Raw genomic sequence first — 72089 nt, 5'->3', positions numbered from 1 at the left:
TTATAGAGCAAACAACGCAATTATCACAATACAGAGGTTGTAATATGGCTTTTTTTAGATGAAAAGGAAGGCAGTAAACTCTATTTGAGACATCATTTCACAGTTCACTAACAAACATAAATGTAACTTATTTTCCTTTCACGTTTGTTGTTTCTAATTTGGAACTAATTTGGAATCACACCTGTCAGAATAACCTACGGCAGTTATTCATTTATTTCAAGTAGGAAATGTATATATTTTTTGCAGGATTATTATTGAAATAAAAACATAATTTTCTGCTACTTGCTGTGGTTCTGAACTGATATAGCTCAAGCGGAAAACACAATATTAATTTGTGCAATAAAGGTACCATAGGTCCCTCACATACTGGTTGTACACTCCTAAAAATGTTCATTTTGTTATCAAGGAATTTTCCGTGCAATCCCGAGCATGTCCTTGGATGCATTGGGGTTTACAGTCATCGTCATTGCCTGAGGCACATTATGTTATTGAGTTTAGGATGCCCTCTAATGGATTCTAGTGGTAAGCCTTGTCCAATGTGAATGGGGAAAAAATACACTTGTTTCACATACACTGATTATACCAAACATTAGGAACACTTTCCTAATACTGAGTTGCACTCTCCTCTACAAGGTGTTGAAAGCTGACCCATATTGCAGTTCTTGACACAAACCGGTGCGCCTGGTACCTACTAGCATACCCCAGTCAAAGGCACTTAAATCTTTTGTCTTGCCCATCCACCCTCTGAATGGCACACATACAAAATCCATGTCTCAATTGTCTCAAGGGATGGTGGGACGGCTGGGACAAAAATGTTAGAGAATCAAGTTTTGTACATTTGCACATTATTCATGTATCGCATGTAGCCCACTGTAGGTGTATGCACCTGTACATAGCTAATCTGTAAATAGCCCATCCAATCTTCCTCATCCCCATACTGTATTTATCTTGCTCCTTTGCACCCCAGTATCTCAACTTGCACATTCATCTTCTGCACATCTTACCATTACAGTGTTTAATTGCTATATTGCAATTACTTTGCCACCATGGACTATTTATTGCCTTACCTCTCTTATCCTACCTCATTTGCACATGCTGTATATAGATTTTTCTACTGTATTATTGATTGTATGTGTTACGGCTGTCGTAGAGAGGGGCCAAAGCGCAGCATGGTAAGTGTTCATTATATTTATTTAAACAATGAAAACACTAGAACAAAGAAACAAACCGAAAAGCCAAACAGTTCCGTCAGGTAACGAATACAAAACAGAAAATAACTACCCACAAAACACAGGTGGGAAAAGGCTGCCTAAGTATGGTTCCCAATCAGAGACAATGATAGACAGCTGCCTCTGATTAGGAACCATACTCGGCCCAACACAAAGAAATACAAAACATAGAATGCCCACCCCACACCCTGACCTAACAAAATAGAGAAATAAACCATCTCTCTCAGGTCAGGGCGTGCCAGTATGTTTGTTTATTCCATGTGTAACTCTGTGTTGTTGTATGTGTCGAACTGCTTTGCCTTATCTTGGCCAGGTCACAGTTGCAAATGAGAACTTATTCTCAACTAGCCTACCTGGTTAAATAAAGGGGAAATAAAATAAATACAAATATTGGGCAGTGTGGTGTATAATGATCAGTGAAGGTACATCATGAAGATACATACTGTGCTGTGGGAGTGTACAGGGGCTAGGAGGTCTGGTGCATAGCCAAGGGAAGTCATGTCCTGTCTTATCTATGCTGTACATGTTCTTGGAACCCGCCTCACCACAGCAATGAAGTAAAACGGACCCACACCAAAGCAAGTCCAGTCACACTAAGAGACACATTCTATATTCCATAGAGGCACTGATTTAGCCTACACATGAACCTAAAAACTGAAAATTATATATACTACCGTTCAAAAGTTTGGGGTCACTTAGAAATGTCCTTGTTTTTGAAAGAAAAGCACATTTTTTTGTCCGCTAAAATAACAGCAAATTGATCAGAAATACAGTGTAGACATTGTTAATGTTGGAAATGACTATTGTAGCTGGAAACGGCAGATTTTTTATGGAATATCTACATAGGCGTACAGAGGTCCATTATCAGCAACCATCACTCCTGTGTTCCAATGGCACGTTGTGTTAGCTAATCCAAGTTAATCATTTTAAAAGGCTAATTGATCATTAGAAAACCCTTTTTCAATTATGAAAACGGTTGTTCTGATTAAAGAAGCAATAAAACTGGCCTTCTTTAGACTAGTTGAGTATCTGGAGCGTCAGCATTTGTGGGTTCAATTACAGGCTCAAAATGGCCAGAAACAAAGAACTTTCTTCTAAAACTCGTCAGTCTATTCTTGTTATGAGAAATGAAGGCTATTCCATGTGAGAAATTGCCAAGAAACTGAAGATCTCGTACAGTGCTGTGTACTACTCCCTTCACAAAACAGGACAAACTGGCTCTAACCAGAATAGAAAGAGGAGTGGGAGGCCCCGGTGCACAACAGAGCAAGAGGACAAGTACACTAGAGTGTCTAGTTTGAGAAACAGACACCTCATAAGTCCTCAACTGGCAGCTTCATTAAATAGTATCTGCACTGACCCTTTTTGCACTAACTTTTTTTTATTCATCACATATGCTGCTGCTACTGTTTATTATCTATCCTGTTGCGGTTTCATTTTATTCCTAGTTACACTCACCGAACAGTTAATTAGGTACACCACAAAATTCCACGAAAATAGATCGCTCCTACAGACTTAGCCGTGGCTTGCTACATAAAGCAGGCAGACAGCCATCGAGGCATTCAGATACTGATTGATTGAATGTTAGAATGTCAAAATGAGAGACCTAAACAACTTTGAGTGTGGTATGATCATCGGTGTCATGCGCGTCGGATCCAATATCGAAGAAACGGCCGCCCTCTTGGGCTTTTCACACACAACAGTGTCTAAGGTTTACTGAGAATGGTTTGACAAACAAAAAACATCCAGTGAGTGGCAGTCCTGTGGGCGAAAAGTCTATGAAGAGTGGCAAGAATTGTGCAAGCTAACAGGCGGGCCACAAACAGACAAATAACAGCGTAGTACAACAGTGGTGTGCAAAACGGCATCTCGGAATGCACAACTCGTCAATCCTTGTCACGGAATAAAATGAAATGCTTTGAGACCAGGTTCCATAGCGACGTAATAGGCTATTAAAGTGTTGGAAACTGTAAGCCTATTTGGCATAAGCTACAGTGAATTGTTGAATGTACATAGAATAAAATCTTAATAACAAAAATAAATAAATGAGAGAAATCCTATGGGTAGGCTTATGTGTAGGTAATTACCAGCCTTATAAGTGTACTTCACATTTAGCCTTAAATTTCTTTAAATTCAAATTTTATGTCCAAGACTGGCCCGAAGAGCTTCGTCTGTCATTCTCCTTGAGTTCCATGTGTTGTTTTCTAACAGGTCTCATATCCCTATGATGGCCTGACTGGGGGTGTCTGGGGCCTTTCTCTGGAACCAGGAGCGACCCATAACCGAGAGGGAATATAAGGGATATCTATAAATCGATGTCTTCCTTAAGTTGCCAAATCCACCTCAGCCCCTGCACATCAGCCCAATTTTTTTACACTAATTGGTCTTTTGATCAGCAATCACATCAGATCTTTTCACATTAGATCTTCTTCAGAGCTGATCTGATTGGTCAGATTTGTGAGAAAAAAAAAGACCAGAGTTGGGCTGCCTGTGTAAACGCAGCCTTAGATGCCCAGCGCATGAATCAATCAGCAAGACCTCATCTCGTAAAGGTGCCAAGAGAGCATTGTCGGCAGGTGGATGGGCCAGTGGGTTGAATTTCGGGAATGTACTACCTGGTTTTTCTAGTAAGCTGTTAAAGTCATATAGTCCGATCGAGGACAAGTTCCTTTGCCTGTGCATCCATCTCGCACCAGCTTAGTTTACATTTGATCGCACAAGTCTGATCTGGTGCGAGTCCGCAGAGGATGGCGCAAATGGAACACACACTCCAGGCATCGTTCAAGTCAGACATCGAGTGACAGACCTACAGAAAACATTAATTAGTCCCACTTTCGCTTGAGTCACAGAGCCTTTGTTGGTTAACTATGACAAAGTTAAGGAAGGTATCACTCTTCTGCGTCTCTTGTTTCCTGGAGACTAGTATTGTTGGTTGCTGGGGTCAAATGACTGGCTTGGAAAGATGAGCAGCCTTTCAAGTATTTAATGAAGTCAAGGATTAATAAAAAATAAAAAAAATGTTAACCTTTATTTAACTAGGCAAGTCAGTTAAGAACCAATTCTTATTTACAATGACTGCCTACTGGGAAACAGTGGGTCAACTTCCTTGTTCAGGGGCAGAATGACAGATTTTTACCTTGTCAGCTCAGGGATTCAATCCAGCAACCTTTCAGTAACTGGCCCAACTCTCTAACTACTAGGCTACCCGATTTAATCAGAGAGAGATAATAATTATAAGATAAAATATATTTAAATTGTATATAGTGTAGCTATAAAACACTTCAAGTGAATTTATAGGTATGGTTTTAAGGCCTACAGTGTATTGACCTTCAGTGCTGGTTCGACTGGTGTGTGGCATTGAACAAAAGGTATCTATGCCAAGGATGGGGAATTGGGAGAAAAGACCTCCCCTGTAATTTGTAAATAAGAAAATGTATTCAAAACTAGGCCTGTACTAAATGTGATCCCATCAGTATGTCTGCACACTACACAGTGGGCCTTCTTATTGAATTAACTTTGACTTTGTGCATTATGTTCAGCAATACTTAGAAATGATCACTAGATGGAGTCAGGAGCCTGACAGTACATGTAGGCCTACAATTAGGACTTGTGGACATGTGATACTACCAAAGCCCTTTTCTTGGACAAGAAAACTATGTCAGTTGGATACACAAGGATAGCTCATTTGTGAAGGACTTGATCTGGTGATGTTGTTGTGCTGACTGCAAAGAGCTTTTTCGTTCTGTGCAGTGGAGCAAAAATACATCGGATGCATCACATACCATTTCAAATGTAAATGTTTGTGCAAATACATTGAAATTCTTCCATATTAAATAGTATCTTATAAATGATATGGTCATCTCAATCACTATTGTTTATTGTGGCTAAATGTAGGCCTATTTATGCTCTGACGTTGCGAGATAATTCATTGTAATCTAAGCTGTCATAGTGACGATGGTGATGTTTGTTGATGGATGGTTTTTAGCTAATGTAAACACACCAAGAGCAGTACATGTTAAAAGTGCGGTGATAAAAATAGCCTCATTAGAGTTATTCTGATAACTGGTGCTGTGAAAATGACACTGCCTGTCTCTAACAGTGTGGTTCACTCAAGGGTGTCAAAAATAGCCTCATTAGAGTTATTCTGATAACTGGTGCTGTGAAAATGACACTGCCTGTCTCTAACAGTGTGGTTCAATCAAGGGTGTCTCAAATGACACTTGTGACTTAAAAAATACTGAATAGGCCTACCTTAATAATACTAAAACCATTTCCCAAGTTGATATACATAGTAGTATGTCTTTAAAGGGGAAATCTGGAATTGCTACATACATTTCAGGAATTTATTTTTGTTGTTGTTGGTATAATGGGTATGATCACATATACCCAATATAACTTAGAAATGCCTCATGTGCCTCATGTGCTTAGTTCAACAGTCGTACTCCATCAGAACACAAAATGTAAGCTTGTTTTACTCCTATTTTTGTAAACAATGTAAATGTAAACAAACACTCTATAGCCCAAAACATGGTTAAAACTATAATTGTGATACCATGGATGGTCAGTCCTTTCATCCATAGATCTGTCTACGAATTTGAGAGTGATTACAATTCTCCAGTCCCATTCCTCAGCTGTTTAATTAAAATGGTGGGGTGTCTTTTGAATCACAGATTGCCCCGAGGTCAAACAATTAATTCCACCCACAGCCCTATTTATAACTTCACATTCAACATTTCTCTTACATGTAATTCCATCATTTATTTCAATTAATATATTTTTTATTACAGTTTTGGAGCAAGAAAAGCTAGTAATGAATTGAAACCCTCCCCCTGCCACAGGATGAAAGTCCTTTTGGTAGGGACATGGGTATTTCTGAAGTGAGAAATAGTTTCCTTTGGAGCAGTCCGTGTTACAGAGTCCTATGTTATTAGTCAGCTTGTCTGCCTCTCTCTCTCCTCCTCTGCAGTCTCGCAAATTATTTAAATCTCACATCTATCTCCTGGCGCCGGGCCTAACACTACCGCGCCGCAATGACTATTCTGAAAAGGCTGCGCCACTCAGGAGGCCCAAGCTCAGTGACTTTCAACGTGGCACCGTCATAGGATGCCACCTTACAAACAAGTCAGTTCGTAAAATTTCTACCCTGCTAAAGCTGCCCCGGTCAATGGTGAGTGCCATTATTGTGAAGTGGAAACGTCTAGGAGCAACAACAGCTCAGCCGCGAAGTGGTAGGCTACACAACCTCACAGAACGCGACTGCCAAGTCTGTCCTTGGTTGCAACACTCAATACCGAGTTCCATACTGCCTCTGGAAGCAACGTCAGCACAAGAACTGTTCGTCGGGAGCTTCATGAAATGGGTTTCCATGGCCGAGCAGCCACACACAAGCCTAAGATCATCATGCGTAATGCCAAGCATCAGCTGGAGTGGTGTAAAACTCGCCGCCATTGGACTTTGGAGTACTGGAAATGAGTTCTCTGGATTGATGAATCACGCTTCACCATCTGGCAGTCCGACGGAAGAATTTGGGTTTGTCGGAAACCAGGACAAGGCTACCTGCCCCAATGCATGTGGCCAACTGTAAAGTTTGGTGGAGGAGGAATAATGTTCTGGGGCTGTTTTTCATGGTTCGGGCTAGGCCCCTTAGTTCCAGTGAAGGGAAATCTTAACGCTACAACATACAATGACATTCTAGGCAATTCTGTGCTTCCATCTTTGTGGCAACAGTTTGGGTAAGGCCCTTTCCTGTTTCAGCATGACAATGCCCCTGTACACCAAGCAAGATCCATACAGAAATTATTTGTCGAGATCAGTTTGGAAGAGCTTGCCTGGTCTGCACAGAGCCCTGACCACAACCCCATTGAACACCTATGGGATTAATTGGAATGACTGCGAGCCAGGCCTAATCGACCAAAATCAGTGCCCGACCTCACTAATTCTCTTGTGGCTGAAGGAAGCATGTCTCCGCAGCAATGTTCCAACATCTAGTGGAAATTCTTCCCAGAAGAGTGAAGGCTGTTATAACAGCAAAGGGGGACCTTTGAGATGTTCGACGAGCAGGTGTCCACATACTTTTGATCATGTAAATCGTGTACATAGGGGTAACTTAGCAAGATCATTTAAAAAAGTTGATAACCAAAAGGAAGAAACGAAATAGTGGATAAAAAGTTAATTCCAGAAGAAGATCTTGGGTCTCCTGATGGCCTGAGGGAGAAATCGAATCTACTATATCGCAGTCCTTATCTTAAGATAGTTTATTCTTATGCATGAGGTACATGCACCATAATTTAGGCTAGAACTAAAGAGACTTAAACACTGTCCATATATGGTGTTTTTTGTACTGCTTGCTTGGAGTACAGTATGTCCACATGTCTTTCTAAACTCATGAAAATACAGTATATGGCCATATATTTATAAGCTTGTGCTGTAGGTCATAGCTCCTGGGCTGTATCCATCAAACTGTGAAGAGGCTGTGAATTGATCACTGGCCATGTACACTACCGGTTAAAAGTTTTAGAACACCTACTCATTCAAGGGTTTTTCTTTATTTTACTATTTTCAACATTGTAGAATAATAATGAAGACATCAAAACGATGAAATAACACATATGGAATCATGTAGTAAGCAAAAAAGTGTTAAACAAATATTTCAGATTCTTCAAATAGCTACAATTTTCCTTGATTACATCTTTGCACACTATTGGCATTCTCTCAACCAGCTTTACCTGGAATGCTTTTCCAACAGTCCTGAAGGAGTTCCCACATATGCTGAGCACTTGGCTGCTTTTCCTTCACTCTACGGTCCAACTCATCCCAAACCATCTCAATTTGGTTGAGGTCAGGGGATTGTGGAGGCCAGGTCATCTGATGCAGCATTCCATCACTCTCCTTCTTGGTCAAATAGACCTTACACAGCCTGAAGGTGTGTTGGGTCACTGTCATGTTGAAAAACAAATGATAATCCCACTAAGCCCAAACCAGATGCGATTGTCACAGGATCCAATGAAAGTGGCGCCCCTCCTCGGTCGGGCGGCGCTCGGCGGTCGTCGTCGCCGGCCTATTAGCTGCCACCGATCGTTGGTTCTGTGTCTTTTGGTTTCGTCTGTCTGTTCCGCACCTGTTTTGTGTCTGTCATTAGTGGGGCCTTATTTAGTGTGTGTTTTCAGTTGGGGTTTTGTGCGGGATTGTTGATTGTCCACTCAGGACGGTGGTCCGTGTTTTATTACGGGTTTGTTTCTGACAGTTTCACGAAGAGAGGATTTACCGGGCTGCGCCCCGTGCCTTTTTGTGCCGCTTATATATATATTTTGTTCGCAATATTGGGAATGTGTTTTTCCCAGGCAGTCTGTCTGTAGCGTGTCAAATTATTAAAAAGGACACTCACCTCCAGCACCTGCCTCCTGCATCTGATTCCGCCTTACACCAGTCCAAGTCAACTGTGACAGCGATGGCGTATCGCTGCAGAATAATGTGGTAGTCATGCTGGTTAAGTGTGCCTTGAATTCTAAATAAATCACAGACAGTGTCACCAGAAAAGCACCCCCACACCATAACGTCTCCTCCTCCATGCTTTACGGTGGGAAATAGACATGCGGAGATCATCCGTTCACCAACACCACATCTCACAAAGACACGGCGGTTGGAATAAAAAATCTACAATTTGGACTCCAGACCAAAGGACAAATTTCCACCAGACGAATGCCCATTGCTCGTGTTTCTTGGCCCAAGCAAGTCTCTTCTTCTTATTGGTGTCCCTTAGTAGTGGTTTCTTTGCAGAAATTCGACCATGAAGACCTGATTCACACAGTCTCCTCTGAACAGTTGAAGTTGAGATGTGTCTGTTACTTGAAGTCTGTGAAGCATTTATTTGGGCTGCAATTTCTGAGGCAGGTAACTCTACTGAACTTATCCTCTGCAGCAGAGGTAACTCTGGGTCTTCCATTCCTGTGGCGGTCCTCATGAGAGCCAGTTTCATCATAGCGCTTGATGGTTTTTGCGACTGCTCTTGAAGAAACTTTAAAAGTTCTTGACATTTTCTGGATTGTCTAACTTTCATGTCTTAAAGTAATGATGGACTGTCATTTCTCTTTGCTTATTTGAGCTGTTCTTGCCATAATATGGACTTGGTCTTTTACCAAATAGGGCTGTCTTCTGTATACCCCCACCCCCCCCCCCCCCCAATCTTTTGGAAATCTTTTCAGCCTCATGAGGGGGAAGAGGCATTGTCCTCTTCACAACTGTGTTGGTGTGTGTGGACCATGATAGATCCTTAGTGATGTGGACACCAAGGAACTTGAAGCTCTCGACCCGCTCCACTAAAGCTCCGTCCATGTGAAAGGGAGCGTGCACGGCTCTCCATTTCCTGGGAGGAAAAGCAGCCAACATGTGCTCAGCATATGTGGGAACTCCTTCAAGACTTTTGGAAAAGCATTCCAGGTGAAGCTGGTTGAGTGAATGCCAAGAGTGTGAAAAGCTGTCATCAAGGCAAAAGGTGGCTACTTTGAAGAATCACAAATATTAAATATATTTTGATTTGTTTAACACTTTTTTGGTTACTTCATGATTCCATATGTGTTATTTCCTAGTTTTGAAGTTTTCACTATTTTTCTACAATGTAGAAAATAGTGAAAATAAAGAAAAACCGTTCAATGAGTAGGTGTTCTAAAATATTGGACCGGTAGTGTATTAGCGTTGACTCAGGCTAACGTGGATGTGTCAGATTATGTCTCATGCTGTGTACAGTACCTCTAACCGTTTGGAAAAATCCTAACAGAATGCTGAGATGAAAACTCCCATGAGCACCAGGGGCAGTCATGTCCTCTGAGAGTGGCCAAGGGCGTTTTGTGCTACTGCTTTCCTGCCCTCAGTCGCTCCTGCTCTATACTTGTCACACTTAGTTAGTTCAATGAAGTCATGGATATGCCTCTGTACATTATAATTTTGAGATTTTTCATCCCCCCACCTCCTTCATGAAAAAATGTTTAAAGAAGGAGGTGGGGGATGAAAAATCTCCAAATTATAATGATTTAAATTCAGAACTTTTCACACACACTCTTTCCCCGAAACCACTCTCTAAGGCGCTATGATGATCCTGCATGGGCATGATGTTTAATGTTCACATTCCCCAAGGCTGAATCTTTTTGAAAATCATCATATAGCAATGTCACACTCAGTGAAGCTGTCATTGACTAGAAAACATACAGCACATACAGATGAGGAATTCATGAGTAGTTAGAAGTCATGATAGTCCCCTTTTCAAACACAGTTGGAAAAGTAAGTAACCTACCTACCCAAACATAGGTGAACCTTGCTGGAGAAAATTGATGAGTAACCTCATGAAGTTTCTGCGGTTCATTCTCATCACTAATTCAGTCTTCACTAAACATACTGCTAATTAAAGCTTGTTGTGGGTGTCCAATATAACCTGGATTATGCAACTGAAGCATGTTGCTCCAAAGAATAATGCAAATATACTGTACATAAGCACTGTTCAGATTCATCAGCAGAAAATCCAACATATTGGTTGATGTTGATGCATTGTTTTAGTAATAGAACAGCAATGACTGCATATGTATAACTGTTTAGGTCAATGGTCTTCGACTGAAAAATGTAATTACATTTTTGGCAAGCGCCCAATATTTACACCCATTTGAACTTAAATAAAATGAGTTTTTAGTATGTAGACCCTGAACCAGCATTACAAGGCTTCAGAACATATTATGCATAAATTGTTCCTCAGAATCAAACTACATTCAGATGGTTTCTCATAGGAAGCAATATGATAGGAAACAGGAAAATAGGAAACAATAGGAAACCATATGAATCTACCCAAAGGAATAGGAGACACACTACCCAAAGGAATTTCAGATCCGATTTCCCGGTATATTATTTTCAGAGTAGTCTTTTCCAGAGGTGAGGCAGCTGAAAGAAACAACTCTGGATGTGGCTATGCTCTCCATCTGTGTGCAATAATACAGCTCTGATTTTGAATTAAGCGAGTAAGAGTTTGAACTGAGGGTAATGGACTTTCTCTGTTGCTCAGAGAAATAGGCTTGTCTCCAGAGTCCTCTGTTTCCATTATTAAACCACCACTATTGCATAGCCAAGCTGTTTTCATTCCAACTGAACAAAGTGGAATTACCAGTTTTTGAAATTTAAAGGGTCGACTGCCCCTAAAAAGCAACTAATCCCTTTGAAATTGGCCTATGTGGCATTGATATGAGTCAGAAACATTTATTGACTACAAAGTGTAAATAGGATAATTTTGGTCATAAAGTCAGTCTAGTCTAAAACAGAGTTTGGAACATCAGTGAACTAGCAAGTTAAGTTTGGATTTGGACAATTATGTCCACTAATTATGCCCCCTTGTGCCAAGCTCCACTTGCAAATCGCCCCTCCACCCACTTCGCTTCCATTCATTGAATGAATGGGGTTCTTTTGTTTCATCGCCCCCAAAGCGTTCAAATGATCACGGGCACTATACGGATTGACCATGCCGCCACAGCCAACGTTCTATGGTTTGCATGCCCTGCCGAATGACCCTAGTATGCTGTCGAAATAGGTGCTTGGAGTTCGTCGGTCCACAAGTCTGCACCAGTAACGCTAGCTTTTGAGCAACGACCGGTGGTGATGAGTATAACCAGAGATACTGGAATATAATGACCTCTCTGGTATAACTTAGATCGCCATATTTTGATAAAGCGAGGCTGGCTAGCTAATGTTTTAGCTAACAGTAGCGTGGCAAGCCAGCTACCTCATTACAACTAAGCTAGGTCGTAGCTCATACAAGTTTATTTTGTGTTGTCTATGGCAAAACTAAATAATGGATGCAGCTATGGTGGTAGCTAACTCATGTCTGAGTCTGACTAATACAGTGAACTAGGAGCAACAAACTAACGGCGTCACTGGCCTGAATCTAATCAAGTTTGGAGCTACAGTCAGTCCACATCTGTAAAGCATAGATTTAGGGTTACCACAGCCATGTGTCAATTAGCTATAGCGTAAAAAATAATGAAAATAAAATGATATTTTTTGGTCTTAATTTAAGATTAGAGTTAGGCGTAAGGTTAGTAGTGTGGTTAAGGTTAGGTTTAAAATCAAATTTGAAAAAGTGAAATTGTAGAAATGGACAGCCTTTATGACTTTGTGGCTGTCGTAACTAGTGACGATTTAGAATTAGCTTGACCCGACAACGGTAATGTGTGTCTTGTGTTATGTGAAAAGCTGGATTGAAAAATACCCGGTTTGATTAACTAGTAGGTTAATTACCCAGCAAAACAGATAAAAGTAGTGGAGTCCTTTTGGTTGTGAGGTGCATTTTCAAAAAGCTTTGTCCTTTCTTTATTGCAAAATGCAATTTACCACATGGCTGTCTATTGTATCAGCATGTCACAGTCAACACCACGTCATAAGATTAGGAAGTATATGGCTTATGAGGATTGCCTGCTGCAGTTGTTAGAGAGATGCCTAGTTTGAATCCGAACATGCAACATAGAGAAAACCAGCAAGGGGACACTCGGTATCACGCAGACATGCTCTCACTGTGAAAATTCCTATAAATGGAACAGGGAGGACACTTGAATCAAAGGTCAAAAAAGTTTTGAGTTTTGTCCCAATTCATAATCTAGCCTGGTGGAACCAGCCTGATCGCTGCGTTTACCATTTAATTTGATAATGTAATCAGTTCTTTGTGTTTGTGTGTGACCAACTAGTATCTTTGATGAGGGGCCAGAAGCTGATCTACGCTGCCATGCCCATCTTTGGGGAGCTGGCAACGACCTTACCTCTAGCCTCACCTCTTGCCTGCTCACCAACGGTCATCGAGACCAGAATTTGGTACGTTTAGTCTGACCTGTTAAAACTTCCACATAGTATATTACTGTTTGTAATCAAACACACTGCCATTGATAATAGAACAATACCTGTGTATGTGTTCACAGATGCATCTATGAAGTCAGCAATTGGAGACTTGCAAGATGATGTGATCAGTGGCGACCCGTAATTCAACGCAGAGCTCCACCAGTTTAACAAAAAATATATGTATCTACAGTATATAAAACAAAGTATTGCCTTTTTTGCATGTTATTTTGGCATGAATACGTGTCACATATCAGTTTGCAAACAATGTAAAATAAAAATCTTTGAGTTAATAAAGCCGTATGTCTTTTTTGCTTTTTTGAGTAAGGCAGATCCAAAATGCAGGTGTTTCAGCCTAGCTCAGTGCTTTCTGTGGTGGTGGGGCAGCCAGCGGAAAATACAGTGCGTAGGGGATGGTAATGTTCTCTAGTTGTGCCGTTATTGGCTCAGTGTTCTGTCACTCATGGAGACACTACATCACCGCAAAATCTACAGGGAGAACTCGAAAATTCAAGCCCTTTGGGTGCTGTCATAGATTTATATTAGGAGTGCCCAGTCAAGAAGGCTCAAGGTCATTGCCCACAGATAAAATGACGTCAAATCACATTATATCTACCATATATTTGATTGGACTGATGTCAACATCATACTTTCAAAAACTTAGCTAGCAAGCTAGACAAGCAGTCATCATCATGAATGAAGTCGACAATCTACTGGCAAATCCTTTTCAATCCTTGTCATATGAAGAGAAATTATGGATAAAACGTATCGGTGTTCATCGGCCATTGGACATGAACATTACACAACAAGTTGGAAATCGCAAATTCAACAATACAACAGTTGCAAAGCAATCACTAGCCTGCTATTCAGTTGAGAGGGTGTGTGGTCCAAGTCTGGGTTTAAGACTATTTTCCAAGCTTAAACGGATAAACACTCACATGCAATAAAAGGTTGAATACATTGGCCATGCTGTCAATCCAGCATGACTTATGCAGCGTTCAAAACAACTGAAAACTCAGTACTGGGAAATTACATTTATATTTACATTTTAGTCATTTAGCAGACGCTCTTATCCAGAGCGACTTACAGTAGTGAATGCATACATTTCATACAATTTCATACATTTTTTTTCCTGTGCTGGCCCCCCGTGGGAATCGAACCCACAACCCTGGTGTTGCAAACACCATGCTCTACCAACTGAGCTACAGGGAAGGTGGGGCAGCCAGCGGAAATCTCAGACTTCAGTGAGTTCAAGACAACTAGGAACTCCACAAGAAAGACAGCCACTCCACCTTCCTGTTCAAGTGAGAACAGCACAAGGTGAGTCTAAAAATGTATTGTTTTCTGCTGCATAAATTATGTAATATGCCAGGGAGATATGTCTACTGTAGCTAATAAAGTAATGCTAACGGTATGTTGTGTAGTAAGCTGTTAGTAGTCAATGACTCTCACCCTAATAATTTAGTCCCTTTCCTCCTCATAACTTGCCTACTGTTCTGACTTGGTGGTGCACATGTGTGCACATGTAGCCTATAGCCTGTTTTAGAGAAATTGCCACGTCTTGACCAGTAATAGGGGTTATTTGTTATTGTAGTTTGGTCAGGACGTGGCAGGGGGTATTTGTTTTATGTGGTTCGGGGGTTATGTGTATGTAGAGGGGTGTTTTATTTATGTGTTCCTGGGTTTTGGTGTATGTTCTTGTTTTGGTATTCTAAGTTTTTCTAGTTTGTATATTTCTTTGTTGGTCTGTGTGGCTCTCGATCGGGAACAGCTGTACATCGTTGTTCCTGATTGAGAGTCATATATAGGGAGCTTGTTTTCACCTGGTTGTTTGTGGGTAGTTGTATTTTGCACTGCTGTTATTATAGCATGTGAAACTGTCGTTCTTGTTTTCATGTTCACTTTAATTAAATAAAATAATAATAATGATGAGCACGCAACCCGCTGCGCCTTGGTCCCCTTCTCTCTTCAACGACGGCCGTGACAGAAATGTCATTGAATATTGTAAGAGCTTTTATTGTCTGCTTATATGTTCCCTTTATTTATCCTACGGTTCTGACTTGGTGTACAGGGAGAATACTGTTCCCTGTACTTTTCACTGAACAAATAGTTATATTGACTACATCTCTTAGCTTGCTCATTAATGTATTAACTGGAATTACAGATTGCCACTTATCCCCTCATCGTTATCTTATGCCATAGTTTGTACATCTCAATTGTCGGTAGAAACCACATTTGTTTAAGCAAGTCAGTCATATCAGCTATGTTTTTTTAAAGGCAATAAATGAGGCTGAATGAATTGTTTCGCTGCCAGACAAGGCTCTGTTGATAGCCAGGTGTAGCGGTGGTAAGGTGCTGAGACTGCTGTTGGGACAGCTTTATGTAGGCCCTAACAGTTTGTGGGCACCGTTTGTCACTGTTATAGTGCAATTCATGTATTGTTTAGTGTTGTGTTGTGTAGTGGCTTTTCTGGCATGCATAAACATTTTTTTTTTGGGGGGGGGGAGTTTGCACCACCAAGATTTACATGGTAAAATCTCCACTGGATGTGATGAAGTCCAGAATGACAGATGGGCTTGATACTGATGTCTCTAAATGGAGAGACCTGGCACTCGGCATAACATTTTTTTTAATTATTAAATTGAATGGTATCAGTCCATAGGGGGAGGGAGAAACCCTGTGTATTCTGCACCAGGATCAGGGAACTCCTGTTGTATACGGGACACCACACAGGAAGGTATGACCACTCTGACATGTTTGAAAAGGTTGACCACCAGACAAAATGTCGATAGGCACAGTATCTGTATCGGCTGGGAATGACAATTAAATGTGAAAGGTACACATTGTTAATATTAGCAGAAGACTGTTTCTATGGTATTATGTAAAGGGTTGTTTATTCTACATGGACCTGTTACTTCATGTGTTCCTCATATGTGAAAAGAACACGTGAAAAGACACGCGTGTGAATAAATCACATGTAAAAAATGTAATTAAAAATCTCAGGTCGGACACGTGGTTTTCGAATACGTGTGACTTTTCACATCCATTTTTCACATGTGAACAAACGTGTGAAGTCTCGCATGGATTTTTCAAATGATTCAGACACATAGTAGTTTCCTAGTATTAAACATTTCTCGTGTGCTTTTGTACCTGCTGGGATTAGAACCCGCATCTTCCATGGGAGAAGCCAACATCTTCACAATTTGACCAAGAGTGCCAATATTACTTTTTAAGTCGTAGGCAGGGCTACTTCATCACCGAGTCATGTCCACTTTTCACTGGGCTTCGTCCAACAGTCACTCACCAATGGAAGAAGAAGAGGGGTATGCCAGCAGTAGTAACACTCCGAACGGATGGCTCAAATAATCAAATAATAAGAAATAAGACATTTAAAAAAAATTACGCACTTGAATTATTATACTCAGCACAGGAGGTTAGTGGCACCTTAATTAGGAAGAACGGGGTCATGTTAATGGCTGAAGTGGAATAGGTGAATGGTATCAAACACATGGTTTCCAGGTGTTTGATGCCATTGCATTTATGCCGTTGCAGACATTATTATGAGCTGTCCTCCCCTCAGCAGCCTCTGGTGATACTCAGATAGGCTAAGTTGCCTTTTTACAAAATGGCATTACAGAAGTTGCAATTCCATATGCGGAAACATTGCTAAGCAACATTTTCACATGTGGAGTTTTCTTACATGTGAAACTGCAATTACATTTTCACATTTGAATGGTTTTCACACAAAGTTAGATTTTCACATGTGGACTATTCTTAAATGTGAACTGCAAAATAGATTTTCACGTGGTTGATTTTCACATGTGAACGTGAGATTTTCACATGAGAAAGTTTTTCACATGTGAAACTGCATATCCAATATTCACATGTGAATTTGCAATGTGACGTGAAAACATGTTTTTAATCTCACATGTGAAACGGTGGTGTTAACACGTGAACACTCAATTTAGTAATTATGAAAATATGGCTTTATGTGAAATTTAAGCTCAACATGTGAAAATAGCTATTTCACATGTGAAAATGCTATGTTTCTTTTTTGTAAGGGCACTCTCTGAACCCATAATTGCTGTCAGGTATCTGGATGCTTGATATGCTTTAGGATAGACCCAGTTAAAAACGTGTCAAGAGTTGTTTGTATTTCATTCTGACACACCCGTGTCGCTCACAACCTGAGAACCCGTGGGAGGCTACAACAGAATATGGGCCATTGATTATACTGTAGGCCAAGTAATATATGCACTGTGTGCACTGACAGTGCATATCAAGTGTTAGATTATGAATTACAATACAGGGGCCATGAATTGTGTGTTGCAAATACAAACACTTGGTATTCGGACAAGCAAAGAGAAGGGCTGCTTTCTTTACGATAACACAATCCTCCCTAACGTCTGACTGTCTGACAGCTAGTTATGCATATGTGCCTATCAAAACAATGCTCTCCATAATTCAACCCCCTGGAATGCATCCAGTAATCAGGTTACACCGGAGTTAGCTACCTCTCTATGGAGAAGATCATGTTGGGGGGTTGTCTTTAGTTGATGTTTAGTCCCTGTCTTATCATTCACCCATCTGGACTGAAAACAAGCCATGATGGATAGAGTTAGATTGAATCCCCAATATCCATTAGGCGGGTACTTTTGGGAGAAGGGGAGACAGCGTGCTCATTAGCGATTGATGTTAATATGGCTGAGGTAAAGCATTGCCTGTTTCTGATACCACAGCTTACAAATGGACCCTTTTCAATCAAACATGGTGACTGTGATTCCACGATATAAGAAATAACTTATCTAACTCTTATCTCAGCTATGGTAGGTAGGGTATGTTACTGAGATGTTGGCTTTAAAAGACAATTCAACCCTGTGACTGTGTCTACCTCATCTTAAGGTAACCCCAGCCACAAATGTGACATTGAAAATGTGAAAGTGTGGCTGATGGCAGAAGACGAGATATAAAACCAAATCTATAAAGGACAATTTCAGACCAGTCAGACTCCCTTGAGCTCAGCATTCAATCATGAAATGATTCACTTAAATTGATCAAGGAGGGCCGTAATCACAAGGGACTGTTACTGTACATGTTCTGTGATTGTGTTGCTGCAGGACCAGTGTGGGATTTCTAGAGCTGGATTTAATGGATTTGAACGGATCTGGTTGTCCGTCTGGTGAAATGAATGTACAATGGTGTAACGACCGTCGTCTGTGGAAGTAGGGGACCAAAGCGCAGCGTGGTGAGTGTTCATATTCAATATTTAATTAATAGAAACACTTTAAACAAAACACGAACACGAACAACAGCCTACAGTTCTGCTAGGTACAAAACTAAACAGAAAATAATCACCCACAAAAACCCAAAAGAAAACCAGGCTACTTATGTGTGACTCCCAATCAGCAACAACGAACTACAGCTGTGCCTGATTGGGAGCCACACACACGGCCCAAAACAAAGAAATACAAAAACATAGAAAAATGAACATAGAACGCCCACCCAATGTAACACCCTGGCCTAACCAAAATAAAGAACAAAAACCCCTCTCTATGGCCAGGGCGTTACAAATGGGCTATACTGCAGAATTCCTTCGAAAATAAAGTGAAGAACATGACTGAAAAACGCAAAGACACAACAGTTGTTCTATCTTTCCATAAAGCTGAACTGACTGAATCACTGCAACTTTAGTCTTGAAGTCTGTGTTTATCGCTTAATGAATCAAAGTATGGATAATGACAGTCACAAATGACAGAAAACAGCACACCCCAATAGACTCACAAACAACCCACATTCCTTTTATTCAGACTGAAATGGTATAAAGGTAGATTTGTTTGTGGAAGTGAACTCAGCCAGAAGCAGAAATCCTATCAAATGGCTGGCCTATACATGACAACATGAAAGCATGCCCTCCAGCTCCCATGCAAGGTACAGGTCATGATTGAATAAAGATGGAAAATGGTCAACGATATTGCTTTCAATGTCATACGTAGAAAGAAAGGAGACTCGTAGAATTATTCTCCTAAACCGAAAGAGTAAAAAAAAAAAAGGTATTTGAACACAAACATTGGTTACAAATATCCGCTGCGAGCACATTCAGAATGCAGCAATGTTACATTCTATTCTCTGAGAACTGACAAGCTGCGTGAGATGCACTCCTAACATATTAGCCGACAAAATACTTAAACTCTTCTTGACACACACAAGCAGCAGCAAGGACATGCACTAGCCTACGTCTGGGCTGTTTTCAAACCAGTACAGTAGTAAGCTTAACTCTGGATTTCTTCCCTGATTTATCCACCGAGGGCAATGATGAATAAAATATAATACAATGGTATTGGTCGCGTACACATGGTTTGCAGATTTATGAATAACATGACCAGGGAGAATGTGTCTGCAAAAACAAATTATATCTGGCTAGACCTATGTTAGATATCATACCTAATTCAAACACACATTGCCATATTTATGCTGCACATGTGACCCATATCAGAATTGGTGCATGCACACTGATGTAGCCTCTGAAGTAGCACACAGATGCAATGCTCATTTCCTGTTATTGTTCCTTTAAACGGCATGTCACACTCTAAAAAGAAAAAGTTCCTGGAGTATTCAAATGTTCAAATTGAAACTGAACTGTGGGGGAACCCCTAATAATTCTTTGAAGAACCCTATAAAAGGGTTCTTCAAAGAACCCCTTTTAATGGATCCTCGAAGAACCTTTTGAAGAACATTTTGGGGAACATTTTTTAATTTACCCCCCCACTTTATTATTACTATTATTATTAATGATAATAATATGCATAACAATAACAACAATAACACAATTTTTTTAGATCTCAGTGTTCATTATGATTTTAGTGGCAAAGCAGAATAAAAAAAATCTAAATATGAGGTAAACTCTCAGCAGAGCCCCAAGTCCAATGGATATATCCCCTGGTGTGTTGATGTTAATGTGTTGATGTTCTCCGTATCCATAGCCAGAATGATTTTGCAGTGCATGGTGATCAAACAGGTTTCCTGTTATATTCATCAGAGGTGTAGGGAGCATGAAGTCTGTGAATCCCCAAAAATGTCATTAATAACACACGACAGTATTCATACCTTGGTTTTTGAGATGAATGTGAATGAAAAAACCTGTTTTGATAATAGTTTTCATACACATACCATGTCCATAATGTAGAGGATAGATGGTACCATCATAAAACAATATACATTTAGATCATACAAGGCACAAACCTTAACTTAAATTGAGATCTTTACATTTTTCAGTTAAGTGCCTTCACCTGCTGTCCTTTCAAATTCAAATCCAAATGTTTCAGTTGGGCAGTTAGGCTCCTGCAAGAACACCCACAAACTAAGGAGGTTCCTCGATGAACCCCACCTCCTATGGGGTTCATGGAAGAACCTTTTGGGGCCATTTTCAGTGCCAAGAACCCTAAGGTTCTTCAAAGAACTTCGAGGATCTTAGAAGAACCCTTGTTGAAGCCCTTTAGAGAGTAGGAAATGCACCAGAACATTTTAAATGAAGATACTGTACAAAGAAAATAAAAACATACAAAACACACTCATGAAAAACAATCGCATTCCTCAATCAACACTCTGAACTACCTGAAAGACACCAGTACATCCAGTTGCAGGGATGTAAATGTACACTGGAAGATGCCCGGTGCACACCAGTAAGTGTATTGCATACGGGGAAAGAAGGAGCCATTTACCCGAGCATGTTGCAAATCCATATATCTTGAGGAAATTGATATTGAGACTGGAAGTGAGAGGAACTCTAAACCCATTGAAAAGACAGAGAGAGAGAGAGATCAAATGTGGACTGGATATGCATAGTGCACACCAGTAAGCGTAACCGACCTGATATACGAGCAAAGAACAAGAGGGAAAGAAGAAGCATTAATTTCACACAAGCACATTCTCAATACATCTCGAGTGAACTGAGAATTGATTGGAAGGGAGCGGAAGTGTATAGGAATAAGGGAAGATGAGTAGAGGCAGAAGCTGATGTGTGGCATTGCTCCCCTGCTGCATGAGCGGAGCTCGTCATGTATATGCACATATTTGGGGTTATTTACCTCAATCCTTCAGGCTGGCTCACAGGCACATCTCACTGCTGGAGGCACACTACCGTTGTCTGGCAACCCTGGATCAAAGAGCACTGCTGTGTGCCTCGCACCTTAGGGACTGGGGCCCTGAGAACCAAGCTGCAGAGCCGACAGAGACCCTCTCCAAAAGAACAACACCACATCTGTCCCTGTGCTTCCTTTTTATCATGCACTGTTCTGTACTGTTACTCTGTAAAACCATAATGGGATTAGGCGATTATTCTTTCACCAGTATTGAAGAGGGGTAATTTTTATGAAGTCCAGAACATCTGTGGTAGTGTGTATACATCTATAACAGATAACACTGTGAGTGAGAATGGCTTTAGTACAAGAATACAGCTGAACACAAAATCCACCATTACAGACTGTGTCTCCAAGCACCCCTGGAGCTGGTTTGAGTATAATACTCATTGCACTCTCTCTTCATCCTTAGCCAACCTGTATGATTAAAGACAACCTTTTCTCTCTTTCCTAAATATTACTTCCGACTGACATATTCCCAGTCAGCTGCCCTTTCGCGGCTGGGAAACGAGCAGAAAATGGGGATCAATGTAATTGGAGCCCAGTATCCTCCTTATTAATTCAGTTGAAAATAACATGATTCCAGCTTTTGTCCTTTGGCATCTTTTATGGAAATTCAGGATTCTCAGTTACCATTGTACCTCTATTGTAAAGCAGACAGCTGTTGCATATTAACTGGCGTAATAGTTTCATAATTTCATCTATGTACTTTTGACTGTCTATGAAATATTAACCATTAGCTCTTGCACCAAGCATATGAAAATGGTCTCGTGAGACGTAAAAACAAAACATCTGCATGAATCAATATGATATGTCCTATGACATTTTAAAGCTGTATTTGGTTTGTATTTGTATATATTATGGATCCCCATTAGCTGCTGCCTTGGCAGCAGATACTCTTCAGCAAAATTATGGCAGTTATACAATTTTAAAAACATTACAATACATTCACAACAGATTTCTCAACACATTAAGTGTGTGCCCTCAGGCCCTTACTCCACTACCACATAGCTACAACACAAAATCCATGTGTACGTGTATGTATAGCGCGTCTATTATCATGTGTATGCAAGTGTCTGTGCCTATGTTTGTGTTACTTCACAGTCCCCGCTGTTCCATAAGGTGTATATCTACCTGCTTTTTAACCTCTACAGGATCGGTGGACGATTGAGCTAACATAGGCTAATGCGATTGGCATGAGGTTGTAAGTAACAAGAACATTTCCTAGGACATAGACATGTCTGATTTTGGCAGAAAGCTTTAAAGTCTTGTTAATCTAACTGCACTGTCCAATTTACAGTAGCTATTGCAGTGAAATAATACCATGCTATTGTTTGAGGAGAGAGCACAGTTATGAACTTGAAAAGTTATTAATAAACCACATTTGGGCAGTCTTGAACAGAAATGCAATGGTTCATTGGATCAGTCTAAAACTTTGCGCATACACTGCTGAATTGAATTGAATCTGAATTGCGCCTGGGCTGGAATAATACATTATGGTCTCTCTCTTGCATTTCAAAGATGATGGTACAAAATGGTATCAAGAATATGCATATCCTTGCTTCAGGTTCTGAGCTACAGGCATTTAGATTTGGGTATGTGATTTTAGGAGAAAATTGAAAAAAAAGGGGTGGATCCTTAAGAGGGTATAAATCTGATTCTACTGCTTACATCAGTTACCTGATGTGGAATAGAGTTCAATTTAGTAATGGCTCTTCAGTATGTAGTACTGTGCTTCTCCCATAGTCTGTTCTGGACTTGGGGCCTGTGAAGAGACCACTGGTGTCATGTCTTGTGGGGTATGCATGGGTGTCCAAGCTGTGTGCTAGTATTTTAAACAGGCAGCTTCAGCTTGTCAACACCTCTAACAAAAACAAGTATTGAGGATGTCAATCTCTCTTCCACTTTGAGCCATGAGAGATTGACATGCATGTTATTAATGTTAGCTCTCTGTGTACTTTTAAGGGCCAGCCATGCTGCCTTGTTCTGAGCCAACTGCAATTTTCCCAAGTCCCTCTTTGTGGCACCTGGACACATGACTGAACAGATGTCCAGGTGTGACAAAACCAGGACCTGTAGGACCTGCCTTGTTGATAGTGTTGTTAAGAAGGCAGAGCAGCGCTTTATTATGGACAGACTTCTCCCCAGCTTAGCTACTGCTGTATAAATATGTTTTGACCATGACAGTTTATGGATTATGTTTGAGAGGCTTCCATTAAAGAACACCCTCTGTGTTCTGTTAGATAAGTAACTCTTTATCCACATTATAGCAGGGGGTGTAAAGCCATAACACATACGTTTTTCCAGTAGCAGACTATTGTCGATAATGTCAAAGCTGCACTGAAGTCTAACAAGACAGCCCCCACAATCATTTTATTATCAATTCCTCTCAGCCAATCATCAGTCATTTGTATAAGTCCGTGCTTGTTGAGGGTCCTTCCCTATATTCCGTGCTGAAAGTCTGTTGTCAATTTGTTTACTGTGAAATAACATTGTATCTGGTCAAACACCATTTTTTTCAGAAGTTTCATAAGGGTTGGTAACAGGCTGATTGGTCAGCTATTTGAGCCAGTAGTGGGGGCTTTACTATTCTTCGGTAGCGGAATGACTTTAGCTTCCCTCCAGGCCTGAGGGCACACACTTTCTAGTAGGCTTAAATTGAAGATTTAGGAATGTCAATATTGTTTGCTATTATCCTCAGTAATTTTCCATCCAGATTGTCAGACCCCAGTGGTTTGTCATTGTTGATAGACAACAATCATTTTTTCACTTCTTCCACACTGACTTTATGGAATTCAAAGTACAATTCTTGTCTTTCATAATTTGGTCAGATATACTTGGATGTGTAGTGTCAGCGTTTGTTGCTGGCATGTCATCCCTAAGTTTGTTTATCTTGCCAATGAAAAAGTCATTAAGGTAGTTGGGAGGGAGACAAGGAAGGACTTAGTTACACTGCAATGTAATTGTATTTCTTTTTTTAATGATTTGTAAACCCATTGTAAAATGAATAAGAGTTCTGGAAAGATTAGGAAAGGATTTCAAATCGTTATTATTCCTTGTTTGTCATTACAAGATTTACTGGTGGTTAAAGGTGAGAATAGAGAGGTGCTATATCCAGGGAATTGGGATTTGGTGACTGAGAGGGCATCAAACACTTCTCGGAGGTGTGCGTGGGGCCTCCCATTTCAGTCTCTCGGAGGATCCATTCACACCAAGTAGACCAATTAGCCACTAAACTATAAATTAACTGATAATTTAACAAACGAAACACAGCACTTAATAAGTGGCAGTCTTCCTTCAAATGTATGTATAATGTACACTGAACAAAAACATAAATGCAAAGTGTAAAGGGTGGGTCCCATGATTCATTAGGTGAAATAAAAGATCCCAAAAATGTTTAATACGCACAAAAAGTATTTCTCTCAACTTTAGTGCACAAATTTGTTTACATTCCTGTTAGTGACCATTTCTACATTGCCAAAATAATCCTTCCACCTGACAGGTGTGGCATATCAAGGAGCTGATTAAACATCATGATCATTACACAGTTGCATCTTGTGCTGGGGACAATAAAAGGCCACTCTAAAATGTGCAATTTGAAGGTGTGTTCACACTTTCGTTTATGTAGTGTACTGTATGTCAGGTCTGCTAAAATGTTTTACTTGGTTCTTCAACAATAGACAGAACAGATAAGGTTAACTTAGATTCTATACAAGTAAAGACAAACAAAATCCACCTTATCACATGGAATGTGCACAGGCATGGGAAGCATATGGTTCTCGAATACGTAAAGAGATTGCCAGCAGATGTGGTTCTTGCAAGAGTATTGTTATTTATCAGGATGCCTAGACCTCTGCTGTTACTACAGTAGGTGGCAGCATAGGCCTCTCCAACCCAGCTCCTCTTTAAATGTTCTCCTTTTTTTAAATATAAAATGTTCACTTAAATCCAAACATATGGACCAAAAAGGCTGTTTTCTAATGTTGAATTGCACCTTACATGGTGAAAAATACACATTGATTTCATTGTATAACCCACTAGGGACAAATCTGGTGTTTGTAGATAGAATTTAAGCTATATTTGATCAAATCCAGACAGGAAATACTATTTTAGCAGTTGACCTAAATCATACATTTGACAAGATTGACAGACGTACATTAGTAATAAGTTAGACACATTTAGGGAGCCTCCAAAATGTTCCATCTCTACAAATAGTTTACAGGAGACCTGGAGATTATTATTCCCAACTACAAAATACTATTCCTTTTTTTCTCAAATTAAGAAAAGCTAATAAAAGCTGGAAACAAGTACTGGAAACAATTAAACACTATGAAAAATCTGGGAAACCAGGCCTAGTATTCATAGCTGACTTTGAAAAGGCTTGACAATGCCACCAGCCATACTGCTCGTTCTGTGCGTGATTTCCTGCAAGATAGGAATGTCAGTGTTCTGCCATGGCTAGCGAAGAGCCCGGATCTCAATCCCATTGAGCAGGTCTGGGACCTGTTGGATCAGAGGGTGAGGGCTAGGGCCATTCCCCCCCAGAAATGTCCGGGAACATGCAGGTGCCTTGGTGGAAGAGTGGGCTAACATCTCACAGCAAGAACTGGCAAATCTGGTGCAGTTCATGAGGAAGAGATGCACTGCAGTACTTAATGCAGCTGGTGGCCACACCAGATACTGACTGTTACTTTTTAATTTTGACCCCCCCCCCCCCCCCCCCCCCTTTGTTCAGGGATAGTCACATGATAGTCACGAACTTGTTAAGTTTATGTCTCAGTTGTTGAATCTTGTTATGTTCATACAAATATTTACACATGTTAAGTTTGCTGAAAATAAACGCGTTTGACAGTGACAGGACGTTTCTTTTTTTACTGAGTTTCTGTAGCCTTAGAAATAAGGTTCATGAAGTCAATAACTTGCTAACATCAGATAACATTCATACATTAGCAGTTTCTGAGACTTACTTATATAATTAATTTGATGATACAGCAGTAGCAATACAAGGATATAACATCTATCGAAGAGACAGAAACGCTTATGTTGCTGTATATATTCAGAGCCATATCCCTGTAATGCTTAGAGAAGATCTTATGTCAAGTGTTATTGAAGTGTTGTCATTGCAGGTTCACTTGGCACATCTAAAGCCATTTATTTTGGGGTGTTGCCAGAGGCCACCAAGTGCTAACAGTCAGAATCTAAACAATATGTGTGAAATGCTTGGTAGTGCATGTGATGTAAACAGAGTGGTCTACTTTCTTGGGGACCTGAAAATTGACTGGCTTTCATCAAGCTGTCCGCTCAAGAGGAACCTTCTCACTGTATCCAGTGCCTGTAATCTGGTTCAGGTTATTAATCAACCTACCAGGGTGTTTACAAACTACCAGGGACAAGATTATCCACATGTATTGATCACATTTTGACTAATACTGTAGAACTTTGTTCTAAAGCTATATCCATACCCATTGGATGCAGTGATCACAATATTGTGGCTATATCCAGGAATGTCAAAGTTCCAAAAGCTGGGCCTAAAATAGTGTATAAGAGATCATACAAAAGATTTTGCTGTGACTCTTATGTGGATGATGTTAAAAATATTTGTTGGTCTGATATGATTAATAAGGAGCATCCAGACTCTCCACTTGATGAATTTATGAAATTGCTTCTTCCAATTATTGATAAACATGCACCTGTTAAGAAACTGACTATTAGAACTGTTAAGGCTCCAAGGATTGACGAGGATTTTAAAAACTATATGGTAGAAAGAGATGGGGCAAAAGGAGTGGCTAATGTCTAGCTGCACATATGACTGGCTGACTTACTGCAATTGAGAAATTATGTGACAAAAAAAGAAGAAGAAACTGTATTTTGAAGCCAGGATCAATGATATAGAGAATGACGGGGAAAAAAACTTTGGAGTACTTTAAATGAAATTATAGGCAGAAAGACAAATTCTACTCCCTCATTTATCGAATCAGATGGCTTATTCATCACAAAACCATTTGATGTTACCAATTATGTTAATGATTACTTAATTGGCAAAGTGGGCAAACTTTGGCAGGAAATGCCAACAATGAACAGTGAGCCATTGTATTCATGTAAAAAAAAAAATAATGAAAGAAAAGCATTGCAAGTTTGAATTTTGTAAAGTTAGTGTTGGAGGGGTGGAAAAAGTACTGTTAACGATCAATAATGACAAACCTGGCATTGACAACTTAGATGGAAAGCTACTGAGGATGGTAGCTGACTGTAGCCACTCCTATCTGTCATATCTTTAATCTGAACCCAGAGTAAATTATTTGTCCTCAGGACTGGAGGGAAGCCAAAGTAATTCCGCTACCCAAGAGTGGTAAAGCGGCCTTTACTGGTTCTAACAGCAGACCTATTAGCTCGCTGCCAGCTCTTAGCAAACTATTGGAAAAAATAGTGTTTGACCGAATACAATGCTATTTCTCTGTAAACAAAATAACAACAGACATTCAACATGTACTGCACTGACACAAATGACTGACGATTGGTTGAAATAAATTAATAACAATAAGATTGTGGGAGCTGTACTATTAGATATCAGTGCAGCCTTTGATATTATTGACCATAACCTGTTGTTGAAAAAAGCTTTTCAACCTCTGCCATATCATGGATTCAGAGCTATCTATCCAATATAACTCAAAGGGTTTTCTTTAATGGAAGCTAATTTCAAATATGTAAAATGTGGAATACAGCAGGGCAGCTCTCTAGGCCCTCTACTCTTTACTATTTTTACCAATGACCTGCCACTGGTATTTAACAAAGCATGTGTGTCCATGTATGCTGATGATTCAACAATACACACATTAGCAACCACAGCTAATGAAGTCACTGAAACCCTTAACAAAGAGTTGCAACCTGTTTTGGAATGGGTGGCCAGTAATAAACTGGTCCTGAACATCTCTGAAACTAAGAGCACCTTAGATTGTAAACTGTCATGGTCAAAACATATAGATTCAATGGTTGTAAAGATGAGGAGAGGTCTGTCCATAATAAAGAGATGCTCTGCTTTTTTGACACCACATTCCAAAAAGCAAGTCCTGCAGGCTCTAGTTTTGTCTTATCTTGATTATTGTCCAGTCGTGTGGTCGAGTGCTGCAAGGAAAAACCTAGTTAATCTGCATCTGGCCCAGAACAGAGCACCATGTTTTGCTCTTCATTGTAATCAGAGGGCTGATATAAATACTTTTTAGAATCATAGTCGCACACCTCATGTAGCCTACCATTTGTGGCTTATATGTTTTAATAAGGTTTGTATCACAACTAAAGTGGCCAAATAACTTCTTAAAATTAAGCACATTAATCCGCTTTACAAGTGGTGTAGAGCCTAACTGGCATACATAAGAAGCATTTGAGTTTCAAGTTTGGGGAAGATAATTTTCACCACAAAAATGCACCTTCATTATAAAAACATTACATACATAACCGCATTTGTGGTCAGTTTTGATAATGGTGTTTTCCATATAATGGAACATTTGTGCTTAAAGCCTACTGCCGTGTGCGCTTTGCTGCGCTTATAATGGGAAGAAGTAGCCTAATAGTTTATCAAAATTTTAAGCTAAATGTTCTGATCTGTTGCGTCAGCCTCATTGCGTAAAAAAGTTTATTTGATGCTAATGGTTGTATTAATTTGGGATCTATCGCATCCTACAACTGTCCCAGACTATGTTTGGAATATTTATTTCTCGCACAGAATAGGTCAATTTATGTACTATGGGGATAGTAGATTGACATAGGCTATTGCTTTTGCTGTTTGTTAGGCCTATCCATCTTGTTGGTTGACGAAACGTAAATGTGGACAGTTATTCTAATATCTTCAATATGCACCTACGAATTGGATAAGGACACATGCAGTTGTGTCCCTCATGTGTCTGTCTTCACTTATAGCCTGTTAGAAAGACCCGATCACGTGATGGAGAGCCATGTGAGTGAGATGAGAGGTGCTTTGTAGCGTGCAGCATTTAGGGTGCATTATGGCCAAGCTAAGGGGATGCCCAAGGCATTATCAAGTGTGTACAGCCTGCGCAAAAAAACTAAGCAGAGCTCATACCTTTAAAGCGACTTTTTTCAAATCATCATTAGAATTGCATCATTACTATGTATTAAAAATCAAAACATATCGGCCAATGTTTGTAGAACAGCTAAAGTTACATTAATAACTAAATTAAGCATGTAGGAGTACCTATTTCTTTGGTAACCGCACAACACAGAAAAGCCGCATGTGCGCACTCCCTCAAATCATTTGTAGAAAATATATTTTCTATTTTATTCAGCTTTGTTCAATTGTATTCTTCACACAAAAAAATAATATAAATAATGCCATGGAATTCTAAGCAAATCTTGTCTGCTAAATGAACTAGTGTAGCCCACAGCCATTTGGCATAACCAGTTCAGGACCTAACATAAGGAAATCTCAGAGTATGCTATTCTGTTCTTCTGAAATAGACTACATTTTCTTCATATCTGTCACGTCCTGACCCTAGTAAGATGTCATTTTCTATAGTAGAGTGGAGCAGGGCGTGACAAGGGGTGTTTTTGGTTGTTCTATGTGTTCTATTTCTATGTTTTAGTTCTAGTTCTATTTCTATGTTGGGATTGTTTGGGGTTGGTCTCTAATCGGAGGCAGCTGATCCTCATTTGCCTCTGATTAGAGATCATATTTAAGTAGGGGTTTTTCTCTTCCTGTTTTGTGGGTGATTATATTTTGTGAGTGTGTTTGTTCCTCCTGCGTCACGTTTTGTTGTTTTGTCAGTAAGTTTATTCTTTGTTACTGCATTAAGTTTCACTAACTAATAAATATGTGGAACGAAACCGACGCTGTATTTTGGTCCGCTCATTCAAACAGCCGTGACAATATCATGCTTCTTTAGACCTGTCTAAAATAAATAATGGATTTATTGTGAAGGTGTAGGCTATATTACATGGATTTATTATACTTTTTAAAATGTAGATCTTCCAAAGGTCAGCATCAGTTGCTTGTGTGGAAGCCAGGCTTCATGTGTGGAAGCCAGGAGACGCTAAATGTGTTTATGTTAATTAACAGTCCATTACCGTGAGACCGACTGTAACGTGTGTGCTGAGAGTTGGGAAGCAAGTTCAGGGAGTGAGTGTTTTAATAAATAAATGAAACAATAAACACGTAACACAAACAACACACCAACATGAAAACAGAGTCAATAACACCTGAGGAAAGAACCAAGGGGAGTGACAGAGTGAAGATAATTAATGAGGTGATGGAGTCCAGGTGAGTGTCATGAGGCGCTGGTGCGTGAGACGATGGTGACAGGTGTGCGTGATAATCAGCAGCCTGATGACCTAAAGGCCGGAGAGGGAGTATGTGACAGTACCCCCTCCCTGACGCGCGGCTCCAGCCGCAGGACACTGTCAAAGGGGACGAACCCGGGGATCAGGAGCGGACCGGTCACCCCTGCTGATGCGCGGGAACCTGCCACGCCAGTTGAGGCATGGGAACCTGTCGAGTCAGCTGGGGCGCAGGAACCTGACAGACTGGCTGAGGCAGGGGAGCATGGCAATCCGGCTGAAGCAGGGGAACCTAGCAATCCGGCTGAGGCATGAAAGCCTGACGAGCCTGCTGAGGCAGGGGAGCCTGGCGATCCGGCTGAGGCATGAGAGCCTGATGAGCCGGCTGAGGCAGGAATGCCTGGCGATCTGGTTGAGGCATGAGACCCTGTAGCAGTTCCCGGACCCGACGTCATTACTCTGACACAAAAAAAATCTATCTCTGATGCCGCCCTTAGGTGAGGCGTTATTCTATAATGATGTGCGCTGAGAATCGGGAAGCAAGTTCAGGGAGTGAGTGTTTTAATAAATAAACACAACATAATACAAAATAAGAAACGCAGACAACGCACAGACATGACACAGGAATAGAAACAATAACACCTGGGGAAGGAACCAAAGGGAGTGACATTAAAAAGGGAAGGCAATGAGGGAGGTGATGGAGTCCAGGTGAGTCTGATGACGGGCAGGTGCGCGTATCGATGGTGACAGGTGTGCGCCATAACGAGCAGCCTGGGGACCTAGAGGCCAGAGAGGGAGCACACGTGACACCGAGAGATACTTGTTTGACAATCACCAGCTGATGAAATTTAATGACAGTCAATCAAGGCAAAGGGTGGCTACTTTGAAGAATCTCAAATATAAAATCTATTTTGATTTGTTTAACACTTTTTTAGTTACTACATGATTCCATATGTGTTATTTCATCGTTTTGATGTCTTCACTATTATTCTACAATGTGGAAAATAGTACAAATAAAGAAAAACCCTTGAATGAGTAGGTGTGTCCAAACCTTTGACTGGTACTGTATATATAAAATAAAAATAATCAAGATATAAAACAATAGACAATATAATGCTAATATTACATCAGAGTTTAAATGTGCCTTGGTCCTAAAGTATCCAACATTTTGAGAGTCGGAATGTCTTAATGTTTACATGACTAGTTTACCTTAAGCCACCTTTTCAGGTTTGCCTTGAAGCTACAGTAGCAAAGGTATTACACTCTCTCACACTGGTTGGCAGGTTGTTCCATAATCTAGACAATCTGACTGAAAAAGCTGTCTGGCCAAATTTAGTGGCCCTAAACTGAGTTGAGCAGTCTTGATGTCCTGGTATTATCCTTGCAATATGTAACAAACTGTGTAAGAGATGGTGGGGTAATGTCATGAGTGATCTTAAACAGCAGAGAAGTGTCGGCAAGGCATAAAAGCTAGGTTGTATTTCTTAATTATATCGCAGTTGTGATAGGTGTTTTTTTTTCAGCACTTTCAGAGTTTGTTTTTAAAGCTTTTGTAGTGATTTCCTTGCTGTGATACTAGCTTATGACCCGGTTGAGAGATGAGCAGAATCATTGAGTGCATGTACAGTTTAGCATCATTTGTTGACATTTGGTTTCTGATACATTTTAATTTTACCAGGTTGCGTTTTGCTGTTCCATATACTTTTTTATTAGTTTTTTGAAGGAAAGGTTAGAGTCAATAAAATCTGACACCACATCAATCCTCTGTTCCTTTACAGTTACCTCCAGCGGATGGGTCTTCCTGTTCCTGATGGAGAAATACATTTTGTTATGTTCAATGTTAGACATGAGTGGTCCAACCAGTCAGCTATTTTGTCTATTGCTGCTGTAAGTTTATAAGCAGCCTGCTGCTTTGTCTTGGCATGGACATAAAATACTTTTGTCTCCATACAGCTGCATTTTGATCTCGGGACCTACAGTAGGCAAGTCATTTATTTACAGTCGTGGCCAAAGGTTTTGAGAATGATACAAATATTGATTTTCACAAAGTCTGCTCCCTCAGTTTGTATGATGGCAATTTGCATATACTCCAGAATGTTATGAAGAGTGTTCAGATGAATTGCAATTAATTGCAAAGTCCCTCTTAGCCATGCAAGTGAACTGAATCCCCCAAAAACATTTCCACTGCATTTCAGCCCTGCCACAAAAGGACCAGCTGACATCATGTCAGTGATTCTCTCGTTAACACAGGTGTGAGTGTTGACGAAGACAAGGCTGGAGATCACTCTGTCATGCTGATTGAGTTCGAATAACAGACTGGAAGCTTCAAAAGGAGGGTGGTGCTTGGAATCATTGTTCTTCCTCTGTCAATCATGGTTACCTGCAATTGCTTTTCACAAAAAGGGCTTCACAGGCAAGGATATTGCTGCCAAAATCAACCATTTATCAGATCATCAAGAACTTCAAGGAGAGCGGTTCAATTGTTGTGAAGAAGGCTTCAGGGCGCCCAAGAAAGTCCAGCAAGCGCCAGGACCGTCTCCTAAAGTTGATTCAGATGCGGGATCGGGGCACCACCAGGCAGGTGTGAGAGCACAGTGAGGCGAAGACTTTTGGAGGATGGCCTGGTGTCAAGAAGGGCAGCAAAGAAGCCACTTCTCTCCAGGAAAAACATCAGGGACAGACTGATATTCTGCAAAAGGTACAGGGATTGGACTGCTGAGGACTGAGGTAAAGTCATTTTCTCTAATGAATCCCCCTTTCCGATTGTTTGGGGCATCCAGAAAAAAGCTTGTCCGGAGAAGACAAAGTGAGCGCTACCATCAGTCCTGTGTCATGCCAACAGTAAAGCATCCTGAGAGCATTCATGTGTGGGGTTGCTACTCAGCCAAGGGAGTGGGCTCACTCACAATTTTGCCTAAGAACACAGCCATGAATAAAGAATGGTACCAACACATCCTCCGAGAGCAACTTCTCCCAACCATCCAGGAACAGTTTGGTGACGAACAATGTATTTTCCAGCATGATGGAGCACCTGGCCATAAAGCAAAAGTGATAACTAAGTGACTCTGGGAACAAAACAGCAATATTTTGGGTCCATGGCCAGGAAACTCCCCAGACCTTAATCCGATTGAGAACTTGCGGTCAATCCTCAAGAGGCGGGTGGACAAACAAAACCCCACAAATTCTGACAAACTCCAAGCATTGATTATGCAAGAATGGGCTGCCATAAGTCAGGATGTGGCCCAGAAGTTAATTGACAGCATGCCATGGCGGATTGCAGAGGTCTTCAAAAAGAAGGGTCAACACTGCAAATATTGACTCTTTGCATCAACTTGATGTAATTGTCAATAAAAGCCTTTGACACTTATGAAATGCTTATAATTATACTTCAGTATTCCATAGTAACATCTGACAAAAATATCTAAAGACACTGAAGCAGCAAACTTTGTGGAAATGAATATTTGTGTCATTTTCAACTTTTGGCCACGACTGTACAGTATATACTGAATAAAAGTGGGCCCAAAATGTATCCTTGAGGGACCCCAATCGGGCAGTTCACCGTGTCGAACGCCTTCTTTAAATCCAGGAAAATAGCTCCCACAACTCCACCTTTGTCAAGTTTGGACTTTATTTCCTCGACAAATACACAGTTTGCCGTTTCGGTTGAATGATGTATCCTGAAACCAAACCTTGAGAGGAGAGTGACCGGAGTTTAGATGGGCTATTAGTTGGTTGGCCACCACCTTTTCTGACAACTTAGATATGATTGGGAGAATGCTGATAATAGCCTAAAATAGGGCCTATAAAAGCCTTGAAGATTGGTGTTATGACGGCAGACTTCCAGTCGTCAAGGAACACTGCTTGTTTAATTTACCAGATTAGTCACTGGAGAGCACAGGGGGGGGGGCGGGTAATTTCCATACACATCCTGTGCCTTGTAGTTTTTAAGATTAGTTAGGATTGTCATTATCTCCTGATCAGGCAGGTATAGTCAGGTGAAATGATCACTTTATTTCTATGGCCAATTGTTACTCCCAGGTTGTCAACTGAGTCTTAAGAAATGGTTAAATCTTGAGGCTATTTTAGCTTGGTTGATAAGACCAATTAAAAAGTTGGCTTTGGCCTTTCTAAACTTGTTAAGAACTTTATTGCACAGATCCTTAAATATCCTCATGGCAGTACTTAGACCTGTTTTCAGAGCAGTTTTGAGGACGAAGTATCTATGCTCCATAACTGCGCATAGAACCAGTCTAAGTTACTTTTTTTGCAGCCATTCACAGTTTTCTTCATGAATTTGTCCTTTACACCAGTAATTGTAACAAAAAAGTTTAAATTATTGTCACGGCTGTCTAGGACCAGTGGAGATGTGGAATCAGGAGCAGGAGACAGAGGGCCGGAGCAACTGTGTTTTAATAATAATAGCAAAACGCAATAGCCGTAGGGCACAGGGCGTGTGGCGAAGTCCGCCAGGGGAAAACACCTTCCCAAAATAAGCGCACTGAAAAAAAGTGCACGGGGCGCAGCCCGGCAATATAATGGACAATAACAGTTTACACTCGCAACTGTCCTGAGTGGACAATAAACAATCCCGCACGAGAACCCCAACTGAAAATACACACTAAATAACCCCCCACTAATGACAAACACAAAACAGGTGCGGGATAGACAGACAAAACCAAAAGACACAGAAACAACGATCGGTGGAAGCTAATAGGCCGGCGACGACGACCGCCGAGCGCCGCCCGACCGAGGAGGGGCGCCACCTTCGTTAGATACTGTGACAATTATTCATCTAAATCTTCAGAGGCCAGCAAGTCACTGCAGTTTGTTTGTTTCAATTCTTCTTCAAACTTAGCCAGATACTTCTTAGGTATTCTGTAGGAGACGTGCTTTTTGTCTTGTCTGTACATTATTCTGTTTTTGATTAGCTTCCTGGTAATCAGAGTCTGATTATGATCTGATATTCCTGTAATAAAGTTAAATGATTTTGTAATCCTTTCTGGTTTGTTGCTGAAAATAAGATCAATCTGAGTTTTTGAAGAATGTGGGATTCTAGTTGGTCCATTTTTCATCTGGGCAAAGTCATATTGTCTAGTGATTTCCTTGAGCTTTTTTGTAATTCATTTATCAGCCCAGTTAAAGTTAAAATCACCAAATACAATTATTTATTTTCCATTGGTGTCAAGTTGTTTTAGTATTGCTTTAAAATATTCATAGAAGATGTTGTTTGATAATGGTTGGCGGTATATGCCAACAACAGTGAATTACATTTGTAGTGACAGTGTTATTGTTACTGCAATACATTCGATTTCCATTGCGCGGGTGAATTCAAGTTGGGTGCATTTAATGCAGCCCCCCACCCCGCTCATTTTTTCTGCAAACATTGTACCTCAGCATAACATAAGCAGCCTCAGGTGATTTTTCAGTTAACCATGTTTCAGATAAACAAAGGAAATCCAAATTTGAATAAGTTAAACCTTTTTCAATCTGATCAGTTTTTTAGGTGATGCTTCTGATGTTCAAATGACCCCTGAGCAATCCTTTTGGTTTCGCCCCAGCTTCCCAGAGAACTTTTGCATGGTTCATTGTTTGAAAGAGGGTGGGATCACCTTTTTCATGCTGGAACTCCCAGTGATATTTTGTTTGTTTAACGAGTTTATATGGATGGTGCTTAGTGCGTCTGATATGTGGGATGAAGTTTGCGCGTCTGATGCAATATGTATATTACCAGAGGTGTGGACTCAAGTCACATGATTTGGACTCGAGTCAGACTCTAGTCACAAATATGATGACTTGCAACTCGACTTTGACTTTAACACCAATGACTCATAACTTGGACTTGAGCCTTTTGACTCGAACTGATTTGATACCCTACCCAAGCCCAAATATAAAAAAATAGGCTATTAAAAAAAGTGTGCAACGCATCAACTCTTCATTTAACAGATTACAGTTTGAATCGGACAGCAGCCAATCAAATTGTGCCAGCTGAGAAAAATTTGCTCGTGGCAATGCAGAGGAATGTCAGTGGGTGAATAGGGTCTGAGCCCTTGGAAAGATGATATCCAAAATTATTATTTTCGGATATAAAGACTACGCTGTAGTCAACAAAAAATGGATTGCAACTTGCAAAACATGCTGGAAGAAAATTATAGACGGAGGCGCAACAACTTCCAACTTTGTTCGACATTTGAAGCTGCACAAAGAACGGTAAGTCGTAACTTTAAGTCAATGAGCCTCCACACAGTCAGTCACAGTGGGAACGTGATCATTGCACCCAAGATTGAGCTGCAACTGGCTAGGCAGTTCGTAGCCTAAATCCTGCCTGATGTTACTGCTGTTCCTAAAACCATTGACATATGTTAGCCTACTGTAACCACACACAGAGAGGGTATGTGTGTGTGTGTGTGTGTGTGTGTGTGTGTAGGTTGGGCGATTGTGTACAAGCCTACATCACCCGATTGCGCCCCGATAGTCGATCGCTATGGGGGGTCTTTCTCATGGCTACCCATGTATTTCTATGTAAATATGTTTATTTGGAAAGTAACAAATATATACATGTGTATATATATATATATATATATATATATATATATATATATATATAGATCTATATATATATAGATATATATATAGATATATATATATATAAAAGCATTCATGATTTGCATAAATGTAATATACTAACTATTACTCTTGTTAAAAATATGAAATGGTATTACATTTGGTGAAGAGCACATTATGACTTGTTTAGGACTCAAAACTCAAAGTTTAGGACTTGAGACTTGACTCAGACTTGCCTGTCTTGATTTGGGACTTGACTTGGGACTTGAGTGATAAGACTTGAGACTTACTTGTGACTTGTAAAACAATGACTTGGTCCCACCTCTGGATATTACGCTGGGGTAACTCCGCCACCGTTGACAGTAGTCCCACTGGTAGATGATTACCTTGACCGGCGGTGAGAACGCCCGGGGAGGAGCATCCGTCTGTGGGGCCTGGATTCATCTAGACATCCCCGGCGAGCAGTAGTATTGTCATCAGGTAGGTGAGTAGATGTCTGAAGGGCCGGACTGGGCTCGCTCATCCCGCTGTGCTTGTACATTTTGGTCAGTGCAATGGCTCGGCCGTTGTTTTGAAAAGATGATTAAATAACTTGTTGGCTAGATGAATTTAGAGTAATGCATTGACTGGACTTATGTTCCAACAGCAACACACTGGTACAATCAGCAATGCAAACACACAGGTTGTAAAAAAACGCTTTTTAGGCAAAAATCATCATGATACAGTTGAAGTCGGACGTTTACATACACCTTAGCCAACTACATTTAAACTCAGTTTTTCACAATTCCTGACATTTAATCTGAGTAAAAATTCCCTGTCAGTTAGGATCACCACTTTACTTTAAGAATGTGAAATGTCAGAATAATATTAGAGAGAATGATTTATTTCAGCTTTTATTTATTTCATCACATTCCCAGTGGGTCAGAAGTTTACATACACTCAATTAGTATTTGGTAGCATTGCTTTTAAATTGTTTAACTTGGGTCAAAAGTTTCAGGTAGCCTTCCACAAGCTTCCCACAATAAGTTGTGTGAATTTTGGCCCATTCCTCCTGACAGAGCTGGTGTAACTGAGGCAGGTTTGTAGGCCTTCTTACTCGCACACGATTTTTCAGTTCTGCCCACAAATGTTCTATAGAATTGAGGTCAGAGCTTTGTGATGGCCACTCCAATACCTTGACTTTGTTGTCTTTAAGCCATTTTGCCAGAACTTTGGAAGTATGCTTGGGGTCATTGTCCATTTGGAAGACACATTTGCGACCAAGCTTTAACTTCCTGACTGATGTCTTGAGATGTTGCTTCAATATAACCACGTAATTTTCCATCCTCAAATTTCAATTTATTTTGTGAAGTGCAGCAGTCCCTCCTGCAGCAAAGCACCCCCACAACATAATGCTGCCACCCCTGTGTTTCACGGTCGGGATGCTGTTCTTCGGCTTGCAAGCCTCCCCCTTTTTCCTCCAAACGAAATGATGGTCATTATGGCCAAACAGTTCTATTTTTGTTTCATAAGACCAGAGGACATTTCTCCAAAAAGTAAGATGTTTGTCCCCATGTGCAGTTGCAAAATGTAGTCTGGCTTTTTTATGGCGGTTTTGGAGCAGTGGCTTCTTCCTTGCTGAGTCGATATATAGGACTCGTTTTACTGTGGATATAGATACTTTTGTACCTGTTTCCTCCAGCATCTTCACAAGGTCCTTTGCTGTTGTTCTGGGATTGATTTGCACTTTTCACACCAAAGTTTGTTCATCTCTAGGAGACAGAACGTGTCTCCTTCCTGAGCGGTATGGCGGCTGCGTGGTCCCATGGTGTTTATAGTTGTGTACTATTGTTTGTATAGATGAACGTGGTACATTCAGGCGTTTCGAAATTGCTCCCAAGGATGAACCAGACTTGTGGTCTACAATTTCTTTCTGAGGTCTTGGCTGATTTCTTTTGATGTTCCCATGATGTCAAGCAAAGGGTTAATGAGTTTGAAGGTAGGCCTTGAAATACATCCACAGGTACACCTCCAATTGACTCAAATTATGTAAATTAGCCTACCAGAAGCTTCTAAAGCCATGACATCATTTTCTGGAATTTTCCAAGCTGTTTAAAGTCAATTTAGTGCGTGTAAACTTCTGACCCACTGGAATTGTGATACAGTGAATTATAAGTGAAATAATCTGTCTGTAAACAATTGTTGGAAAAATTACTTGTGTAATGCACAAAGTAGATGTCCTAACCGACTTGGGAAAACTATAGTTTGTTAACAAGTAATTTGTGGAGTGGTTGAAAAACGAGTTTTGCATTGTGTTTAGTTTGTAAAATGTCAAACTTCTCCCCATAAAGAGCTCAACTTAGACCTTGATTTCAGCTCCTACACATGTTAATTAAGAAATGCTAGCAGCCTACAGGCTGTCGCCAATTTATAAACTCCAGGAGATAGTTGTCCTCTATTTTATTTATTTTTTATTTCACCTTTATTAAACCAGGTAGGTCAGTTGAGAACAAGTTCTCATTTACTGCGACCTGGCCAAGATAAAGCAAAGCGACAAAAACACAGAGATGCACATACAAATGTACAGTCAATAACACAATAGATATCTATGTAGTGTGCGCAAATGTAGAAGAGTATGGAGGTAAGGCAATAAATAGGCCATAGAGGCAAAATAATTACAATTTAGCATTAAAACTGGAGCGATCAATGTGCAGATGATGTGCAAGTAGAGATACTGAGGTTCAAACGAGCAAGAGGATAAATAACAATATGGGGATGAGGTAGTTGGGTGTGCTATTTACAGATTGGCTCCTAATCTGAGCCAAGACAACTTCATATGCAGATCGACGTCTCCCATCTATGGACTTCACCTGACTGGGCAGAGGTGCAGCCATGGGTGGGCCCACTGGGGAGTCAGGACCAGCCAATCAGAAGGAGTTTTTCCACACAAAATGGCTTTATTACAGACAGAAATACTCCTCCACTTTACATGTTGGGTTTATATTTTTGTTCAGTGTGGTGGCAAATAAACCTGGTAAATATCTTGCAGCTCTTATGAGTACATGCGAAACCAGTTATAATTTAAGAAGATAAAAAAGCGGTCATTAGAAACAACGTGACTGACAATTTTAAAAGCTTCTATGAAATGTATATCAATTAGAACTAAACAACATTTAATTGTCCTATAGCCTTATATTCCATAACTCTGAAGCAATTATCAGTAGAGACAAAATAATCACTAAAAACAGAGATCAACTAAGAATCAATATTAGATACTGCTAAAACATTCAGACAGAGAAAAGCACCAGGAATCGATGGCCAACCATAGAATTCTATTCAACATTTTGGCACAAAGTAGCCCCCCTATTTACACATGTCACTCAATTCAGTACTTCCTAGTTCCATGTATCAAACAGTTAAATTAAAACCAGGAAAATCTGGAGAGTCCCCTGCGGATTATAGGCAAAAGTTTAATACATTTTGACAATAAAATAAAAACAAAACATATAATAGAATGGCAAATGTCATACCAGACTTGATACAAAATCAAACAAGGTTTATAAAAACTGACACTTACAAACAAATACAAGAACATGTTTCAGTTTATTACAATACACAAAAAAATAAGATATAGATTTATCAACAGTGTCTGTTGATGCCAAACAAGGCTAAAATAATAAATGTAATAAAATAATTATAGAAATGTTTTAAAGCAAACATACAAGTATTACATTATCTGATGAAGTTGCTTTAGAAAGGGGCACACGACATGGATGTCCCCTCTCCCTCCTTCTGTTCGCACTGGCAATTGAACCACTTGCAGAAAGAATTAGACAGAACACAAACGTAACAGGTATTAGCATTGGTAAACATCAATAAAGAACAAAACGTATTTGCTGATGATCTCCTGATATACCTGACCAATTCTGAAAACTCAATGCCCCCTTCGATAAAAAATATTTTCTGAATACTCAAATCTCAGGATACAAAATGAATGGCAATAGGAAAAAGAAAAATAATAACTTACGATCTACAGCAATCCTTTAAGTGGACGACTGTAATGAGGGTCGTATGAAGGGGACCAAGGCGCAGCGTGTAAAGTGCTCATATTTCTTTTAATGACAACATTTAAACAACAATAACAAACACGACAGCCAACAGTTCCGTCAGGTACCTGAACAAAACGGAAAACAACTACCCACAAAACCCAAAGGAAAAACAGGCTGCCTAAGTATGGTTCCTAATCAGAGACAACGATAGACAGCTGCCTCTGGTTAGGAACCATACTCGGCCCAACACAAAGAAATACAAAACATAGAAACTGAACATAGAAATACAAAAACAGACAAACACCCCCTGTCACGCCTTGACCTACTCTACCATAGAAAATAACAAGTTACTATGGTCAGGATGTGACAACCACAAAAAAATATGAAATACTTAGGATGTTTAATAAGTGCCAACAAACAACAAATATGTAAAGATAACTTTATTCCATTACTCAACAATATGAAAGCAGATGTAATTTAATTGAATAATCTTCCCATACATCTTACAGGTAGAATAAACCTCTTTAGAATGGCATGGCTGCCAAAGTTTTTGTATATATTTTCGCTAACACCGAAGACATTCTTTTAAAAAGTATACCCGGTCAATTCAGACTTTATATGGGTATATAAAATTCATAGAATAAAAAGGAAAGTTTTACATCTTCCTATGTCTGAGGGTGGTTTTAACCTTCCAGACCTGGAATTGTATCAACTCGCTACACACGGCTTTTACTTACGACATATGGTTAAATGCACTAAAGAGGAACAATGGGTACATATTTAAGCTGCACGTGCTCATCCCCAGAATCTTTCTACGTGTCTATTTTCAAAAGATGAAGCTAAGAGCATGAACCACTTCATAGTTAAGAACACTATAACAATTTGGCAGAAAATGAAACGTATTCTACAAGAACCAATAACACGCCCTAAAAACACAACCTTATGGAACATTCCTTGGATAGCTTTTCAGAATTCACAGATAAATTGGTCCACATGGAAAACGTAAATATAAAGGCATAGAAACTGAAAATTACTTGGTAACAGAAAATACATTTATTTCCATGACAGAATTAAAAAGTAATTTTGGACTAACCAATGCAGACAGTTTCAAATACATACTTATAAGTTATATATCACGAAATGTCGATTTAAAATATTTTTGACATCAGAGCAACCTTGAGGAAATCCTATTTCAGTCAGAAAAGGATGTTCATATGATAGGGAAGATATACAAAACCTTGCAGAGAGCCTATCCAACTGACAACATCTTATAAAATGTTTTTAACTATTGGAACCAAGACTTAAAAAGAACTGATGTTGGCACAAGAAGGAGGGAAAGTTGGAGCATAACTAACAGAATTACAGTTAACAAAAATGTGTGCTTAATCCAGTATAAAATAATATATAGAATTTATTATACAAGAAAATAAATTAGGAAATTCTACAAAACGGCAGATTCATGTCTTAAGTGTAAAACTAATAACGACTAAATAATCCATGCTTTCTGGGAATGCTATAAAGTTCAGAAGTTGTGGGCGGAACTAGAAAGTTGGTTGTCAGAACAATTACAATGTAAATTTACTTTTAATCCATCTGTCTGCATATTTCAAGACATGGTGTAGTGAGCTACCCAATGGACTGGATGATTCTCTTCTCATCGCTCATCTTGAAAAAACAAACTAAAAACGTGGAAATCAATCAATCCGCCATCATTAACATGATGGCAAAATCCAAATATTTATTACTGAAATATTGAAATAGCATGGGCGACCGAGAAAAACAAATTGGTACAATTTAAGGCCAAGTGGCAAACAATAATGCAGGCACTAGGGATGGGAGGGTGAGCATGTGGGTCCGGGCAGATGAGAGGTAGTCATCATTTGTGTGTGTCTGTAAGTTGTTGTTCGTACGTATAAGTTTGTATCTGGAGTTGGATTATTCTTTTTTACAATTGAAAAAAAAAATATATTACACATTTTTTTAAACGTATTTGGTTCAAGAAATTGATTGATATTATCATTCAAGCACCTACAGCGCACAGGTTGCTGTTTATTTTAAACATGAATACATAATACAAAGAGAACTGCTTACAAAAAGCACATAAAATCAAAACACATTGAAATTGCAAAATACATATAACTAAATCACAAACAGTCATGTCATTTCTTACATTTCTATTTATTTTCAAAATGCCGTACAATTTTTTTTATTGAAACCTTACAAGTTTTACCCATTGTTTTACTTCAAGTGGTGCATCGTGTAAGAATGACACCACCTGTCAGTAGGCTATGGTTTCTACCTCCATAAAACACAGACAGTAAGGATTCTATACATTCCACTCCATTTATTTGACCTCTAACCCAATACATTGCAGATTAATAAAATGCAGTGGCTATAAAAAATATGTTTTGGCTAATTTTTCTCCATAAATAATTCAGTACATAGATAAATAGATATTCTGTATATGGATTCAAACTCTTCATATAAAGCTTGATTTAATAATACATGTGATTGTAAATGCAGAAATCATACGGTCTGGGGGTGACCCTGATGTCTGGTATAGACTGGGTGAAGGCTGCGTTGAGTTAGCCAGGTTAAACTAGACTGAATGCTGCACTCAATATTTGTTTGCGCTCACCAGCGTTCAGTCTGGTTTAATCAGGCTAGCGTTGAGTTGCGTGCTGTCTGACATGGACACGGCGGGAGCGCCGATGGCCCCATAGCCCCTGCCCCCATACCCACTGTCAGGGCCAGTCTCTAGCTCACCTGGCAATCATTCTTGCTGCAGGTAGCCTGATGCTCGATCTGCCACGTGCCCACTTCATACGTGCAGTAGCAGATTGTACACTCATCAATCTTCACCTCGCGCCCAGCTGGGATCACTTGTGTGTCTGCATAACAGTTTGGCCCTTGCAAAAGAAGAATCAAGGTAACTGTTAAAGTGGTCTCAGTCAATCTCAATGATCTTGTATACAGTCAATCAAAGAGCTGATCTACCCTGAAAAATAGCTTAGTGGGATTGTGGATGGAGTGGATGGGCTGGCTAAAGCCGTCAGCATGCTATGGTTCGGCTGGCGCCTAGCCAAACTTGGCAAACCGAACAAGTGTGCTCGCATACTCCCTTAAAATACCTTTGTTGAAAATTTTGAAAAAAGCTTCAGTAGTACTGTTTGTCCATCTTGAGATGCCGGAGCCAGTATACGCGTCCTCAAAATAGTCTGAATTAATCTAAGATAACTCAATAAATATTTCATTAATTTAGAATTTTTTTTGCTGAGCAGATCTTAGTTGCGCAATTTTACATATAACTAAGCTGCTTGGTGCAGTATTTCTCAGGTGAAAAGAAATTCATGAAATCAAGTTGTCTCTCGTTGAATGACAACAAACACTTCATTGAAGAATCGCTACTGTTTACCAATCACCATGAAGAGACGTAGACTTCGGCTGCCGAATTTGGCTTGCCTCACTGAAAAAAATGTATGAACAGCCAAAAAAAAACCTTGTTGAAGACCAAAACGAATAAAAACGTCACCAAATGTCGTCATAATACACAGTACCAGTCAAAAGTTTGGACACACCTACTAATTCAATGGTTTTTTTACATGTTTTTTTTTACAATTTTCTACATTTCTACACAATTTTCTACATAGTAGAATAATATTGAAGACATCAAAACGATGAAATAATCGCTACTGTTTATCAATCACGCCAATACAAATCGTTAAGAACACTGGACAGTTGAGATGCCGACACCCTACTGTGTTAGAATTCCACCCACTCCAACAACAGTCCCAGCGTGCTGTTTTTCTTGGTGCCGAACCCCTGAACAGGTGGTGAAAGGGAAGACATGCCCAAATTCATTACCCTTCATTACCCGTCTCTCTGATGAAAAATAATGTTACTAATGCACATATGATCAAAACCATTTCAACCTCATGTTTAAATCAGACATACAACTTTGTAAAATATCAATATTCAATTAATAAATGCAGTTGCACTGAAATGTAAAATCTCTGTTCATCAATTTTTAGTTACATGTAACCTACATTATAACCTACTTAGCTCTGGTTCCCAGTGTGAAACGGTGGCCATTGTCTCAAGAAGCTCCATTTGTCTTCCACAACTGGCTAAAAATATATTCACATAAATCATCCCTTATCGTTCAAGCAGCATGGACCCAAATACCCATTCCTGGAGCTGCAGCCACAACATGACATACAGCTGCAGGCAATGGTTTCTCCTTAAAAAAAAAACATGAGCTTGAGCAACACTATTCTGGTATTAAGATGCTGCTCCCACGGATAAGTTGTGAGTCTTTCAGCTGAAGCAAAGGAATCTTCACTGGACAGAAGCACTGAGGAGAGGCATGCTGGCGCATCAATCTATAGTGAACAGTTTGCTGGGGCTGTCAAAATGCGAGCACTCACACATTTATAACTCTAGATGAAGACTGAAGAAACCCTCCCTGAATAACAACTCACCACATGTCCCGTCTTCTGTCGCAATTGAGTCATTAATAACATTAAGCAAAATATTTCCTCAAGGATAGTCTATCAAAATGATTGAGACAAACTGGTAAATAATGTGTGATGTGTGATGCTATTAAGAGGTATACTTCACCCCAATACAAATCAGGAGAAATGTTGTTATGGAGCCAAGACTTGAGCGACAGACAGCCTGTCATCCATTTGTGGACAGAATGATTAGCATGACACTCAATCCTTTTAATGTGTGCACCCATTATGTGCCTCTCTGCTGTGCTTACTCATTGCTGTCACCCTTTCTTTCTGCTTATCACATGAATGACCATCTTTTAGTCACCATGGCTTCATTAACACAACATCTCTCTTCTCTCTGACAGTAGAAAGTGTTTTTATCCGAAAACATTAAATTGGCCTCAAAAGAACATTTTCCACCATTAATAACCTTAAGCATCAGACTATATCAGAAAACACAAATGGACAGTCCAAAAAGTGATTGTGTAATAGGTACTGAAAACTGAGCAGGTGGGCTGAATGTGAAAGAAACAGCCATTAGCATCTCTGGCTCAACGCTACTGGTGGTAGACGAGAGATAGAAATAAATCAGGGACACATCCTTATAATGTACACACTGCTCCACTTTACTGGCTCTGAGAGTTGAGGTAAGGGAAATAGCAGAATAGTGAGAAATCACTTCCCGTAATGTAGTTCCTTAGTACATATGCATTATGAATGCAGCAAAATGCCTTGGCTTTGTGAAAATGGTAATAGAAATTGTTTGGGTGTGAGAAGCCTTTGGAGCAGTGATTTTCTATGCTGTGAATCATTTACTTCCCAACATGTTGCACTAGAATGAGTGTGCCATCTTGAATACTGTATGTGCTGCCACATTATTCTGGAACAGTCAATGGTGTAAGACAGTGCCAGGTTTTACCTTCTGTGAAGCAGCACACCCTCTATGTTAGGTTTTAGTGTTTATCTAGTAGTAGAGCATTTTCCATTCATGTTTATCTCACAAGCTGTCATTGTCTGTGTTTCCATGGCTTTCTTATCCCAATCCATTATATCGTCAGATACAGTAAAACAAATAAGCTAAAGCATAAGTGCCTGAAATAAACCTACAAATATTTCCATCGTAATAGTCTTGCAAATAGTCTAATAGAGTCTGCGGGGTGCATTATTGAAATAAAAAGAGCAAAATGTCACACAGTTGAATGGTTATGGACATCTGAGCTTTTGCATTTAATGAGTAGGAGTAATAGTATCGAGAATGGAAGCCATTGCTTTCCCTCATAATCAAGGGTGGTCGAGAGCTGCTTCGAAGTGGGAAATCAATGCAGTCTAATATCCCCGCCACCATATATGTCTCCTACCCCTGCCATTTTGAAAGTGCTCTTAAATATATTTTCACAGCATCTCTAAACCTCTTCAATGAATATTTTTACCAATACCTCCCTCATTTTAAATGAGAGAGTTGCTGTTCCCCCTAGCGAACAGGCTTCTTTCTCTTATGTTTTGCCGTTTGAAAGGGTTTTGGCTCCAGTTTCGACTGTTTATTACAACCTCCTCAGATGAGTGTCGACCCCAATGTCTGAGCCTTTGAGAGCACCACTTGTTTCCTTAAGTGTTGCCAAGGCGATGGTCTGCACGAGCAAAACTCGAGACGGAGGGGCTACCAGTACCACCACTGAGGCATTGAGGACAGAGGGATTTAGAGTCAGTAAAGTCAACTACTGGATTCTTGGAAGCAGCAGGAAACTTAAAACTTACAGAAGTGATGCTGAATTTCCTTAGCATCATTTTAATACTTTGTGTAGACAGGTATAATTGAATTTGTGCACAAATCATGTGCATGGAATCTTTAGAAGTATTAAGAGGATGAGAAAGGTTGTATTTGTCTTTCTTCCACACTTCAATTGACTGCACCTGTGCATGCATTCTGCCATCTGTATTTTAGTTGTTATGTGAAACCAAATATAATGCGATGATTGTATCTTCATGATTGAGTACCCTGGTTAAATGAACAGGTAAAAACCTAATGTGAACCTGTTTTATTTTCACAAAGTTGCAATGCCACAGATGTTCTTTGATATTCATGAACAACTGCCTGGGTTGGATGCTAGCAATATCTCTCACTTTCATCTGTCCCCCCTGGGTCTTCCTCAAGTGTCTCTTTGCGTACAGCGTGAACAACACATCTGAGACACGTTGCTCTCGCTGACGATCACAAATGATTTTGCATGCCTGAAAAGGCCAAAATTATGTCTCTGCATAATAGATGAAGCTATCAATCTTCCCAACACGTAGGTTTTTTACAATGTTAATACAATGCCTACTATCATAATTCATTATAGTAATGTAATGTATGTGAAAATGAGATAAAATAATGACAGCATTAATGCCAAGCAGACTATGACTTGTTAATTGACCAACTTCTATTTCTCAGATGATCTTCTAAAAAATAATGTATATTGAACATGTCAGTAAGGACATCTACTGTAATCTACTGACCCAAGTACAAGGCATTTTCCACAACTGGACAATATTTTTTTGTGAGTCTCCCATCCTGTCTGTGACATGATGGCCATTAGCAATGAGAGGTGCTTTGATGTCATACTTCAGATGCATGGAGCGCTCAGGAGGTTGCAACAGCTGTTTCCCCCTTAGACAACATCTGTACGTGAGCCTGGGACTCGAACGATACAGCGAAAAACTTAAGAGACTACCTGAGTCAAACTTATTGGAGAATGGGTAAGCTGTTTAAGTTTGGTAGATCTATAATCAACATTGAAGTGGACAGGGACATAAAGATCACTTACTGTAAACACAACTGTAAGCAAAAGTTGTGTTGTCTACCTACACGTTAACATACAAGGACACATAATGTAAGAAATGTGAATGAGGTGGCAACCAACTGGGCACACACTGTTTAACCAAAGTTGTTTCCACGTAATTTCAATGAAATCATGTTTAACCAATGTGGAATAGACGTTGAATTGATGTCTGTGCCCAGTGGGAAGGGACCGTCAAGTGAAGCAAATGAGTATGTATTTCCATCTCTTTGACAGGGTATCAAACACGAGAACCAGAACAACCTAGTGTCCATAATGGCGCAACACTAGGCCACTGAGATCAGAATGAAGATGCTGCCTACTGGCCCAGTAACACAACTTCCTGCATCAATACTCTTCCTGCGTCCCAATTATGTCTCTCTCCTCCTTGTTCACTTGACTTCACAGATTATGAAGGAAATAATTGGTATAAGAAATAGGGTGGAAACTCCCTCTAGCCAATTCCTCCACCAATCCGATGCTTTGAGCTCTGTGGGAAGTAGTGAATGAGTGTACACTTTAGGAGAAAGGAGATCATTATTGGGACGCGCCAATGTTTTTTTTTTGAATAGTCCCTTAAAGCAGCTGGATGCGCAACATTAACAGAGACGTATGAGAAAAAGGTTAACATCTCAGCTTGATTCAGATATAAGTGGCTTTTACAAGGGCTGACAATTGCCCTCTTACAGACTCCAGAAAATGAGTAACAATTATTTCTGTTACGAGACCGTGTAAATGTAGCCTAGACTATGAAACACAATGAAGACGCCTAAACCCATGTTGAGACCCATGTAAAGATCTACTGACCCAAGTACTTCTCAATGGTGTCACACCCTGATCTGTCACACCTGTGTGCTTGTCTCCACCCCCCTCCAGGTGTTGTCCATCTCCCCATTATCCCTTGTGTATTTATACCTGTGTTCTCTGTTTGTCTGTTGCCAGTTCGTTTTGTTCCTTCATACCTACGAGCGGTTTTCCCTGCTCCTCCCTGTTTTCCTGCTCCTGCCTGTTTTCCTGCTCCTGCCTGTTTTCCTGCTCCTGTTTTCTAGTCCTTCCCGGTTTTGACTGTTCTGCCTGTCCTGACCCTGAGACTGCCTGCCGTTCTGGACCCTTTATACCTTCTCTGGATTATTGACCCCTGCCTGCCTTGACCTGTTGATTGCCTGCCCCTATTGTCAGGAATAAACTTTTGTTTCTTCAACGCTGTCTGCATCAGGGTCTTACCTCCAACGTGATAAATGGAGCCATGACAAAATTTGTGTCAAATGTACAGTCAAGTACCACTTTACATTTTTACAGTGTTACTCTAAAAGGGGGAAAATTGAAATGTGGTAATCTTATGGTAATAGAGGGACTGAAGCTAGCCTTGATTCATTTTAAAACCATGACACTACAAAGCTCTTATTGCCTGAATGAGCGCATAGATTTGTTAGGGTCTTTTGATATACATGGACACCACATTCAGTATGCCATATTTCTCCTAGTGCAGGTCCTTGTGCCTCTTCTCTGCAGATTCTAAACTCTGAACCCACCAAAACCTGACTTTGGGGCAAACATTGAGTTATTCAAATCTCAGCACCAAGGAACTTGTATACTAACGTTACTATTCCAAAACATCTCTAGAGAGAGAGAGAGAGAACACTACTGCTGAAGAGACAGGATGCACATGTATGCAAAAATAGCTATTTAAAAAATATCACTATCAATTAAATGTATTTAAAAAAAACACAAGTGAAGATGACAAAGATATTACTTTTTGTTGGTATCAGTTTTTGTGTGTTTGCAGCAATAGAGTAAATATGAAGATATTTAATTTAATGTTGATTGCATTTCCCTTGTTTGTGGTACAGCATCGCTTTAAGAGGCCGAGATACGTTCGAGATACATATCACCAGTCATCATTATTTTTGCTGAAGGAGGCAACGTTGCTGACATTGCCATGTTGCATTAGAGTCACGCCATGAAAAACAAGGGGACACAATCTAGGACATGCTGTCTAAAATCATCTGAAACAACTTCAGATAATCCACAGTGAGCCAGAGAAGCACTCCTATAAGACAGTGCAATGCTTTCAAATCAGAAGGTTCTCACCCTAACCCAGGATTCCCAAACTTTGACTCGCCTTTTATTCACACCAGCATATTGTGGCAACTTACCAGGAGCATCTGTTCACGTTGGAAACAAATAGGGCTGGGTAATAAAGATGCATTCACACTTGCACACTATCAAATTAATTAATAGCACTGCAACAAACTATGGTAAGGCATGATTTTTCTGGGCAATCATGTATGATTTCCCAAAGAGTAGAGGTCGACCGATTATGATTTTTCAACGCCGATACCGAGACCGATTATTGGAGGGCCAAAAGCCCCGATACCGATTAATCGGCCGATTCTTTTTGTTTATTTATTTGTAATAATGACAATTACAACAATACTGAATGAACTTTTAACTTAATATAATACATCAATAAAATCAATTTAGCCTCAAATAAATAATGAAACATGTTCAATTTGGTTTAAATAATGCAAAAACTAAGTGTTGGAAAAGAAAGTAAAAGTGCAATATGTGCCATGTAAAAAAAGCTAACGTTTAATTTCCTTGCTCAGAACATGAGAACATATGAAAGCTGGTGATTCCTTTTAACATGAGTCTTCAATATTCCCAGGTAAGAAGTTTTAGGTTGTAGTTATTGTAGGAATTATAGGACTATTTCTCTCTATACGATTTGTATTTCATATACCTTTGACTATTGGATGTTCTTATAGGCACTTTAGTATTGCCAGTGTAACAGTATAGCTTCCGTCCCTCTCCTCGCTCCTACCTGGGCTCGAACCAGGAACACATCGACAACAGCCACCCTCGAAGCAGCGTTACCCATGCAGAGCAAGGGGAACAACCACTCCAAGTCTCAGAGCGAGTGACGTTTGAAACGCAAATAGTGCACACCCGGCTAACTAGCTAGCCATTGCACATCGGTTACACCAGCCTCATCTTGGGAGTTGATAGGCTTGAAGTCATAAACAGCGCAATGCATTGCGAAGGGCTGCTGGCAAAACACACGAAAGTGCTGTTTTGAATGAATGCTTACGAGCCTGCTGCTGCCTACCATCGCTCAGTCAGACTGCTCTATCAAATCATAGACTTAATTATAAAATAATAACACACAGAAATACGAGCCTTAGGTCATTAATATGGTCGAATCCAGAAACTATCATCTCGAAAACAAAACGTTTTTCCTGTCAGTGAAATACGGAACCGTTCCGTATTTTATCTAACGGGTGGCATCCCTAAGTCTAAATATTCCTGTTACATTGCCCAACCTTCAATGTTATGTCATAATTACGTAAAATTCTGGCAAATTAGTTCGCAACGAGCCAGGCGGCCCAAACTGTTGCATATACCCTGACTCTGCGTGCAATGAACGCTAGAGATGTGACACAATTTCATGTTAGCAGGCAATATTAACTAAATATGCAGGTTTAGTAAGTTATTTGAAAAGTCATTACTTTATTACAATACTCAACATTTTCTTCACATTTGTCATAATTAGTTAAAGCAATGAATTTGTATCCGCTCTCGTTCGACTTCAGCAACATATTTTCCGCCATTTTCTTGAAATCTGAAAACGATGAGAAGCCCCGCCCATTTCCTGAAGAATTGCATTATGGGACCGAAAGTACGGAAGTAGTGTCCTCTGCGTGTAAACTTAATATTTTGGCGAATTTAGTACGACATCCGGGAACTTTTGGCATACTAAACTATATCATACTATGACCAATAAGCATACTATATACTCAAATCACGTCACAAATAGTACGGTTAGTGTGGTTAGTATGAGTATTAGAAAACGGACTACCATCTGAAATGACACCCTATTGGAGGAGATGAGGAGAGTCTAGGACTACCATCTGAAATGACACCCTATTGGAGGAGATGAGGAGGGTCTAGGACTACCATCTGAAATGACACCCTATTGGAGGAGATGAGAGGAGTCTAGGATTACCATCTGAAATGACACCCTATTGGAGGAGATGAGGGGAGTCTAGGATTACCATCTGAAATGACACCCTATTGGAGGAGATGAGGAGAGTCTAGGATTACCATCTGAAATGACACCCTATTGGAGGAGTTGAGGAGAGTCTAGGACTACCATCTGAAATGACATCCTATTGGAGGAGATGAGGAGAGTCTAGGATTACCATCTGAAATAACACCCTATTGGAGGAGATGAGGAGAGTCTAGGACTACCATCTGAAATGACACCCTATTGGAAGAGATTGTAAACATGTATTACATATGGACTGTAAACATGTGCTGTAACCATGTATTGTAAACATATATTGTATATGTATTGGAAACGTGCATTGGAAACATGTGTTCTACATGTATTGGAAACATGTATTGTATATGTTTTTATTTTATTTTTATTTTACCTTTATTTAACTAGGCTAGTCAGTTAAGAACAAATTCTTATTTTCAATGACGGCCTATTCTATATGTATTGGAAACATGAATTGTATATTGTTATGTATGGTACGACGTGCTGTACGTCATACTGTACGTTGTTATGGTTTACGACAGTGTGCTGCTTTATGGATGAATGGGTTGTCAGGATGAGTGGCACATGTCATTAAACGACAGAGTGATGTACAATGTGAAACCGTGCAGACGTGCGTTCTTCTACAGCTAGGCTAGATATAACATATATGTATTGTAAACGTGTATTGTAAACATGTGTTTTACATGTATTGTAAACATGTATTGTACATGTATTGGAAACATGAATTGGAAACATGTATTGTATATGTATTGTAAAGATGTATTAAAGATGTATTGTAAATGTATTGGAAACAGTACGGAGGGAAAAAAAAGGAAAAAAAAGAAAAACAAAATGTATGAGATGAAATGTATGCATTCACTACTGTAAGTCGCTCTGGATAAGAGCGTCTGCTAAATGACTCAAATGGAAATGGAAATGGTTTAAAAATATATACTTGTGTATTAATTTTAAAGAAAGGCATTGATGTTTATGGTTAGGTACATTGGTGCAACGACGCTGCTTTTTTCGCAAATGCGCTTGTTAAATCAACACCCGTTTGGCGAAGTAGGCTATGATTCAATGATAAATTAACAGGCACCGCATCGATTATATGCAACGCAGGACACGTTAGATAAACTAGTAATATCATCAACCATGTGAGGTTAACTAGTGATTATGTTAAGATTGATAGTTTTTTATAAGATAAGTTTAATGCTAGCTAGCAACTTACCTTGTCTTCTTGCTGCCCTCGCGTAACAGGTAGTCAGCCTGCCATGCAGGCTCCTCGTAGAGTGCAATGTAAGGCAGGTGGTTAGAGCGTTGGACTAGTAACCGGAAGGTTGCAAAAACGAATCCCTGAATCCCCCCTGAACAAGGCAGTTAACCCCCGTTCCTAGGCCGTCATTGAAAATAAGAATGTGTTCTTAATCTGACTTGCCTAGTTATATATATATATATATAAATGAAAAAAAAAATACATTTAAAAAAATAATTGGCAAATCGGTGGCCAAAAATACCGATTACCGATTTTTATGAAAACTTGAAATCGGCCCTAATTAATCGGCCATTCCGATTAATCGGCCAACCTCTACCAAAGACATACACTCAAATTCAAATTGTAAATTAAATGGTTCAGTGCTGCATGTGTGCATACTGTGTGTTCCGTATTAAGGTAACGTAAGTGTTTTGAGACAAGCATGATCACTCACCGGTCTTACAGATGGGGCAGCACTGATCAGGCTCATACTCTGGATCCACACACTCTGTTTGAGGGCATGCTGACACAGAGCACAACACCTCTCCACTCCCCTCACAGCGACACTTCTCACACGGAGACACCTGGGGGCAGAGGGAGAAAAACTATTTGTAAATCTCTTTCATGTAAGCACTCACTCACTCGCACACAGACACACACATACACACAGGCACACACACATGTCCGTCCCACTAGCCAACACAATGACATTGAACATCGAACATTCAGCCACAAAGCTTAGAACACAGGAAGTTCCGATCTTACAGAACTTTATTGGAAATAAATACTTTATTTGAAGGAGAGGAGAAATGAACTTCAGTGCGCAATCAACCGAAAATGGGGAAATCAATGTGCTGATTGTGTGCTCAGTGGGTAACAGATAGAAGCTTCCAAGTTTATTGCTTTGTGAACAAGAGAGAACAGTTTGTTTGTTTAATGGAGCTTTCCATTTCTGAAAGTATTGGAGAAAAACAGGTCCGAAAGACTGTCTGATGCAGCTTGTGTCGACAATACGCCTTCAACCAAGTCACCCCCCTCGACTGGAGATGTCTGAAGGCACTCGTGGCCATGTGAGCCTTTCCTTTTAATCAGAGACCATAGGTTAATCCTAACAGCATGGATCAAGTTGATTGCAGAGCGTCTCGAGCTTCGGCCTGGCACTCCACTGTGAAAAACGGCAAGAGAGACGCCACTTACTGTACCACCGCAGAACACAGCAATCAACCAGAAGGCTCTGCCTGTTGCTTTGTTTCAAATCCCATAGGCAGGCATCCACAGAGGATAGTGCTATTTACTTCAGTGGAAGTCAGTATCTCTCTCTCTTTCTCTGATCTCTGTCTGTCTCTCTCTGCAGACTTCTCCCAGGAGAGCAACAAGCTGTGCCTCTCAATACAGAGCTGCTTGTATCACTCTGCGTTAGCAGAAATAAATCCCATATTAGACCTAACCTCTTGGTGTGACCCTCCAGTGCTAGCACAAAGGGATGCATTATACAGCCACATATAATACATTTTTGATCAAATATAGAATAGAAAGCTGATGGTATAGTAAATCAAGACATAAGACCTTTTGAGGTCTCCTGAGCTTGGCTTAAAATAGACAACTCCACAAAAACTAGCAAGTGTAACAAGATAAGAATATCAAGGGATAAAATACTCTTAATCTTAAACAGTACTATTCAATTCAGCAGCGCCAAGTATAATTCAAGCTTTGTGTGAATAAAATAAATACAGACTTTTGACATTTTAAATGTGCTTGGCTGCTTGCTTGCTTGCTGCACTGAAAATGATCTTTGTCTTGGTATAGTGCTCACGAGGAACCCTGCATACAACTGGCAGGCTATCAACAGTTTCCCTGATGAAGGTCTACTGAGACTGAAACGTTGGTAACAAGATACATTCAATCTGTGGCGCATGTAGATCAGTGCTGCTGGAGTTCCTTTTCAATTCAGAGGTTCATCTCGTGAAGCACAGACTGTCAAAGAAACCCTTTTTAAGACACTGAAAGGAAACAGCACCATGCAATATGCTGCCTAAGGATTGGTGTGTCAACATCACATGGGTTGTATTCATGTAGCCAAACGTTTTGCAACGGATAACAAACACAAACGTTTCTTATTGGACACGTTGAGGCAATCCATTCCCTTTTTGGCTTGTTGGCATTTGTTTGGTTCCTAGAGAATACGACCCTGTAAATCTTTAAAGACCTAATTTCCAGACTCACCTTAAACTCTTGTAGCGTTGTGTAGACTTTTCCCCTGAACTCACAGTAGTTCTTCTTCTCCTTGCACTCTGGACAGCACTGGCTGGTGTCCACCCGGATGCAGCGAGGGTGAACTTTGGGACATTCAGGCTTGGCACACAGGGGTCCCTCGTCCGTGCAGAGGCAAGGGCACGTGGAGGGCCCCGGAGTAAATTTCTCCCCGATGGCAAACACAAAGCCACTCTCATCAATGCAGCCCTTCCCCCTGTAATCTGGATATGCGTACTCATCGGTAGCGTCAAGAGAGAGGTTTGTTTCACTTGTGGGGCCCTCGTCTACTCGACTCAGGCCCCCCTCTTGCTCTTCCCACAACTCCTGTGATGCCTTCCCACCCTTGGATCCACCACGTTTCTGGGAGCTGGAGTTTGTCCTGGATCTGTTGACAGAAGTTCTATTGCTGACCCCTCTGTTGGCCTCCAGGCCCATGAAGCTGATCTCCTTCAGCTGTTGTTGGGTGCTGTAACTGAGCGCCCCCTCCGAGGCCTGCTGCTTGTCATACTTGTCCTCTCTGGCCTGGGTCAGGACGCGCTCAAAGCGTTCCCGGCTCACCAACAAGTCTGCCACGGGATTACACTGAGTACTGGTCATGAGAAACCACATAACAAACAGGACTTCCGCTGTCATGGCAACAGAGTGCATCATCTCTCCCCACCACCTGCAAGGTGGGATGACACCTTGGCTTCACATAACACACTTCACATCTCCGGTGTGAGCCAGTCCATCTGGAAAAAGAGAATGAAACCGGAATGAATTATTTGACAGGATTGTCACATTTAGTATAGACATTGATATTGTCTCCTAGCCTGGTCCAAAATCAGTTGGATAGATGCGGTGAAGAGGTCAATGGAACGCAGACCGTGGGGGATAGAAGAAGGATGCCAGATGACGCACGTTTCAACAAATCTGATCTAACAAAGTGAATATTCTTCAAATGTATCATGATAGATGTATTATGACAGGCCCACAGTGTGGTTACTAAAGTCTGATTTGGATATACAGGGTATTTGGCAGATTTCGCAGCATAACATTTAGAAGTTGTCCCTTTTCAGGTATAGAAGAAGTGACTGCTAAACGCTAACTCCCGTTTTGTATAAACTGGTAGCATAGCTAGCATACAGAAATTAGAGGTGGTAGTCAAAGTCGTTTTAAACTGTAATGCAGTTTATTGGTGACGATGACATGAACATGTATTGGGGTTGACATCCATACAAGCATTATACTCTTACCTTAACATAGTGTGAAATACACATATAAACAATAGACTAAAGCTGTGTTCGAATACTCATACTAACCGCACTAACCGTACTATTTGTGACGTGAATTGAGTATATAGTATGCTTATTGGTCATAGTAGGGATATAGTTAGTACGCCAAAAGTTGCCGGATGTCGTAATAAATTCTCCAAAATATAAAGTATACACGCAGAGGACACTATTTCTGTACTTTATGGCCCATAATGCAATTCCTCAGGAAATGGCTTCACATCGTTTTCAGATTTGAAGAAAATTGTGAAAAATATACAGCCGAAGTACGAGAGCGGATACAAATTACTTGCTTTAACTAATTATGACAAATGTTAAGAAAATGTTGATCAATGTAATAAAGTAACGACTTTTCAAATAAGTTACCTTACACATTCTGTTGGCTGACAATTTGTTAGCTACGCTGTCCTTACGAACCACATAGTATATCATTACAGCAGTATGCACCGGTCTGTTAGCTAGCTACCTAACGTTAATTGGCTACTTATACATCAAACTTGCCAGTATATTAACTATAGGCTATCTAACTAACTACTCAAAGTATATTAAAATGAACTAATAGTATATAGTATGTAGTATATACTCATTAAGTATGTAGTATACGGTATGTTAGTATGGGTATTCGAACCCATCCTAAATGTAGGCTAATTTTGCAGGGGGGCAATAAGAAGATTCAGGATCTTTCCCCCACGCGTATCCATGGCATTTACATTGTTTTGGTCGAGTTCCATTGACCTCTTTACGCATCTAGAACCAACTCCTCAGGTCGTTGTCATGGCCAAACATAGGAGATGGCTATACAGCATAAACAGATATGACTAATTGTCTCCAAGTTAGCCCCAATAATGGTAAGAATTCTGTTTTTTTTTATCGCAATGTCCGATCCTATCAAAGAAACACCTCACATGACATAAAGAAAAGCCTATTTACTTGGACTGTATTGATTTTGCCTGTGTCAGGAAATCAATAGGCTTTCTTACATTAACGCTTCCTTGCATCAAATACTTCCAGCAGAGATAGACTGAAGAGAAAATGGCTAAAAAATAACTTGAATCTAACACTCTCACTCCCAACTCAGAACAAAGGAAAAATAATCAATGGATACCAGTTCAAATAAATCAGAGAACTGTATACAGGGAGAAATTGATTAGAAAAGAGATCATTATTCTCTTCAGGAAGAATGAATTTACTGTAGCTTGAAGAAATTACCAGACCAATTTAGATCAGTGAACAGTGTTATAAAGAACAATAAAATGAAGTGTGTCCTTATACAGTATATTCTATAACTTTGGCTCCTGTTTTGTGCAGTGGTCTCAAACTCCAGACAGGGCCACCAAACTGTGGCTTACGGATCTGATGTTGCAGTTTGAGACCACTGCACCATTAAGCCTTTGGATTCATTATTTATATTTGTCAAACAATGGCCATATCTACCAAATTCAGTAATCAAACAATGGTTGTGTCATGACAGTGTTCGGTTGTCATAACAGACACCAACTGTCATGACTATTTGCTCTATTACATGTTTTAGGACATTATCATGACACTACAATCCTAGGTAAGTACAGTGTCTTCAGAAAGTATTCATACCCTTTGACTTATTATTTTGTTATGTTACAGCCTGAATTCAAAATGGATTAAATATTTAAAAAATCCACACACAATATCCCATAATGACAAAGTGAAATAATCTATTCAGAAATGTTTGCAAATTGAACCAAGTTTTTCTCTAGGATTTTGCCTGTGCTTAGCACCATTACATTTCTTTTTCATCCTCAAATACTCCCCAGTATGTAACAATTACAAGCATACTCATAACATGATGCAGCCACCACTAAGCTTGAAAATATGGAGAGTGCTACTCAATAATGTGATGTATTGTATTTGCCCCAAACATAACACTTTGTATTCAGGACAAAAAGTTAATTGCTTTGCCACATTTTTTGCAGTATTACTTTATTGCCTTGTCGCAAACAGGATGCATGTTTCTGAATATGTTTATTCTGTACAGGCTTCCTTCTTTTCACTCTGTCAGTTAGGTTAGTATTGTGGAGCAACTAAAATGTTGTTGATCCATTCTCAGTTTTCTCCTATCACAGCCATTAAACTCTGCAACTGTTTTAAACTCACCATTGACCTCATGGTGACATTTCTGAGTGGTTTCTTACTAAGTTAAGAAGGATGTCTGTATCGTTGTAGTGACTGGGTGTATTGATACACCATCCAACTTGTAATTAATAACTTCACCATGCTCAAATGGATATTCAATGTCTGTTTTTTTTATTTGTATCCATCTACCAATAAGTGCCCTTTGCGAGGCATTGGAAAACCATGGTCTTTGTAGGTGAATCTATGTTTGTAATTCACTGCTCGACTGAGGAACCTAACAGATAATTATATATGTGGGGTAAAGAGAGGAAGTAGTCCTTCTAAAATCATGTTAATCAATATTATTGCACACAGAGTGAGTCCATGCAACTTATTAAGCCATTTTTTACTCCTGAATGTATTTAGGCTTGCCCATAACAAAGGGGTTGAATACTTACCGACTTTAAACATTTCAGCATTTCGGTTTTAATTAATTTGTAAACATTTTCAAAAACATAATTCCACTTCGACATTATGGGGGTATTGGGGGAAAGTCAAGGCGTGTGAAAACTTTCAGCTTGTGCGAGATGGAACAGCCCATAGGAGCCTATCTCCTGTTTCTGCAGTATTCAAGTACACCTCCTAGACAGGACGTTAGTCTATCACAGGTCCTTACCGCCATCGGGTCCCGTTTTTATAGTCCTTGGTATGACTCATCCAGGGATCTAACTCCCAACCTTCCAATATCAGGGTGGACACTCTATCCACAATGCCACAGAGTTGGTCCTAGGTAAGTAGGACAGACGTCAATTACTGCATTGAGTTGATGAGGTCATGTTGATGACACCCATATGCAATGTCTTGTGACAAAGACGAAGAAACGTTTTGTTTCATTTCTAATCAATCTATTTGATTCATTAAACTATCATAATATGTTATTTATTTTTGTGATTTAAGGCCTTCCTGTGTTTTGTTTCGACACTGCAGTGGAATGGATGTGTCTATCTTTGTGCAAAAAGGTAAGATTTCGCTGTATTGACTTTGACCTAACAATGAGCTGTAGACATGTATCGGAACCCATTTAAAAAGAGTCCATACAGTATTGATTAAAATGTCAACTCCACTGGCACTGAATTAGCTTTCAACAGAGTAGCTGCAACTATCGTTTCCTAATTAGGATTCTCATGAAAGAATAGAAGCTGTATAAATACTTTAAGCTTTCCCTGAGCAAGTGAGTCTTTAAAAAAAATGCTGTATGGTAATATAAAGGGAACAAGAAACATATGTTATCAGTAACAACATAAAAAAATGTAATTTCTTCGGATATACCACACTATTAAATGGATGGGCCTGTCCTGGCACCTTAGGGAAGTATATATTGAGATAAGGGCTGTGGTGAATTCAAACTCAATTCCAAACATAAATTGAAAGTCACTTCATGTGTAGTCTCGACACCACTGCCCTAGACTTCCAGCCTGGGGACGAGGTTACTTCAAAATCTGCATTTAAGACAATGATAATTTTGCAATGCCCGAAAACTATTCCAATCTATTCACAGAACAGACTTGAATTGAAAATGAGTGGTGTGGTATGCCAGTGGCGTTTGGTATTTGTGAGGTGATTCTGTTCTGTTAAATTGTTGTGTATGAGCCAAGAGGCAAAATCCAAGAAGCAAGGCTGAGACTGGGCTCTGAGAGGTGGCAGAACAGGGTGCATACCGATAGTGCCGCAGCAGACAGAGCCAGTGGTTCATTAGTAAAAGGACATCATTTGGCTCTATTTGCCGTAACCTAAAAGTTGCTAGTGCTTGGCTGTGACAGTCCCACTGCTACTGCTGCTGCCTGCTAGCTGTCCTCTTGTCACGTCCTGACCAGTAAAGAGGGTTATTTGTTATTGTAGTTTGGTCAGGGCATGGCAGGGGGGGTTTGTTTTATGTGTTTCGGGGTTTTTCGTTAATGTTCTATGTTAGTATATTTCTATGTTTGTTCTAGTGTGTCTATTTCTATGTTTAAGTTTCTTGGGTTGAACTTCAATTGGAGGGAGCTGTTCCTCGTTGCCTCTAATTGAAGGTCCTTTTTAGTAGGGGTGTTTTTCCATGGGTTTTGTGGGTAGTTGTTTCCATGTATTGTCAGTGTACCTTACAGGACTGTTTTTCGTCATTATGTTTAGTATAAGGTTTTTTGTTTTGGTTTTCTTCAATAAAAGAAGATGAGCATACATATACCTGCTGCGTTTTGGTCCACTCACTACGATGCTTATGACACCTCTTTCCCTCCTACTGGACTCTGCATTGTCCTCAGGCTGACCATCAACCATAATCTTCTTGGTTCATTGTGGCTCTAGTCAGCTGTATGTTCAGCTTTCTTTTTCTCATATTGTTTTTCTCTTATTGCCTTTTATCTGTTAGTGCATGTGGAAGTCAATTGCATATGTGGAAATAATCCCAATGATTATCTAACAGTGGTAATTAGTTATTTCTGTATAACACAGTACAACAATAGTGGTTGTATGAGCACAGAATGAATGGTTTATTGACGCCTGTCTGGCTGACAGAAGACTTTCAATGTTTCCAGTGACATTTAAAGGTGTACTGCTCTACTGGTTTAGAATGAATGAACAGGTTTTGTCTTTTGAGGAGAGCAGGTTTAGGCTAGTCGTTACTGTTGACATAGTTGTAATTCAGTCGAAGTTGTCTTCACATCTCAAAATGCCTATCTGACTGAACAATGCAATGTCTCAGCAACATTTAATCGGGCTCGGCAAAATTTCATCTGGCTATGCTATTTAAGAGTGTGAAACTGCCAGGTTCAATAACATTTAACGAGACACTGAAATTGTGACATATGTTATATTATGGTCTTACTCATCAGCCAGCCTGGCAAGGAAGGCTACATCAAAACTTAACTAGACTACAGGTCAAAAGTTTTAGAACACCTACTCATTCAAGGGTTTTTCTTTATTTTTACTATTTTCTACATTGTACAATAATAGCGAAGACATCAAAACGATTAAATAACACATATGGAAGCATGTAGTAACCCAAAAAAGTGTTAAACAAATCAAAATCTATTTTATAGTTGAGATTCTTCAAATAGCCACCCTTTGCCTTGATGAAAGCTTTGCACAGTCTTGGCATTGGGCTTACATTGGTTGAATCAACGTTGTTTCCACGTCATTTCAATGAAATGACGTTGAACCAATGTGGAATAGACTTTCAATTGATGTCTATGCCCAGTGGGCCATCATGTAGTCGACAACCAAAATCCCCCAATTAAAGCTAAGCTGCAGTTAAAGGGAAAGGCAGTATTCTCTTAAGGCTTATACTAAGCTCTATTACAACTGTAACACAGACACACAATTTTCAGAACGGATTGTTTGAGAGATGTTTACTAAGCACACTGACCTATTGGTTGTTAATGAGCATATGAGGTTTCTATGGTTCATACATTTCAATATGACTTGATGACAAATGATGCATGTGATAGGAGAATACAATGTTTTATATTGCAATTGCTTATTTCAAGAAGTGAATTTGCAGTATGATCAAATAGATTATGATTAGTTTTAACATCCCCACCTCAACATGTTTATTCTGTTTCCAGCACCTGTTACAGCGCTATAGCCTCGTCTATTAAATATACTTCAGACATCGCCAGACATCTCAAAACAGGAGGCACGAATGTTATTTCTCAGCGAATTCACATTGTTGTCCAATTCAACATATAAAAAACCTTTCATTATTCTGATTATACACATTTAGTTTATTAGATTGGTCGTCAGATTAGAGCGCAACAGTCTTTTACGCAGGTAGACAGTCTTCGAAGGGTTTTATTATGTTATTACTACCTCGCCGGTTTCCAATCTGTCCAGATATGCGTGCACATTTTATGTGCATTTACTACCTTTAAATCCATTCTGTATACTATAGATGTCAGGGGCGTGATGCTATGAATCATCAGATATTTACACAACTATCTCCTATTGAACAAAGTCAATTGGTAAACCCCATTATTTCATATTGGATGAATTGGTTGGGTATACACCTGCATAAATTGCGAACCAATTGAAAGCGGCAGATAATATAAATGCATGTTACCTGTAAGCTTCTGCATGTGTCCTTTATCCGTTGGCTGACGGTTGGGTTGAGGTAGAAGTCGAAGTCGAAGCTTTTTTATTGCAGGCTATAAGCTACCCACGGTAACAACATATCACTATAGAGACAGAGAAACGGTCGTATATAGCCTACAAAAAAACAATAATACAAATTCTATTGCAAACACTGATCTAGTAGCTTAGTTCCAAATAAGGATGTTTGATTGTCTAGATGTGTCTTGCACAATTTACGGTCTTCCTTGCTACCTACAGTATAACTGTTCTGTCGTTCGTTCGATACACTGTGAGACAAGCGTGGCGCCAATGCTCTCCCTGGTCTACATTGGCACTTTTTTGGTATGGGTGACCAAAAAAAAACATTAGGGTCCTTACGTCATATTTTCATGGGGACAATGAAATAGGAGCGTGGACTTGACCACTAGAAGGGCTATGTATGGCTTCTTTATGGAGAATTAAACAAATAAATCATGAGTGGAGTCTGTGAAGACCCTCAGGTTAACTAACCAAACAAGGTACTGTTTTTAGTAGGTTATGCTGTTCTTTGAGGGTCCTTAATGTAATGTTTCACTACAGTAATTTCATTTCATGTGTCACAAGCTTCTTTTATTAATGAGTAAAGTGAACACTTAAACAAAAACTAACAAACAACAAAACGACAGTTACGTAAGGTACTAAGACTTTACGAGAAAAAAAAAAACCCACCCACAAACCCAAAGGAAAAAAGGGCTGCCTAAGTATGGTTTCCAATCAGAGACAACGAAGACACCTGCCTCTGATTGGAAACCATACTCGGCCACACATAGAAAATAAACATAGAAAATGAAAACTAGAACCAATCCCCTCTAAACAAACCAACCCCAAAACACACAAAAACAACACCACCTGCCACGCCCTGACCATACTACAATGATAAATGACCCCTTTACTGGTCAGGACGTGACATTTGGCTGATATGAGAAAAGCATTGTGAACTGAGACTGTGCCCAGACAGATCAATGCTCAAGTCAAAGAACACACACACGCACACACACACACACACACACACACACACACACACACACACACACACACACACACACACACACACACACACACACACACACACCTCATAAACTTTAGGACCCCTTACCTTTTTACCACAATAAAAAATAATATAATTCATAACACTTTCCAGTACCATAATTAAGCTATTTGGTCAATGTCTTACTCAATGCTCACTCTCGGAAAATCTAGGTAATTATCAGAGTATGGCAATATGCATATATGTCATAGAGTAGCACTGCAGAGTGATTAAACTCTTAAAATCTTTTTAATTCCCAACACTATGGGTACTACATTAATATAATTGATTATTTAGAGTAATTCCATGCCCCTTTACTTTCCCCTGTGACAGGGCCAGAAGGGAAATCATTACTATAGCATTAAACAAAAGTCTGTGAACTCCAAACTGCCCAGGGCACACAGCCCAGCACCACTGTTGGCTGTTGCTGCAGTTACACTTCACCTAAGGTTGAAATGTCTTTACTTGCTGTCATTACATTTCCATTCCCTAACTATTGATTATATCCAACAGCATTTTAGACCTGAATGGAATAATCCACTATTTGGAAATGTAAGACCATGGTATGTATTTCTTGGGTTCTTAGGGGGTTGGATTGTGAGCACAGGGAAATTATGAATCTTTCAAGTTATAAAAAATAAAGTTTAATACAGTGCCTTCAGAAAGTATTTATACCCCTTGACTTATTCCACATTTTGTTGTGTTACACCCTGAATTCAAAATGGATAAATATACAGTACCCGTCAAAAGTTTTGACACACCTACTCATTCATGGGTCTTTCTTTATTTTTACTGTTTTCTACATTGTAGCTTCTTCAAAGTAGCCACCTTGATGACAGCTTTGCACACGTTTGGTATTTTCTCAACCAGCTTCATGAGGTGGTCACCTGGAATGCATTTCAATTAACAGGTGTGCCTTGTTAAAAGTACATTTGTGGAATTTCTTTCCTTCTTAATGCGTTTGAGACAATCAGTTGTGTTGTGACAAGGTAGGGTTGGTATACAGAAGATAGCCCTATTTGGTAAAAGACCAAGTCGATATTATGGAAAGAACAGCTCAAATAAGCAAAAAAGAAACGACAGTACATCTATTATAACACATGAAGGTCAGTCAATACTGAACATTTCAAGAACTTTGAAAGTTTCTTCAAGAGCAGTCGCAAAAACCATCATGCGCTATGATGAAACTGGCTCTCATGAGGACCGCCACTGGAAAAGAAGACCCAGAGTTACCTCTGCTGCAGAGGATAAGTTCATTAGATTTACCAGCCTCAGAAATTGCAGCCCAAATAAATGTTTCACAGACTTCAAGTAACAGACACATCTCAACATCAACTGTTCAGAAGAGACTGCATGAATCAGGCCTTTATGGTCGAATTGCTGCAAAGAAACCACTACTAAAGGACACCAATAAGAATAAGAGACTTGCTTGGGCCAAGAAACACAATCAAAGGACAATAGACAGTTGGAAATCTGTTCCTTGGACTGATGAGTCCAAATTTGATATTTTTGATTCCAACCGCCGTGTCTTTGTGAGACACAGAGTAGGTGAACGGATGATCTCCACATGTCAGATGACCTGGCCTCCACAATCACCTGATCTCAACCCAATTGAGATGCTTTGGGATGACTTGGAATGCAGAGTTAAGGAAAAGCAGCCAACAAGTGCTCAGCATATGTGTTGGAAAAGCACTCCAGGTGAAGCTGGTTGAGAGAATGCCAAGAGTGTGCAACGCTGTCATCATTGCAAAGGGTGGCTACTTTGAAGAATTTAAAATATATATCTTTTTTTTTATTTGTTTAACACTTTTTTGGATACTACTGAAAATGATTCCATATGTGTTATTTCATAGTTTTGATGTCTTCATTATTATTCAACAATGTAGAAAATAGTAAAAATATAGAAAAACCCTTGAATGAGTAGGTGTGTCCAAACTTTTGACTGGTACGGTATATTTTTTCTCTCACCCATCTACACACAATAACCCATAATGACAAAATAAAAACATATTTTATAAATGTTTGCATATTTATTGAAAATTAAATACAGAATTATCTAATTTACGTAAGTATTTTACACCCCTGAGTCAATACATGTTACAATCACCTTTGGCAGTGATTACAGCTGTGAGTCTTCTGGGTACATCTCTAAGAGCTTTCCACACCTGGATTGTACAATATTTGCCCTTTATTCTTTTCAAAATTCTTCAAGCTCTGTCAAATTGGTTGTTGATCATTGCAAGACAACCATTTTCAAGTCTTGCCATAGATTTTCAAGCAGACTTAAGTCAAAACTGTAACTTAGCCACTTAGGAACATTCACTGTCTTTTTAGTAAGCAACTCCAGTGTAGATTCGGCCTTGTGTTTTAGGTTCTTGTCCTGCTGAAAAGTGAATTAATCTCCTAGTGTCTGGTGTAAAGCTGACTGAACCAGGTTTCCTCTAGAATTGACCCTGTGCTTACCTCCATCAGTAGCGGTGCGTGGGTAAAATCACGGAGGAAGCCAAGACAGTAAAAAAAGCCATTTTGCAACCTATGTTGTGATAATGGTGTTGTTTGCGCTATAACCCATTTGTTCATACACCACCGCGATATACAATAAAGCTGTGACAACAAAAAGACAACAGTCACACAGTGGCAGAACAAATTCACCTACACATACATTTGTTCATCACAAAACCGGAGAGCAATGTCTGTCTGGTGAAGTCCACAAAGCAAATATTGCATAAAACTAACAGTTACATAATCTGCAGCATGATCAAGCAAGTTTTATTCCCGTCAGTTTACTAAACAACGACTGATTTAGAACCACGGCGTTACCGCAAGTCAGCACAAAGACAACAGGAGCACAGCCTCCGCTATCCCAGCACCATTTCAACTTAAACATCATCACATCAACAAGGCTGTATATGCTTAGTTTAATACACTGAAAGCAAACATAAAAGATACCAACACAATTTAGCCCAATTAATGTCACTAAATATCGTATGTGTGTGTGTGTGTGTGTGTGTGTGTGTGTGTGTGTGTGTGTGTGTGTGTGTGTGTGTGTGTGCGCGCGCATGCACAAGCACAAGCAAGTAAAACAAAGAATGTTGACTCACCCTACTTGTAGACTAGTTGAACACCAATATCATCCTCCTCTCTTCCATGTTGGCAAAACGGTCTATGGCTCTGTTATCCAGTACACTTATAGTTTTTGTTGTCATAGGCTACCTAACTAAAATGCTTGCTAGCCTAACTTCCTCTCATGGACAACAATGAACCACAAAACCAGATAAGTTAGCTAGCTAGCCAGTTAGCGGCAGCCTACTAGGCTACATCTCGGCTACATATTGAACTTTAAGCATCTCAGGCCAGTGGTACTAAATATTAATTCATGGTTAGATTAGAATTGCAGTAGTAATCATTGGCCTGTAAACAGAATTAAGTCAACACCACAAGTCCAAATCCACATCTCCATCCATGGCTTTGGAAAGGGCTGATTGAGCAAGCTAGCTACTGAAGGACATCAACACAGCAGACCAGAAACAGACATGTTTTTCCGAAATTACATTTTGCTTAGGAAGTGATCTGATTGGTCTGAAGCCAAATCCAAACTGCACTCCATTGGGGGATGTTTTGTTGCACCAGGACAACCCACAGTTGAGCTCAGCTTGGCTAATAAAGGCCAAATGATTGCTGACATCAATCAACCAAATGCTACAGCACCAAAATGTTATATGCTTTGGTTCAGACAGCAATCATAACAACGGCTATACATACTGAGACAGAGGGGCACTGTTCGCTCGCTCTGGTGATTTCTCCAGTGAGATTCAGCCCCTTGCAAAATGACGGAATATTATGAAAACACAGAGAGAGACGAAAGAGAAATTATTTAATCGTTTATCTTCTTTTATTGGTAACATTTTTGGTGAAGCCTGGCTTCCCTTGGTATCCATGAACACAGGTCACTGAGCTCCATTCCATTTTAAAGTCAACATTGGTGAAATCTCTGAGCGGTTTCATTCCCCTCCGGGTTAGGAAGAATGCTTGTATCTTCGCAGTGACTGAGTGTATCAATACACCATCCAAAATGTAATTAATAATCTCACCATGCTTAAAGGGCTATTCAATGTCTGCTTTTTTGTTTGAGAGGCTTTGGAAAACCTCTCTGGTCTTTGTGGTTGAATCTGTGTTTGAAATAAATTCACTGTATTTACTGAGGGACCTTACAGATGGGGTACAGAGATGAGGCAGTAATTCAAAAATCATTTTAATCCCTATTGTTGCACACATAGTGAGCCCAGGTAAGTTATTTTGTGACTTGCTAAGCACATTTTCACTCCTGAACTTATTTAGGCTTGCCATAAAAAAAGGGGTTGAATGCATATTGAATGAAGACATTTTACCTTTTCATTTTTTATGATTTGTAAAAATGTTGAAAACAACTCCACTTTGACATTATGGGTTATTTTGTGTAGGCCACTGACAAATTGTTCAATTGAATATATTTTAAATTCATTCTTTAACACAACAAAATGTGAAACAAGTCAAGGGGTGTAAAAACTTTCTGAAGTCACAGTGTGCACAGTGCATTCGGAAAGTATTCAAACCCCTTTACTTTTTCCAAATTTTGTTACGTTACAGACTTATCCTAAAATTGATCAAATAAAGAATTACACTCACAATACCTCAGAATGACAAAGCGAAAACATTTTTTTGGGGCAAATGTATTAAAAATAAAAAACAGAAATACCTTATTTACATACAGTTGAAGTCGGAAGTTTACATACACCTTAGCCAAATACATTTAAACTCAGTTTTTCACAATTGCTGACATTTAATCCAAGTAGAAGTTCCCTGTTTTAGGTCAGTTAGGATCACCACTTTATTTTAAGAATGTGAAATCTCAGAATAATAGTAGAGAGACGTAACACCCTGGCCATAGAGAGGGGTTTTTGTTCTTTATTTTGGTTAGGCCAGGGTGTTAAATTGGGTGGGCGTTCTATGTTCTTTTTCTATGTTTTTTGTATTTCTTTGTTTTGGGCCGTGTGTGGCTCCCAATCAGGCACAGCTGTAGTTCGTTGTTGTTGATTAGGAGTCACACATAAGAAGCATGTTTTTCCTTTGGGTTTTGTGGGTAATTGTTTCTGTTTAGTGTTTGCACCTGACAGGACTGTTTGGCTGTCGATTTCTTGTTTTTTGTCTAATGTGTTCTTTCTGTAATAAATTCCTGAAGATGAACACATCCTCCGCTGCACCTTGGTCTCTCTCTCATGACAGCCCTTACAGAATTACCCACCACAAAAAGACCAAGCAGCGGAGAAGAGGGCAGATGGAAGTCAAGGAGGACTACTGGAAGATGCGCGCTCGGGAGGAGATGGCATCCTGGTCGCTGGAGGTGTTGGAGTCAAGGATTGACTGGACATGGGAGCAATTGCGGGACCACTGTGACAACCTGCCTGGGAGGCAGGTAGAGCCCGAGAGGCAGCCCCCAACATTTTTTTTGGGGGGGGGGCACACGGGGAGTGTGGCAGAGTCAGGTTGGAGACCTGAGCCAGCTTCCCGTGCTTACAGGAGGCAACGTAGTACTGGTCAGGCACCGTGTTATGCAGTAAAGCGCACGGTGTCCCCAGTACGCGTGGAGAGGCCGGTGCGTTGCATCCCAGCTCCTAACATCTGCCGGGTGAGATTGGGCATCGAGCCAGGACAGGTTGTGCAGGCCGTGCGCTCTAGACCTCCAGTGCGTCTTCAGGACCCGGTCTGTTCTGTGCCACCTCCCAGGACCAGGCCTCCAGTGGGTCTCCCCATCCTGCTCTCTCCTGTGTCGCCTCCACGGACCAGGCCTCCAGTGGGTCTCCCCATCCTGGTTAAGCCTGTTACTCCTCCTCGGACCAGGCCTCCAGTGGGTCTCCCCATCCTGGTTAAGCCTGTGCCTCCTCCACGGACCAGGCCTCCAGTGGGTCTCCCCATCCTGGTCTCTCCTGTGCCGCCTCCTCGGACCAGGCCTCCAGTGGGTCTCCCCATCCTGGTCCGTCCTGTGCCACCTCCCAGGACTATGCCTCCAGTGGGTCTCCCCATCCTGGTCCGTCCTGTGCCACCTCCCAGGACTAGGCCTCCAGTGGGTCTCGCCAGTCCGGAGCCGCCAGAGCTGCCCGCCAGTCCGGAGCCGCCAGAGCCGCCCGCCAGTCGGGAGCCGCCAGAGCCGCCCGCCAGTCGGGAGCCGCCAGAGCCGCCCGCCAGTCGGGAGCCGCCAGAGCCGCCCGCCAGTCGGGAGCCGCCAGAGCCGCCCGCCAGTCGGGAGCCGCCAGAGCCGCCCGCCAGTCGGGAGCCGCCAGAGCCGCCCGCCAGTCGGGAGCCGCCAGAGCCGCCCGCCTGTCCGGAGCCGCCAGAGCCGCCCGCCTGTCCGGAGCAGTCACAGCCGCCCGCCAGCCCGGTGAGTCCTGTGCCTATGCCTAGGGCCAGGCCTCTTTCATGTCTCCCCAGCCTGGTGAGTCCTGTGCCTGTGCCCAGGGCCAGGCCTCCTTCATGTCTCCCCATCCTGGTGAATCCTGGGCCAGAGCCGCCAGAGCCGCCCGCCAGCCCAGAGCCGCCGGAGCCGCCAGAGCCGCCCGCCAGACTGGTGAGTCCTGTGCCTGCGCCCAGGGCCAGGCCTCCTTCATATCTCCCCAGCCTGGTGAATCCTGGGTCACTGCCGCCGGAGCCGCCAGGGACGCCCGCCAGCCAGGCGCAGCCAGGGACGCCCGCCAGCCGGGCACAACCAGGGTCGCCCGCCAGCCGGGCGCAGCCATCGCCGCTCGCCAGCCGGGCGTAGCCATCGCCGCCCGCCAGCCGGGCGCAGCCATCGCCGCCCGCCAGCCGGGCGCAGTCAGGGTCGCCCACCAGACCTTCGGCGCGGCCAGGTGCGCCACCGAAGAGGGCGACGCCAAGGGTGGAACAGAGGCCACGTCCCGCAACTGAGCCGCCGTAAGAAGGCCCACCCGGACCCTCCCCTTCAGTGTCAGGTTTTGCGGCCGGAGTCCGCACCTTGGGGGGGGGGGGGGGTACTGTAACGCCCTGGCCATAGAGAGGGGTTTTTGTTCTTTATTTTGGTTAGGCCAGGGTGTTACATTGGGTGGGCGTTCTATGTTCTTTTTCTAGGTTTTTTGTATTTCTTTGTTTTGGGCCGTGTGTGGCTCCCAATCAGGCACAGCTGTAGTTCGTTGTTGTTGATTGGGAGTCACACATAAGGAGCATGTTTTTCCTTTGGGTTTTGTGGGTAATTGTTTCTGTTTAGTGTTTGCACCTGACAGGACTGTTTGGCTGTCGGTTTCTTGTTTTTTGTCTAACGTGTTCTTTCTGTAATAAATTCCTGAAGATGAACACATCCTCCGCTGCACCTTGGTCTCTCTCTCACGACAGCCCTTACAAGAGAATGATTTATTTCAGCTTTTATTTCTTTCATCACATTCCCAGTGGGTCAGAAGTTTACATACACTCAATTAGTATTTGGTAGCATTCCTTTAAATTGTTTAACTTGGGTCAAACGTTTCGGGTTAGCCTTCCACAAGCTTCCCACAATAATTTTGGTGTATTTTGGCCCATGTTTCCTGACAGAGCTGGTGTAACTGAGTCAGGTT

General features: G+C 40.5%; 1 protein-coding gene across 1 annotated transcript; it reads right to left on the bottom strand.

The window, feature by feature from the left end:
• Positions 1-40692: 40692 nt before the first annotated feature.
• LOC106576808 (brorin) lies at positions 40693-63759 on the bottom strand. The gene is made up of 4 exons (XM_014154240.3): positions 63415-63759; positions 55930-56690; positions 54161-54290; positions 40693-44006 (listed from the first exon to the last, which is right to left on the bottom strand). The coding sequence occupies exons 2-4, from the start codon at positions 56608-56610 to the stop codon at positions 43855-43857; spliced, it is 963 nt and encodes a 320-aa protein (XP_014009715.1). The 5' UTR covers positions 56611-56690; positions 63415-63759; the 3' UTR covers positions 40693-43854.
• Between the last annotated feature and the right edge of the window lie 8330 nt (positions 63760-72089).

This window comes from Salmo salar, chromosome 18, assembly GCF_965601325.2.
Source record: "Salmo salar chromosome 18, fSalSal1, whole genome shotgun sequence".
Lineage (NCBI taxonomy): Eukaryota > Metazoa > Chordata > Actinopteri > Salmoniformes > Salmonidae > Salmo > Salmo salar.
This window is presented reverse-complemented; position numbering and strand designations above follow the sequence as displayed.

What these genes read in the sequence shown, in the direction of transcription:
- LOC106576808 (XM_014154240.3), bottom strand. Translation starts at nt 56,610, where the DNA reads ATGATGCACTCTGTTGCCATGACAGCGGAAGTCCTGTTTGTTATGTGG. An exon ending in CAACGCTACAAGAGTTTAAG is followed by an intron (nt 54,291 to 55,929) that starts GTGAGTCTGGAA and finishes CTCTGCCCCCAG; the next exon opens with GTGTCTCCGTGTGAGAAGTG. An exon ending in CTGCCCCATCTGTAAGACCG is followed by an intron (nt 44,007 to 54,160) that starts GTGAGTGATCAT and finishes TTCTTTTGCAAG; the next exon opens with GGCCAAACTGTTATGCAGAC.